General features: G+C 41.3%; 2 protein-coding genes across 7 annotated transcripts in view; one reads left to right on the top strand and one right to left on the bottom strand.

Moving 5' to 3' along the window:
• Positions 1–615, top strand: part of TMEM266 (transmembrane protein 266) — a 112,645-nt gene extending 112,030 nt beyond the window's left edge. For all 6 annotated transcript variants that reach the window (XM_034784181.1, XM_034784179.1, XM_034784180.1 and 3 more), the window contains one exon: positions 1–615. This exon is cut by the window's left edge and continues 626 nt beyond it. The gene's annotated coding sequence lies outside the window, so the exon portion shown is untranslated.
• A 14,557-nt stretch (positions 616–15,172) lies between these two features.
• On the bottom strand, positions 15,173–60,110 carry ETFA (electron transfer flavoprotein subunit alpha). The gene is made up of 12 exons (XM_034783396.1): positions 59,965–60,110; positions 53,196–53,345; positions 50,259–50,340; positions 50,064–50,146; positions 48,401–48,500; positions 47,067–47,177; positions 45,803–45,904; positions 42,074–42,142; positions 40,324–40,406; positions 24,455–24,520; positions 19,877–19,957; positions 15,173–15,436 (listed from the first exon to the last, which is right to left on the bottom strand). The coding sequence occupies exons 1-12, from the start codon at positions 60,001–60,003 to the stop codon at positions 15,398–15,400; spliced, it is 1,005 nt and encodes a 334-aa protein (XP_034639287.1). The 5' UTR covers positions 60,004–60,110; the 3' UTR covers positions 15,173–15,397.
• Positions 60,111–72,089: the final 11,979 nt, after the last annotated feature.

Raw genomic sequence — 72,089 nt, 5'->3', positions numbered from 1 at the left:
GGAAAAGACGAGACATTCTAGAGCTTTAATGGCACCCTCAGAACAATTGCTGGCTGGATATCTTGCTCCTTGCGTGGTTTGAATGAATTGAATATTCATAAAATGCATGAGTTCTGAGAGCCAACATGAATCCATGACATTTCTAGCTTCAGAGGTCCTCAGGCCAAGCCCTGGATGAAGAGAAAACGTTCTATATTACAAAACAATGACCTCAAAGATGTACATATTCTTAATCTTGGTTTTGTGAGGTTTTTTTAAAAATACAACAACAATTTTTATGGAACTCTGAACAGCCTTCTATCAGGTCAAGCTTCAGCAGGGTATGGTACATGCAAATGTAAATTTCTCCTTCTACGATTTCTTACTGTCCCTTTGTACATGACGACAGTTGTAAACCCCTTTGTACAAATTCTGGAATTATTTTTGTTCTTCCCAAAATCTTTTTTCAAGGAGCACTTTGGGTGAGGCAGATTAAAGGGAAAAAGTATGATCTGTTTTTATTTTAGCATGAGCTCTTTAAAAACAATATTTTGGAAAAGAAAATATCGTTTTCACTTCCAAGTCAACACGAGTGAAAAATGGACATTTTGCAAATTCAATTTTAATTAAAAAAAACAAACAAAATAGATGTTCATTCAGTGTTTTTATTCATAGATTTAGAGGTAGGCTAGATTCATGAGATTATTACTGTGTCTTTAAATCTTCCATTTTGGAAAATATTTTAATCTCATTTACATTTGAATCAGAGTTTAATGAAGTAGTACATTGAAGTCACTTGAATGTACAGTGACTATTGAAAGTGGACACAAACTTTTGTTATAATCACAAGAACTTTTAAGACAGTTCAGCTACTTAAGACGATTTGAAAGTTAACGCTAAGGTTCTCCTCTAACCTAGTAGTAGCTAGCAGTCGGTGTAAGGCCTTTGCTCAATACGACGCACGAGTTTATGCCAAGGTAGATGGCCAGCTGCGTGCTCAGCTCATGCCCAGGGATAAGTTAGGAGAGCCAGAAGGCTGCTTGCTGTAACCTGTGCTGCCTGCTAATAGCCTCAAGGGCCCAGTATGGAGGCCAGACCTCATACCGCCTAAAGACCACAGGGAGAGGGATGGCATAAGGACCAGTACACCAGTTGTATGCCACTAGCAGAGCCCCCTGCAGTGGGGTCATCCTCCCATGGCCAGCTGTTATTTATTATTATTTCATGCCAAATTTAAGACTTATTTGAACCAGTGGTGCGACCCAAAGCAACCACAGTACGGCTCAAAGTATGGGGCGTTGAGTTTGTTTCTATTTATTTATTGTTGAATTATTTACAATTTACAGAACAGATCCAGTGAAAATCCATGTGCTTTTCTGTCCATTTTAGGTACTGCGCTGGTTTTATGGGAAGATGTATTGATCAAATCCACCTTTACAAGTATTAGGGGCCCAACTGTCCTAGCAAAAACACATATGCAGCTCCTAGGGTTTCAGTGGAAGTTACCCATGCACTGTCAGGGACAATCAGGCCCTAGAAGACTTGCCCATATGTGAAAATTGGGCATTATCAAAGGAAACGATTGGTTAATATCTCAGGAAATTATCCATTTTACAGTCTACTTGCTAGACTAGAGCACTTGCAAGTATTTCAGCTGTAGATTGGGATAAGAACATCGGACCTGCCATTAGCAGGTCAGACCAATGGTACATTAGTCCAATAGCCTGTTTCCACCAGTTGGCAGTGATGGGTGATTCAAAGGAAGGAGTAAAACCTGCACAGTGCTCCTAATTGTGTATCACTGTACCATGAAGAGGAAGGAGACTTTCTGACCTCAGCTAGTGATCCGCTTATGTTCCCTAGCTAGCAAAACTGCTGCTGCTGTTTTTAGTCATATAAAGTTTTATGAAACTTTTGCATCCATAATATTTTGCATCATGGAGTTGCATTGTAAGTGATATCCATGTTCTAGTTTTAATTTGCTGCATCTTAATTTCAGTGAGTGCCCCCTTATTCTTTTGTTAGACGGCTGTCTGTAGAACAAATTCACAAAATGCAACTGTTTCTGCTCACAAGACTAAGAGGACAGTAAAGGCCAGTTTTTCAGGAGTGCTCATCATTCACAATTGGGACCAGGTTTTCAAAAGAGCACAGCTGCTCTGTAGGCACCTGAATGGGAGCTGCTGGGTGATAAGTACCTCTGAAAATGGCCATAAATGGGGTCAGTCAAAAAGCTCCCCAACAGAAAAGGCACAACTGCTTTCCTTTTTTTAAAAAAAAGCCAGAGACCCTTGCAAGGTAGTCAAATGCAATTTTTTGTGTTTTTTAACTGAGGTATGTGATGTCTGGTTTTAATGAAAAGCCACATATTGTCCTACTATTTGCTAGATTGATACATTTCTCCACCATCTAATTCCCCAAACTTGTACCTGCTTCCCTAGGGAATGTTAAAAAGGAGACATGAGTTTCCATAAGGTTCCCCTTCAAAGTTGCTCTACCCTGGATCAATCTACAAATGCCTCATTTATATATTTGGACAATAACTGCTTATTCATTTGCATTTTGCTGAGTCTTGTGGTGAGTGGGTAGAATGAGCGTCCAAGTGAAGTGGTTAAAGTCAAGTACTAATATATTTAAACAAAAATTGGATGACTGTGTGGAATTTGATAGATTGAAGGGGATCGTTAGTTCTGTGCTTGGGAGAAGCCAACTCCTTTCCTGGGGACTGGAGGGAATTTTGCATTGATCATTCTTTTTCCACAGATCAGCAATGGATTTTTTCCTTTACATGGGAGCATTTTGCCTTTCAATGACACACCCAGCTTTTAAAAGTATCCAGTCAAACCCTGATGTTGGCAAACTCTTTCCAGGCATGCAACGTTCCTGGCTGGTGTTTGGTACTGTACAGCTGGGTAACTAGTTTTTAAAAAGCCAAGGCAAACACTTAATCATGTGCTTAATTTTATTGCTGTTAATAACAAATCTCTAGTACTACTCTCGGTAGTAAAGTTAAGCTCATGCATAAGTGTTTGCAGGATCAGGACTGAAGAATTTGTTTTTATCAAATTGCAAAGTATGTTAACACAGTGAAATGTGCATAAAACATACTTCTGTAGTCCATGCACGCTGTGGGTATTTGTCATTTACATAGATAAGTGGCCAGTCTTAAATTCCCTCTAAGCTGCGCAGTTGCACAGCAGGCTATAAAGGGCCGCAGCAGCAGAGGCTTGGAGCGGAGAGGTAGGGGACAGGCGGGGACTGGGAAGGGGAGCAAATTGGGGTGTGCAGAGCTGCCGGGGGCCTCTCCAGGAGCTTGCTTGCTGCTGCCGGCGGGGAGAGAGGGGCCCCTCCCCCAGAGCTTGCTGCTGCCAGCGGGGAGAGGGCTGGGGGGAGTTCTCTGGCCCCAGGGCAGCCTGCCTGCACCCCCCAGCTGGAGCCCTCACCCCCCCCAGCTCAATGCTCTGCCCCAGCCCTTGAGTCCCTACCACCCAACTGAACCCCTCATTCCCGGCCCACCCCGGAGCCCTCACCTCAAGCCGGAGACCTCACCCGCCACACCCCCAACCCTCTGCCACAGCCCTGAACCCCTCATCCCTGGCCCCACCCCAGAGCCCACACCCCCAGCCGCAGCCCTCACCCCACCCCGCATCCCAACCTCTGCCCTAGCCCTGAGCCTCCTCCCACACTCAGAACCCTTCCCCCCCCATTAATTTTGTTATGTGCACCCATATGGAGGTGATTTGTCACACATCACCTCCATATGGGGCACATAACAAAATTCAGATGTGGAGGAGTTTTTTTCCACACGAGTGGGAAAAATTAGAGGGAACACTGGCAGCCACTGCATTAAATAAGTTTATGAAGGTCAGTGTACACCTTGCAAGGTAAGTGTGATATGTTGAAATGACAATACTAATAGTAATCTGTACTCATTTTCTGTTGTGCCACAGAGGGAAAAGGCTGGGAGAAAGCATGGGGGGAAAGGAAGTGATACTGACAAGCCAGCTGACCTGTCACCAGATCTTGATTTAATGTGGGTATAATTGGAAGAGATGAGGTTTAAGTTTCCAATATCATAATTTAATGAGCGAATCGAGCTTCAGGGTGGTAGAAGGCTATATCCACTAAGGTTAACGTCTGTTCAGCGTACAGCACTAAAAATGGCTGCCCATTCTTACATACAACACGCAGATCTTATTCAATTTAAATGTTAAGGTATCACAGCCAATGGGGGCAGAATAAAAACATTTGGAGTTATTTCTTCCATTTTCCTCACTGCCCATTATTAGGATCCTCAGAGGCTGTTGTGTAAACTAAAGAGCAGCAGGCTGTGGGAGTCATAAAGCACATCATAAAGAAAGCTCAAGTTCCAATATTACTTGAAACTAACTAACCCCTGCTTCTTGCATCTTAACTGCTAAGGCAATATGGCAGGCAGCGTGAGCTCGCAGGTCTCCATCTGCCCATCACCAACCAACGCCTCCGAAAATTAGCTGGGCCACAAAAGCTGTTTGTTGATCTTCATGCGCCACAGAAATTGAATTAAAAAACCAAAGAGCTCAACTCATTTGGCTTGAGAGCTCATGATAATGGTAAGCCCTCCGTCACCTCCGAAAGCTGCTGTTACTTGAAAACATCTGCCTCATTCTTGCATTTGGACCTATATTACCTGGCCTGTTACACAAAGGATTTTTTGTTTTATTTTAAGCATTTTGGTCAAATTATTTTGTTCTCATGACCTGGATCCTTTGTTTTTAAGTTACTTGCTGACAGACAGGCGAGTTCATTGTCTGGGATCAGCCAAGGAGAGCCTCATTCTCTGCTGACATCACCCCACCTTTCCCACACCCACACCCAGGCCACCCAACCGGGTCAAGTTAGTTCACAGTTCTTCTGCCTTTTCCCTGCATATAATTATATATAAGGGATGCTGCCCCTCCCCCTCAGAATAATAGAAGACAAACCAGGGAAAGCAATAACACATAACAATGTCTACAAACCAGAGGAACAATGTTAATAGTTCTAGTCATTGGGGCGTAACTGTATTAGAGATCATGCTCCTGAGATGTGCTAGTCACACTGTATAGCAGTCCCGGGGTTAATTCACCCAGTTGTGATTTGATATTGGCCACATCTGAGAAGAGAATATGATCTTATGTGTTCTACATTATGCTCTGCAATGCACATCCATTGTAGTGATTCTATGGACCAAGTAAGAAGCCAGAATTTGCGGCTGACAAATTAATTCATGTCCTTACTGTTGTTTCAGTATATATGTATTTTTGTGATCCCCACCCCCCCACCCCACGATGTGATCGTACTGCCTTGCAAGTCAGAAACTACGTGTAACAGACAACAGACACATGGAATGCCTGGGTACCAAGGGAGCTGTTTCTCACAGCAACAAACCACATGAAAGCTCTCAGAACGTCAGCTCCTCCTTATGTGAATTGGTTGCAGCTCCCAGACTGCAGGTAGTAAAGGCAAGTACCTAGTTTGTTGCTAAGATTACTCCTAAGATCCTACCTTACCTCCGTTTGGCTTCTCAAATGCATGAGCACACAGCACTTTTTATCTAAAGAATTTTGGAATGTATTTAATGTTTATAAAAGTTGGGGATTAATAGTGAGAGCCACATCCAGTGCAGATAGAGCCCAAGATTCCCCATTCTGCCTTACCAGGACACCTCAGGCATGACTTGAAACATCTCTGATATTCCAGTGCAGGGGGTGGCGGAGCGTTAAGCAGCAGCTGCCAGTTTGAAGTTCAAATCGACGTTGTTATTAACAGCATTGCAGATGCAGAAGAGAATCATTGGGAAAAGCAAGGCCTCAACTGCCTCTGTGACATCTGTCCAGCCACACCCCAAACCTATTTTTGCTGCACTTGCTGATACCTGTGCAGCATCAATGCTAGTAGTTCCAACAGCAAGCGGCATTGTGTAATGTTCTGGTCATGTGGCTTCATGAAGGTATGAGGCTGTTGAAGGGGAGGCCAGACCCAAGCTCTTCCTCTCTCAGGGTGCAAGTTTGGTCCTAATCTGAGTCCCACGGACGACAACGGGTATTGGAGCAGTCCCTAAGAACATCTTGCCAGTCAGCCCTACCAAAGATTTGTTTTCCAGAGACCATGTTTTGAATTCTCCCACCTACCCAGAAGTTGATTTTGTTTGGGAAGGAAAATACTGGAGGGGGGTGTTCCTGGGGCAACCTAGCTACATGGGGTTCAAGTAATTTTTCAGAGCTGTATACAGGCAGCTCTATGCTCATCATCAGTGGAGCTCCCTGTACTCTGTTTGTTCTATGTTGTGTTTAACCAGTAGGTGGGTCCTTCCTTTCTCTGCTTCTTGGTCCCCTAGCACTGATACATGCAGCAATCCTGGTAGTCTGGAATGTCTACCTTAGTGAAAGTTACAAGCATAAGGTTGCAAAGGAAGTGGCAGGAACTATTTACAGCTGAAGGCTCAGCCAAACATGAGCCAAAATAACTTGCTATCATTTAGTGCCTCATTGTGCTAGGGGGCTGCACAAACATATAGGAAATGACAGTCCTTGCCCCAAAGAGCGCAGAATCCAAAAGACAAGACATGGGTGACACAAACAGGTTAAAGGGTGGGGAAGGGGAAAGGATGCGGTTACAAAAAGAACAGACTGTTTTAGCTCAGACAGGGATGTGCCCAGTCCTAGAGAGGTTAGCTTTTCCTCTGCCTTTATTGTTGTTAGGTTCTGTATATGTCACCGACAAGAAAAGGATACATTTTGGGGAGGGGCTCAGGGAGCAAATGGGATGGGGGCAATGTTAGGGCTCAGCACAAGGTTCAGTGAGGGAAGAGCCAGAATGACAAGAGATGTGCAGGAGCCAACCAGGCAGAAGGGACAAACCGGCGGTCGCTGGGGACACAGACCAGTGCAGTTTCTCTGTGCGTTAGGCCAGAGTTACCTCCTCCTGTCTCCAATGGTCATTATTTTTTTGTACAGAAGCTGAAGGGCCCTGCTTCTGTATCCCTGTCCAGAGGCCACAGCATGCACTTCACTTCCTGCGGCTTTTGGCTGGCATCTCTGCTAACATCCAGCAGTGAAGTGCGGCTAATAACCAGGGCTCAGACAGGCAAATGCACAACACAGAGCTTCAAAAGAAGGGGAAATAAAATAAAATGACAAAGAGCAAAATCTCTCCTGGCTGCAGCTAAGAATGTACAGTCCCAGCCACTATTAGGTTAGCTTATACCACAACTTGTGCCTTTTCTCCCTTCAGGACTCCCAAAGCCTTTGTCACTGCTCATGCAACTTCTTTCCTGATAACTGCTAACAGTCCACCTGTGACTCAGTTAATTCCAGCCTCTGCCCAAGACTGTGATTTGCAGGAAGTGGCTGTTTTCAGCTCAGCTCCCTTGGTGAATGGAAAGAGACTGCTCCTGCTCCCTTCCCAGGCAGCCTAGTGCTAGTGCCTCTAACAAAATGGACTAGGACAAATGGAGAGGGGAAAAAGGAAACCCTTTAAAAAGAAGGAAGGACTGGATTCCTCCTTGCTGTGTGAACAGCACAGTGATTTATGGAAGAGAAGAACTAACAGGTAACTCTGTCACTCACCATATTCCATTCATGTGCCTCTTCACAATAGCTAGTGGGAAGTTTTATGGAGATTTCAAAGGTCTATGGCCTCTCTCCTTTCATACTGAGCTAGTGCCTCTGTCCCACTACTGGGGTGTGGGAGAAGGGTTGCGGAATAACACTCTAGCATTAGATCTGTGCATGCAATTCACAGTCCTTGTGTGAATTGTACTACAAAGTGACTAGCACGTAATAGTGAATAACACAACCTCTGGCATGGCCGTAGTCTGTGTGCTGAGAGCGGAGGAATGGTGAGACTTGGGAATCTTGGATTCCATCCCAGCCTTTGGCAGGAAATGTGCTCTGGTGGACACAGACTTCCTGCCCATTTCCTGCAGCCTGGTCCCTTTTGACTTATTCCAGCACACTCTGTTCTCCATCCCACGCTCCTCGTCCAGTCTTTTTATATAGTCCTTGTCTCCCCTCTAGGGGTCTCCTCCCCCAGTGCTCATTCTCTCCCCCAACCCCTCAGCCAGTCCCAAACTCTTGGTCCAGCCACTGCCAGTTTTCTCTCCCACCCCAACTCCTTGCACCCAGTCTCCTTGCCCGGCCAGTGCCAGTCCCTGATCCTCCTCCTGGTTCCTCATCCGATCTGTATATCTTCCCTACTGCTCTCAAGCTGGAGCCCAGACTGCGCCTCCATCCCAAGGCTCCTCATCCAGTCTCAGTCTCTCCCCCACCATCTCCCTGGCTTCTCATCCCAGGCTCTTTGCACGGCCAGTCCCAGCTCTCTCCCCATACCCCAGCTCCTTGTCAGATCTCTCCTCCCTCCCTGCTGCCCCTGTTCTCTCCTCTCCCCCACTGTTTCCTAGTCCCAGTCTCCTTGGCCAGCCAGTGCAAAGCCTCCTCCCCCTCCCCCAAAAGCTCCTCATCCAATCTCACTGGTTTTCCTCCCCACAAATCTTCCCCATCCCCCACAACCATCTGGCTCCCAGTCCAGGTCTCCCACTCTCTCCCGAGCCCCAATCTCCCCTTCCCAACTCTCAGTCACAGTCTCACCCGCCTCCAGATCCAGTTTCACCAGGCTCCCAGTGTTCTCCTTTCCCTCCCGACACTTCAGCTTTTGTATACTCTGCATTCAAGTCAGGTGGCTTCTTTTTCCGCCCTGCTTGGGTGTCAGCAGGGGTCATTGAGCGAACAGGAGAGCCAGACTCACTGTTCCGCTGCCTGGCCTCACCCTAGCCCAGAGTAGCAATTACAGCACATCAGGCTTCGCCGTTGTCGCCCTGGGCTGGAGCATGCTTGTTTGCGCTGTAGAGGTGACGAAAGCCAGACTGGTCGGACTCAGCACTAAAATCTGTGAGAGACTTCAGTGTGCTAGTGAGGATAGACTCTCTGGTGATATTAGCTGCTAAAATCAAAGTTGCAGTTTATTTTAAACTTGGTCACATTGGGCAGATTTTCGTGGGGATGACAAAAGACACCCTCTGTCTAAATACAAGGCCTGACACAAAGGCCACCGCCCTCCCTCCCCACCACCACTAAATTTCAAGTCCCAGCTTCAAAGCACGGGAGGGAGGGAGGGGGAGAGTTTTTCTTTGCCACTAATCTGGGCAAAACAATGTATTGTTTTCTGCCCACCTTCTTAGAAACAGCTGAACCATTTTGACTGAAATTAAAAATTATTATTATTATTCAGCCTGAGGTAGGCACCTAGCATGGTGAATTTCAACCCAAAGTTGTTTGCAACTGAAAACAGGGTCTTATAATGGGAAGTGTCAAGCAACCTTAACAACAAAGGTCTAGCAGCCTGATCTATAATACACCCTGGCCTCTGGTTTGAAGTTCTGCTCCATATGAAGCTACTGCTGCAGCAGAGAGCAGGCAGAAATAGGATCTTTTTAAAATGAAGTGAAATTGGAAAAGAGCTGGAGGAGGAAGAGAACTGGCCCGTGCTCGTATACATTATGCACGCTAAGACCATGCGCTAATCAGAGTGGAGCTGGTAATGAAACCAAACCTCAGCCCCACGTTTTCTGCCACAGCAGGGGGTATTAATTTAGGTGCTAAGGCACTAGAACTCCCCTGTTAGATATTGCCAGTGGGTGGAAAATTCAACTGTGCTGAATTTTTGCCATTCACTCCTTGTCTGAAATGTTTGCCGATGTCTCTCCCCTGCACCCCTGCATACTGCACTAAGTGATTGTTTCATGCTGTGTAGCTTGAAGTCAGCTGTGAGATGGAACTCTTCGGAAAGCCACCTGGGCCTGAAGACAAACAGCAACTGCATTGCACCGAAGGGCGGCACTAGTTTAATACAAAGCAATGCAATCAGGGAAGCACAGGTGCAGCAGCAGCTTCAAGTGCCACAAAGGCCGTTGAGATGCAAGGCTCCTTCCCTTCTGCCACCATGTTTCCGTTTTGGCTTTAAGCAGTCAGTATAAAATGATGGGTTTTGGCTTCCTAGGTTTCAGTGCAAGGAGCAGGGACAGTTGGAATTGGCGTCTGGCAAATATTTAATCTAATTAGCTCCAGAGCTGATTGAACGTCTGTTGTTGAAATTTATTGTTGGTCGTGGAAGAGACTGTTGGCAGGGCTTCCTGCAGTAGCACTCTGTTCCCATCCTGTACACAATCTGTCTGATCACTCTGGGCATGGGGGAAATGAAGCCGAAGGGTCTCCCCCTTCCTAATGTATTTTGCATGGATTTCACATTAGCCACAGGCCTCTCCCCCTGCCAGTGCCCTGCTATGGGAACCCAATGTGTTGGATACAAAATAGTCATTGATGCAGGAAACGTGACGTGCTGTGGGATTTACCCCATTACTGTAAATAACTTTCTGTAATGATTTTCAGCTGTACAATGGAGGGGGCACCAAATGTGTGTGAATCATAGACAACGTGGGACCGAAGTGAGTGCTGTCCCTTGAAGTGACAGATGGGTCAGAGGGATGCACTCTAGAGCAACTGAATGGGCAAGGAGGCTGAACTACCCTGTCTCACCCTTGGGCTGAGACAGGGTAGTTCAGCCTCCTTGCCCATTCAGTTTTCTGCTACAGCTACTGCCAACCGTGCCTGTAGCAATACCATAGCTGCCTCTCCTCTGGGGCTTGGCCTGCCACTGTCAACCAGCCACCAGAGGGTAATGACTCATTTGAAGTAGTCACCAAGAAGCCCTAGATCCCCTTCCCAACAGTGCTAGCTGAATGGAAAAGTACAAACAGGAGGTAGTAACAGACAGTGCAGTAAAATGTGAGGATTGCTTTGGAGTCTGCCAGGTCTTAAATGTGTCTAATCTAAGCACCCCATGCCTAGCCAGTACTGAAATGGGCATCGTCTGAAGAAAACCTAGCTGCAGCCTAGCATAGTGGTGGGGTCCCCGCCATGGGCAATAATTCTTTTAAAACACCAGTACTGAATTACACCCCAGCTTATGTGACTAGAGATATGATCCACTGAACGAAATATAATACCAACAGCCTGACCCTTTCCTGATGAGTAACAAGCTCATGGGACTTTTTGGTAAAAGGATGGTTCCTATGCGAGAGCTGGCCAGCATCTAGTTCTCCATTCGCCCTACCTAAATTCCTGTGTTTGGGAGAGGGCTGTAGGTAGGAGATTAGCGGGTGGGGGAACAATCTTGAGTGTGTCTGCCTTGCCCATTGTGCTTTGTTATGGTTTATGACTCATTAATATCCAGCCCTCTCCACTCTGGCCTTTTTCTTCACAAATGCCTTCATAGCCACCTTTGCCTTCAGAAGAGGCCCATGTTGTGCCCTGTACTGCCAAGCTCCTTTCTTATAGGCCCTTGCACACCTTTTCCTCTACCCTCCTCTCCCCCTCCCTTGGTGCTGTCATTTGCCCAGCTTCTCTTTGGCCCCCAACTCTTCTTGGTTCAGTTCTGCCAGCCCTCGAGACTATTTTCATCCTGGCTCCCGACACCAGAGCCTCATCTATCCTGTGTCACCATTTTTTATTATGGGATCTAGCAGCACACTGATGCCGATGCACAGAGCTGGGCTCTCACTTGGCCTGTACTGCTAACAGCCATGTGTGCTTAGTTCATGCTACCACTGACTCTCTTTTCTACCATTGGCGGTCTCTCCTTCCCCCCCCCCCTTTGTTCTCATGAGCATTTGTTGAGCCCATGGTAGGCTTTGTAACTTTATCCTCTGCTCACTTTTTTTTTTTCTTCTCTTCCCCAGATCCCTTGTCACACCTCAGACACGCTCTAGTATTGGAAAAAGCTAACTGCTTGTATTGTACGGTCATCTTTGCTTCCTCAACTCCTGCCTCACACTTGCCTGCTTCAGTGACTCCCATGCTTGGTGTCTCAGCCATTTTGTCACTGCCACTGGCCTTAAACCCAACAGCCAAGACCAGCCACACTCTAGGTCCATCAGAAATACTCATCCTCCAACTATCTTGATGCAAACTCAGTGTCTGTGGCCTACATCCCCACACTCCAGCTCTGTACACTTGTCTGTATTTAGGGGTTGGTGTGGCTTCTGTTAGAGCTTGGTATAGCAGAGTGAGGGTTAGCTCCTAGCACAAATTGCTTCTAAAGGGTTTGTAACTTTAAGTTACTACTTCTACAAAAAACACTCTTGCAGGGACTGTTGGTTGGAAATCATGATAGAATGTTGACTACATTCAAAGAACTTACAGTTCTGATTCAGCTTGGACTATTACCCTTGTCAGCAATGCTTCAGAGCACATTGCAAGCCATGCCAGCTTCTTAACAGTGCAAAGTTAAATATGGGCACTGGTTGAGCTGTTACTTGCCAAATAACATTTCACTGATGACTTGAACATTTACATGACCAGACTGTTTAAGTAGCCAAACTGTTACTGTGTATGCAGCCTTTTTCTAAACAGCGGGGAAAGCAAATCCACCCTGGCACAATTTCTAGGATCAGTAACTGGGGAGGAAGAAAATCTGGAAAGGGCTGTCTGGAGACAGTGGTATAGTAGAAAGATGAAGGAAAACTCTGCAATATCTTGTGTTGAGTTACCACTGATGTGTAGCTGTCTGATTTCACTTTTATTAAATAGAAGTCAGGGCCAAAGCATTAGCTATTTATGAAGGAGTTTTTGCCCTGTGTGTTTAAGGCTGTTCAAATAAGTTTGTATTTCATGATTTGAAAAGTAAGCCTTTAATTCATTAGTAAAAATGGTGTACGTTTCCTTAGTAACTAGAGCTAACCCATTATTGCCTTGGTAGCTGTCTATCCCAGAGCCCTTTGGAGATGGTATTTGTAGAGTAAGCCCTAGACTATTGTATAGTCAGGGATGTTAGTTAACACCTAGTGGATTGTCTGTGACTTAGATTATTGAGCTCAAATGACCATGTTCTGTAAAATTAAAAAAAGGAGGGGGGGGGGGCAAAAAATCTGCACTTAACTCATTCTTTCCTCAGGGGACATTCAGAGACCCCCACAGGCTTGTACCAAGGAAATCTGGTTCCAGCCACACAGATCTTGGGCCATCAAGTACATGGAGCCAGCCTTTGACTTAGCAGCACCACTTATTGATGATTTGTCTTGCCATTGATGCCCAGCTAAGCATGCCCTTTTCCTCCCACGAGTGGACAGAAGCCAGAGATTAACCATGCCTTATTGAGCGCTGCTAAATAACACGGAGAATTTTTCTCGGAGGCTATGCCAAGCCGTACGTGAGGAGGGGTTTCTGCAGGTTTAAGGGTGGAGGATAATAGTTAAGCTCTTCTTCTTTACTTTCACCAATTGCCCTTCTGCAGAAAAAAGTTAGCTTCCTGGGATATCAACTGAGAATTCAAGACTATCACAGACTAAGTTTGCGAACACTGATAACAGAAGGGGTATTATATTGCCTAAAGAACAGGGAAAGCTGTATAGCACTTTATTGCATAAATGATTCTGTTAGCACCAAAGCCTCCTCTACATTCCCTGTAACCAAGTTATTTTTATAATCGTACAAGGGAATATTTCTCAGAACTCCCAGTAGCTTGGATCATTTATTGGAGTCGGAGGTGGCTTCACTGTTCACACCACTTATAATAGTTAAGAACTCTATAGCATTCATCACACTTTCCTTTCTGTTGGCTCTCCTCTTGCTGCATGATGGTTTCTTTATCTTCCTAACACTCAGATATGCTGTCTGAAGTTTCTGGTTTTGGTGGAGTGGTTATTCTCTCTATGGGTATGAAAACTCATCACTTCACACTCGGATTATGTTGACTAATATGATTGCATTCACAAATCCCAGGCTAAGCACCAACTTTGCTTGATTGTCATTAACACAGGGATCACAACAGAACATCACAAAGTACATTAAAACTGAAAGAGCACATAAAACTATGAGACTTTCTAGAAAAGAATAGAGAGATAAGGACATTTTAAAGTATATTTCCCAGGGACCCACCATTGGACTTCTGTGACCCACAGCCTATTGCCAGATGCACTATTAAGAAAAGCAGTAAATTAGTATTAGCTATTGTTTCCTCTGACTAGTTAATCTTATTTACAAAACAGACAAATTAAGATTCTTTAAATGTCATACAGGTCACTTCTTAACATTAACAGCGATTTGTTAAATCAAAACACATTTAGAATTGACAAATTGTCTAGAAATAACTAATTGTTCAAATGCATATTAAGAGTTTCCAGCAGGGGTCAGTGTTTGGACAAAGCAGAACTACATACATGCTTGTCACTTGTAGTGTATATACACTTTACGTAAAGAACTTCACTACCAAATACAGCACTACTTTAAGTGGCAAACAGACGTAACACTATATTGCAGATATGTTGGAGATAATAGCATTGTATAGCAGCCCAAGTAATTCATCCACAGTTAAACAGTTCTATACCACCCCCCCAATGCTTTATATACAAGCCAAAATTGAGCTTTGTAAAAGCTCCTTTAAGATACACAGTGACTAAAATCTGGATTTCTGGAGGCTTTCAAGCCCATCCTTCAGACGACAGTTCTTAAAAAGTTGGTCATTTAACCTTACCCCAGAGTAGTTCAGCTGCTGCAGACTTTTTTTTTTTTTAAAAAAGCAAACTAGGTGTTCCAGAAAGAATATAAAACTTTCAAGGAGTTTTGCTTTCCATAATTAATACTGTGGTTGTCATAATATTAATTGACATGAGTGGTAAAAGCTCTTGGATCAAAACTCCACTCAATAGAAAAGCACTGGCTTTTATTTAAGAACATCATACAGTGACTCAAAGTAGTAATTGTGCACTCACACACCCCTTCCATGTGTCACTATAAAATAAATTACAAGGCAGAAGGAAACTGCTACTAAAAAATTAAACCAAAATAATGAAGGGTTAAAGCTGAAATTCTGGTTTTAGATCTTGCAGCATATAGTCTTGAGTGTGAAGTCTAGAAATAGCAGAAGGAAGAAGGAAGTTCTTTACTCTCCATTTGGAGGATCTGGAATAAAGTTTTTGAAAGGTTAAACATAACTTGTTCAAATAATCTTGTTATTAGTGATCTTGCCAAAAGAGACACGAGAAAGGCTGTGTTGAGCTAATATATAGATCAAATGCAAGTTTGTTAGTGGGTAGACAAGTTTCTGGAAAAGAGGGATAATTTTTGACCCTACCACAAACCAAAGTTCTGAGTTAAAAAAAGCACACACTGCCAGCTGCTAGATTTTATATTGAATGTTTTATTAAAGAATTGGAAAAAAATCAAAATGGTTTGCAGTCCAACAGTAGCTGAAAAGGTAAATGACTGCAGTACACAAAAGAGATTCAGAGTTAGAATTTAGACAATTTGTACAGTTTTTCATTGTTTCAAAATCTGCCTGAAACCAGCAACTCAATGGCATTGCACACAGATTTTTTTTTTTCTTCAGAATTTGAAGGGTGCTTTCATTTTTTCTTTAATGCTTCAGTCAGCTCAGGAACTACCTGCGAATTTAAACAGATACAGTAAGTATATACACATTTCAAAGAAAAGGTTTACTAGGACTGGGAAAGAAACAGGTTCTGAAACGTTATGTTTAAAGCTCATAAGACACAGACAATACCAAGAAATGATTTGATATGCCCAGCCCTCACAGCCTAATGAACGCTTGTTTAGATTTAGCTTGTCCTTTAAAAAAAAAAAAGAGAAATGTTTTCACACCAAACTCTGTCATGGGGCTCAACCCAACTGAAGGTCAGATTCTAATCTCAATCAACACAATAACTACTTCTTGGAGGTATTCTATAATGTCTGTGTACTGAATAGTTCTACAATTCGCCTGTTCAATATTTAAATATCAGGTGATTTTCAACAGAAAAACTAAGGTGCAGTTGTGCTGATATTATGAGAAGCATCTTTATTGTTGCTGTAAGGCTTCATTAGATACATAAGTAGTAGGTTACAGCCCATTTTTTCTCCTATTGAAGTCAGTGGAATTAGAACTGCACAGAGGCTTGAGTATTTGAAGAGCCTTACAATAATAGTTAAAGGCCCTATTCCTAAAATTTCTAGTTCTTGCCTGGTTAGGAATATCAGTGTTGCTTTAGGACATTACAGTACATTTCTGTGATTTACTTGGAAAACTTGTTTCGTTCCTCATATTTTCAGCAAAATTTAATTCCAAAGAGATGAGAAAGTAATAGGTAGTAAACAATCACCATGGCCAAAAAATAGTTTAAGGTAAAATGCATCTACTAGTCAGGCTGCAAAAAATTAGTAACTAAGTAATAAAAAAAGGAAATTGTTTAATGCTAGTTAAATCAGCTTTTCAATCCTTTTAAAGTTAGTGCCAAAGCATCTGCTTTGGCATCTGCTGTGGTTCTGCCACTTAACACACCAGCCATGCTGCACTGGAATTCTGAATAGCACTAGGAAGAGCAGTTAAGCATATAAAAAGCTGGTAGATTAATCTATAGAATACACCTGAAAACCTATCCTAGTCACTTGTGTAAAATATCAATTACCTTGTCTTTCAAGGGGCTGCACGTTGCCCCAGCTCACAGAGATCCCAGCTGAACTCACCACTGATGAATATAGCCTCTCAATTATTTAAAGAGAGCTACATTTCCATTAGGTGGAAATAATGTGTTCGTACAAAATTTATTAAGGAAATTGTCTACATGTTGTTTCTTCCGAATGTCACTTTGTCTCCAGCTTATTAAAAGGCCCATGTTTACTGCCGAGCCAGCAGGCATTAGTTCAGGAATGGCATTAAGTGCTGGCAGTGTTTCTGCCTACTTTCCTCAGTGGATATACTATGAGCTCATGCCAGTCATACAGATTACATGCTAATAGAGCCCCAAGTGTAACCTGTAGCAGCACTGTGAAGAGTTCTAGTAAACGTTCAATCTTTTCTACATATTGGTAAACAGGTTTTTGGGGTGACAGTAGGAGTTCAGGTGATAAGCCTACTTAATATTAGGAAACTGACATGCTTTATTTCACACTGTACCAAACTAGAACCATCACTCAAACTCTATTAACTTGTATCGAAATTCAATGTTAACTGCATGTTCATTCATACTTCAACTAAAGAAATTTAGTGATTATTCAGTATTTGGTCTTTTCTTTTCCATAATAAGTTCAAAAAAAGGAAACCAAATTGTTAAAGTTACCGAAAGTGAAGTATTTGGGATAACAATCAAGAAAGTCAAACTTGACTATTTAGATCTGCCGTGATGTGGGAATGATACATAATGGTACTTGAAATTAAATTCCTTCAATACGCAACAGAGGAGAATGAAAGAGGGAAAGCTTTCCTCAAGACTTTAAATAGAAACTGATTTGTGGAAAGGCTAAGATTCCACATCATACTCAGTGAATGGGAGATCCTTGCCTAAGTACAGTTACTCTTCAGAACCTAGTGCACAGGATGGATGCACCTTTAGTACAAATCTAAATAAAATTCAAACAGCTATTTGCAGAGGCACAGATTTTCCCCCACATAGCTTCTTATTATGGGGATTGTTTTGATATCTTTATATCATAACTTTCCCAGAATTAGGAAGAGTCTGGAAAGCAAGTCAATGATAGACAAGAAACAGAACTTCTTAAAACCTTGCTTTCACACAGCTCAAACCTGGCTCATCAAGGAAGTCGGTTTCGCTGTGAAATGACAGAAATGTAGAGGGATAGTTGCCCCAAGGCAAAGCACTTAGGCTTAATAATGTGCTGAATTCTCATTCATATCAATGGGATTTAAAATCTGCATAAAATACTTCCCTGAATGAGGGCCAATGAGAAGTTCTGATGGGTAAAACAGATACTGGATCCTTCCTATAAAGCAGTGGTGGGCAACCTGCGGCCCATCGGGGTAATCTGATTGCGGGCTGCGAGACATTTTGCTGACTTTGACCATCCGCAGGGAACAGCGAACCGTAGCCACCGGGAGCTCCGGGGGGCCGTGCCTGTGAACGGGCAAAGTCAGCAAAATGTCTCGCAGCTCGCAAACAGATAACCCTGATGGGCCACCTGTGGCCCGCAGGTTGCCCACCACTGCTACAAAGGCTACTACTCATAAGCAGCACAATTTGTGCAATGGTAATTGCTAAAGGAACTCATATTGGAGTTGTTAAAATAGAATCCTAAATTTGAGTTGAGTTTAAGATGGATATGCCTGTAGGAATATGCAAGGCAAACACAACCGCATCCTACAGGGAGATACCTATAGGTATGCAAAAAACAGTGTAAATAAGATTCCTACAAGAGTTACAATATTGCTGATATCAGTGCAGGTTCTAAGAAATTTTGAAGTGCATGAGAAGCAATTGGAAAAATGAGACTGCAGATCTGGAAAAGGAGGCTATCATTAAAAATGCCAATTGGGATGATTGTGTCAGAGTGAAATGTATATTTCAGTTTCAAAACTGCTAAACCGGAGTAAATGTTATCCCTAAATAAACACCAAGCTGAATTTCAAGCTCAAACAATTACGTCTGTTCACACCTGCACTGGAAATTAAGAGTATAACTAGCTTCCAAACAACTCTGTATGCATGCAAACATAGGGGAGATGGGACAGTCTCACTCACCCAACACTGGATGCTGAAAAGTAGGGAAAGAACATGAAAGCCCAAGACACACAGTATGCAGGATTTTTTTTAAAACTTCAATGAGGTTTTGGGCTGCACAGAGAAGCCAGGATGTAGGCTTAGAAAACTATCCTATACCAAACTTTTATTCTCTTGGTTTCCAGCTTTATGTATGATACTTTTAGGAAAGTCACTGTGATGTGTTCTTGAAAACAAGCTTATGACCTCTGGTGAGAAGCAGGAGATGATGGAAAGTGCCTGACTGAGGGCACTCAGTCCAAAAACATAGGAATACAAGTGGAGTCGCATCATAGGCGCATTTAACTTGCGCGATTTTAACTATACGCGCTTGGCAAAACAAAACAAAGAAAAATAATTTAAATACTGTACCTGTAGTGCGGGAAATTCCACCCGCCATGCCACTCAATGAGCGTTTGACTATATGCGATTTTCGCAATGACTTCAGAACCTAAGGTGTGCATAAGGTGTGATTCCCCTGTAAATACTGCCTGTCCCTAAAAGGTGCTACCTATATGCTGGCTGGTGTAAGGAGCATGAAAAAAGTGTGATTTGTGAGGAGTGGCAGGAATAATGGACATATTACAAGATAAAATCTTTAAAAGGGCAATTGTTCAGCATCTGTAGTAGCTAGTTTTACACCTTAATCTTCTGACAGTTTTACTATTTAAGTAAAACAGTGATGCCAGGATACAGTTATGGACTACTGGCTATAAAGTGTCGTGTTTTAAACATCAGTTTGAGTAAATGATCCAAAGCATCTAAGCCTCCTCCCATATTCTAAGGGTCTCTTCCAGAATGAGTCTGATTTAATATAAATTATTTTGAACTGTCTTCCTGTCTCAGACTTCATTACACTCAGCTCCCATCTAGGTATTTTTTTTTTTTAATAGTAATCTAAACTTCTGATAAACAGGGAGGAGCAGGTGCCACTATAATGCAGAGATGCACGGACACAGAAATTTAAAGATTAATGTTTAAATAATAATTAGTCTACATAGAAATGAAAGGAAAACTTTCCAACAGTTATGAGGAGTGGTTCTCACCTACAAGCAACCACATGCAGTGATGGACACTTTTAAAGACATCAGAGGGGTTGAACCCATGAGTTCCTTACTCATTCAACATTTTTTACTCCTATCCACATGCTTACATCAGCTTAAAACACCATACTTCCTTATTCTTAGTATCTCCTTAAATACATCTTTACTCTTACTTCAAAATTTCATGAAGTAAAAACAAAAACAAAAATGTATGCAGAACTGATCTGTGCTGGGGCAGCTCTAAAAAATTAAGGAGATTTCCCCTTCCCTCCCCCCCTCAAGGTTACTCTTACCTTAAATAAATCTGCTACCAATCCATAGTCCGCAACCTGGAAAATCGGCGCTTCTGGATCCTTATTAATAGCAACTATGGTCTGAAAGTAGAAACAAAAACATTTAAAATATACAGCTGTAGATTAAATTTTTTCCAATAAAAAAGTATCTTAAATTCACACCAGAATATTGGACCCAGCAGATATGGTCAAGTGCATTTGACAAATGCTTCCCATTTCTGCCTCGAAAACAAGACTATAAAGGAAATCTCAATAAAAACTAAATGTCTACAATAACAATGGAAAAGTTTTTTAAGCTCTCACTATTCTATGCTCATTTGGCCAACGGCATTTGACAAATGTTTTCAAGGGAGAAATGGGAAGCAAGACTGAAGGAAATCTCAATAAGTGAATTAAAATGTCTACAATAAATAATGGAAACACTTATGGTCTGACTATTCCATGCTCAATTAGCAGGGCTGTCATTTGATGTAGGATGGGGGGGGGGGGAAGAAGATACTTCCTTAAAATGCTATAATAAAACAAGGACATCCACTATAAAAGGAGTGTGATGTTTAACAAATAAAAACAGGGAAAGACATTTTGAAAAAGGAACATAAAGCCACATACTGGAGACTTAAATATAATGTGGGCAATCTCATTTAGTTCACTACACAGTGAATCCCAATGCTAAATACAGAGAACTCCCTCTCCTAGAGGACAGAGTCTGTACTTCTAGACCAAGTCATTTGAAAATAGCCCAAAGACTGCAGGTGCCCAGATAAATAGCCTGTTACGGGATAGGGAGAGCTCTGTAAACACAAAGCTATACAGCTCACAAAATAAACCCTATACTGGTTATGGTTATAGCTACTACCTATCAATTCAAAGCAGTGAGAAGCCACACAGGTATTCTAAACCAACATATTCTTCATACATTTATCTGCGATTCAAAGAGACCTTTCATTCAAATGTCTGTTTTTCTCCATCCACTACAAGTACTCTACCAAATCATTAATTTTGCTGAAAAAGTATGATGGTAATAATTAAATGAAATAAGGTTAGAAAATCCTATGTTTCTAAACCACAGAAATGTTTTTCTATAACTAGACTGACATTCAAGATGTGTGCCTCCAACTAGAAGTTGTATGTTCTAAAGCGGTGGCATTTGAGGGTATTAATGCATGATCAAATACCAATTTTCTTTAAGTGTGTTCCCTGAGACATGCCCTATGATTTTTAAATGGAAGGGTTTGAATCAATCTGCAGCCTTAGGAGCAGCTGATGTTGATGTCAAGCTCCAGCTGCCCTGCTGGTTGCCTGAAGTATTGCAAGGGAGGGAGGAGAATGCTGCTCTATTGCTGTTTCCTTACTGGACTATGGAAGCCCACAGAATAGTAGTTGGACTGACTTCACTCGGTGCCTAGAGACAACTAGCAAAGGAGGATCTTCCTCCTCAATATAGCCACCCAGGGCAGCCGGAGGGGGGGGGAGCAGTTATGGCTCCTCAATTCTCTGCCCCAGCCTTGGGCACTAGTTAGAGGAGCATGGGGGCTACTCTAATTTCCGCCAGTTGGCAACGTTCCCTTAGGAACCATGTGGCTAGCTGGGGATAGCCTCATTGCAGGGTGCTGTGACCACTCCAACAAGGACTGCTTGCACGAATGCATAGGAGGTGGCTGCACTGGTGTTACACCTGGTGAGGACTTCCCTGATAGAGCTCTTCAGGGTGCTGTCTGTTCTTTCTACCCTACGTAAGTAGAATAAATAAAGGGTACAAGTCCAGAAATCTGCCCCCAAGTATTGTCATTTTGAAACAAGGTGATTGCCCTCAGGTTGAAAAGGCTGGAGAGCACTGCTCTAGAAGAACCTTGTGGAGGTATTATCTAATAGGCATTCAGAAAAATATTCACCACTGGCCTGATGAAGAGGGAGATGTACCCTCACCATTGTTAGATTTGTTTAAAAACACCCCACCTCAGTTTCTCCTATAACATATTCACTAATTCAAAGAATCTCAGTCACCTGGTATTTCTTAATCAGAGCCGATTTTCTGGGTCATACATTACATTTCACAGTCTTTAGTATTGAGAAAATCTCAATACCGAAGGATCAGGCAATCAGCATCTCTTTTCTCTCTCCCTTTCACTTCGTAAACAAGTGTTTTTAAAATTTGCATTCAGTACAACTTAAAACTTTGTACTTTGGCTACAAGACCAACAACAATCCATCTCCTACCCTGTGTGATAATTCAAATCCATGTGTTTTAAGGGTGCAAAATCAAAAGCTGATAAGAAATTACAGCCTCATGAAAACTGGCCATATTTCCATCATTTTACAGCTCCATCATCCTTCCCATGAAATACTGAAGGAAATCATCAGATGGTAACTTCAGAGAAACAACAAAAACAAATACTATACCATTTAAGGTTTTCTAAGAGGTAGGTCTCTTCACTAAAGCCTTTAAATGATAGTTGTTTTCAGACACTGTATTTAAGACTTAATCTTTAACAATGCTTCATAGCTTTGAAATATTTTTATTTTAAATCATTGTTCTGTAAAGTGACTGGATTCAGTACATTTAAAAATTATGCTAAACTGACTGGCATGTAAACTAGGTAAGATATATATATTAAAAAAAAGCAAACTCCTAGAAGGGAAAGGAATTGTGAATCCATAACAGACAAAACAACTAACATAGTCCATCCCTTCAGGAAAACTGATTTTTCTACCTTGTTGTAAAAGTACAAATAAATTATACATTTCACTCAGAGAAAGCTTCTCTGACTACTTCTGAAAACATATCCTTAAGTGTGCAAGTTCACAATGCCAGATAATTCACAGTATGGGGGGGTGGGTGGAAATCACACAAGAGACTGTAGCCATGGTTACATTTTTTTTTTTTTAAAAAACAGTAATATAAATCGGATATTTTCAGTAAATACAGTACCTAACTGCTTCTACTAAAAAAAGAAGTAGGTCACAGTTCAAGTAAATGTAAAAATAAGTCTTAAGATACACAAGTTTGTTTAAATATAAAATAAATAGCATAAAGAGAAAAATTAAACCAAGCAGCATATGACTCAGTTACCTAATCTTTTATATGTAATTGGGATCAAACAAACAAACAAAAAAGAGGGTTTTCAAAATTCAGGACACAATATTGAAGAAAGAGAAGGGGATCTTATGATATTAACAGGAATGCAAATATTCTTTATTTCAAACTCTATTTCTTTATCACCTTCCCCACTTCTCTCTGTTTAATCTAGCAGAGAAGAGGCTAATGTTACACAATTTCACTAATACTGGCATAAAATCTGCCTCTTCCACTGCAGATCCTATTACCTGCATCTCTCCACCTCACAATCTTCCCTGAAAGTTTTTCCTCCATTGCCCACAGCATAGCCTTTAATTTCTCGCTCAGGTTATTTTTCCAACTGTATTAACTCTAAAGCAGGACACAGTTTGTATGAAGAAGGCTATACAAAATGTATTACACTGCATCTTCCATGGAATTTGCTCTAACCTAAATCTGGCAGCTGGTGTTCCACTCATTCTTATGCCCTCCAATAAAAGTTTGACATTTCATTTTAAAATGCACACACCGGACTGCAGTATTCAGAAGAAACTAGGTGCTAAAATAAGTTCAGATCATCCTATTATGCAGTTTGGCTCATGCTAAAAATATCATTGGATACTTAACCAAGCTAAATTTGTTACTGTGGACTGAAAGGAATTTTAAGAACTTTTCCCCTGAAATTTCAGAAGATGAAGATTCATTTATCAAAAGGTAAAAACAGAAACATGTGCTCCACCTATAAAACAATGGGAGACCCTCATAGGGGTTTTCCTCTGCTTTATGAGCTGTTCATGCTTCAGCAGGATGCCACAACAGAAACATTTAAGCCTGTTTGATAAACCTACTTTAACAGAGAGTGTCTCCTGAAGAGGTTCAAAAAAATTGCCTCATTTTAAAAATTACTTGTAAAAAAACCCCACTTTTCTATTTTTGGCATTGTTATTACTGCACATAATCCTGCCAATCTATTAGGAAATTGTCATCGTCTAGTCCAGAGTCAAATTTCCAAATTTAGCCCATACATTTCAGCTACTAACGAGTTAAACCTTTTAAAGTTTTATTACCATTTTATAATAGGTTTCCATTTGAATGGATAAATGCAGGAATGTCAGAGTCATCTTTTACTTTATGGAATAGTAAGTTCATAATTCAAATTGCATATTGTTATGCATGAATTAATATGTCAGGTTCTGAAATATATGTGCGTGGGACCTATAATATAGTGTTCAAGAATGGAATTTTTGTTTAAACAATACATCAATTAGTCTTTTCTAATTAAAAACTTCTGTTTTTGCAACAGATTTCTTTTAAAGTGAGCTTACTATTGAAACACTTTATTTCACAGTATTTAACATAATATAGAGCTTTGAGAGTTGACATTTATAACACAGCAGAACAAACCAATCATCTTGCTATGTTCACTTTCAACAAATGTTGGAAGAAGTTTTACTGCTATATGTATTTTGCCAAAAAAAAAAAAAAATCCCTTCTTTCAGTCTTTAATACATGCAGGACTGTACCTTGCTGTCTTTCATCCCTGCTAAATGCTGGATTGCTCCAGATATTCCAACAGCAACATAAAGTTCCTAGAAGAAAAATAATTATTAGTGTAAGTGAAAGTTTGTAACATCTCACTGAAACTATAACAAAGATCAATATTGTAGAGTGTTTTAATACACAAGTAATTTCTCGTCTAGATTACTGAAATCCAGATATCCCAGGGAACAAGATTTGGTTCTCTTGTCCACCTGGCCAGTTTTGGGGTGGGAAATAAAGACAAAAAAAAAAAAAAAAAAAAGCATCTGGCACATACACAGAACCACAGTGATACTCTGTATACGTGAGGTTTGTAGTGTTGTAAATGCATCATAGTACACACTACTCCTCAGTTGAAGGATGGACTGTCACCATTGGAGGGTCTTTCAGATTCTCTGAAAGATTTTTTTTTTTTTAATTTAAATTTTTTCTACCAGTTTTAATTAGATACAGGTTTATTCCTAAAAAACATTTTTTAAATTCAATTTGAAACTGACAACCTTTGTTAAGGCCTAAATTTACTATAATCATTTAAATTAAACCTCAAAAAAATAATATTAAGCAGTATATGTTTGCTACCCAGTTTCAAAGAAATTCACCCACTGACCTAGTGGTATTCACTGGCTATGCACCTGGAACCAGAGTTTGCTGACACGCTAAACCAGCTTTTGACAGCAGTAACCTCTTCTGTAGGTGCAAGAAACAAATATTTTTTTCTTTTCAGTTTACTCAGCTAGTTCAGTTCAATAACTAGTTCATTCAAAGTTAAGAAACCAAGTGGGAATGGAAAAAGCAGGAAAGCTTGTTTTTCTCTTCCAAGCCATGAATAAAAACTAGGTGTGAGAGGGTAAGATCTACTAGTCCTAAAACCAAAGGACACAATGACCAGAAACAAATCAGTTCAATTTGCTAACTACCGAGAATTTAGATTAACTGTTTAACAAATCAGTTACTTTTAAATTCAAAACATGTTTTGATAAACTTTTTCTTATGTATCAGCACACGTAAGATAGCTTTATTTAATTAAAAAAATAAACAGTTTTTGTGCATATTTACTTGAATTTTCATCCTAATGCAGCTTGACACTACCCTCAAATGAAATTAGCTACCTAGTAAATAGAATATGGTGAGTGTTGCATTTTGTAACAATAAAAATGTAAAAATTAAGAATCTGAACAAACATAAGTTAAGTTACATAATGGTTTAAAGAAATGTCCGTAGAGAGAGTGAACCCACCTAGGTAGCAAGAAGAAGCACCACATTTAGTGTAAAGAGTACATTGGGTTGCAAATCAACACATTTTTATGTTACTAATAAGAACCAACCTTTCTTTAGAAAAATAACTAAAAAGTACAAATGTAAAACATGATTAAAATCAATTATTTAAATCATGACTAGAACTGGTGATTTAAATCAATCCACCCTGCTGCTATCTGTCTTGGAGACAAATAGGGCTTAAGTCTCCAGGGTTGTCAATGTGGCAACTTTTACATACTTTATATTTGAAATGGGTAAGAATTTATAAGCAAATAAATGTAAATTCTTCAAAAAGGCTTATTAATATTGGCAGTCTTAATTTATAGAAGAAAACGGTTTCCCCTTGGTTTGAAAGTCATCCTGACTACAATCTACCCAAAGCCAGGCACATTTTGAACTCATGAAACAATAGTTTTCGGCCAACAGTCCAAATTTCAGCCAACATTTTATTGTTTGTCTACCTTCAGAAATTCACAGAAGAGAACTAAAGAGTACTTTTCACTACCTCATTCATAAAGACCAAGACAAGGAGCTACTAGCCAGAAGGAAGGTCTAAGTTAAGTCATCATTTCTCATTGCCTCTCACTCACCCACTCTCCAGTCAAGGTCCTCCATTTTGAAAACAAAAATTAAAACAATCTTAGTTACAAAACTCAGTGAGTTTATAACACCTATATTCCAATGCACAAAGAGCATAGTGTACATTATGATCAAGGAGGTAAAAAAGACTTTACTTTTTTTTTTTTTTAAATCGAAGAGTGTTCTAGTTCAAGTTAGCATTTTTGGGTCAGCAAATTTATCAGGGACCCAAAAAAGCCACAAGTGGTGGTTTGTATGTCCTTTTCCCACATGCTTTAGCGCATCCCAAAGAACCACACAATGCCAGCTGTTGTCAATTTAGCCTTTTACCTTACTTGAAATATGAGCAATCCACCAAAAATTACCATATATAACAGACATAGGCAAACAGGGAGGGTTGGGAGTAGGAGTCCCAGGGGGCGGGAATCTTGATAGGGGTCGGGAGGGCAGTCAGGGGACAGGGAGCAGGCGGGTTGGAGGTTCGAGGGGGGCAGTCAGGGGGCGGGAAGTGGGAGGGGGCAGAGGCCAGGCTGTTTGGGGAGGCACAGCGTTCACTACCCATCCCTCCATACAGTTGCACAACCCCGATGTGGCCCTCAGGCCAAAAAGTTTGCCAACCCCTGACATATAAAGACAATAGAATACAGAATAGAGCACAAGGATAAAGTCCCCAATACAGCACAACAAATATTAGAAAGTGATAGTGTAACAGTCCTTGTCCTTAACCAAAGGCCTTCTCCAAGCCCACACTTGGAGTCTTGTTACAGTGTTTCAATCACAAACTTTGCTAGACACAAAACTGAGGTCTCAATTTTGATGCCCCACCCCACATTCCAGGCTTAATTTGGAGAAAAATTAGCCTGGAGCCTCTAATCTTGACTTCTTCCATCTCACAGGAGGCAGGTAGTACTTAGAAAATGATGCCCCAACTTTCCCTAGTCTTTATTATATCCTTCCCCTCCTCCCAACTAACTGAAGCACTTTCCCATTTAGCTTTAAAGTGAGTGGAGATCTATTTTTCCTTCGGCAGGCTTAGCAGCCCAAAAGCTGCAAATAGTGTGCCAGAGTCTAGATCAGTGGTTCCCAAACTGGGGTTTGCAAAATGTTACAGGGGATTCTTGGGAAAAAACTCCCTAATGGCAGACAAAGCTGTCCCTAGGGACCCCGGGCAGCACAGGGCCAGCCGCCCAGAGCCCCTGGACTTCCAAGAGCGAAGCAGATCAACGCAAGCATCTCTATCACACTGAGGAGATTTAAACTTCAAGACTCTTTATAAGAAATGCAAAGGGAGGTGGATATTTTTTGCTGTTTTTAAAATTAAATAGGCAGCTAGTATTGTTTTTAAAATTACTATGAAGAACAAGTTTAAGCTTTGTTGTAACGTCCGTTGTTTGCCTGGACTGCTCAAGACTTGAATGCTTGTGTAGGAAGAATTCTTAGAGTTGGCTTCTTAAATACCTTCATCAAGGAGTATCAGGTGTGAAACAGCATGAAACATAGGAGCCTTGTCTAATAAAAGGCTTATTCAAAGTGATACAAACTGCAAAAGTGTGTTGCTGTTTTCATAATGTAATAAAAATAATGTAATGATAAATAATAATAATGTGTAATAAGCAAGTCATAAAAACAAATTTTATATTTCCAAGATCACTGCTCTTATAATTTATACTCAGGTAAAGGAGAAAATCCCTGGAAATAATCATTTTGAGGAGGGGGTTCGCGAGACTTGACATTTTAGTGAAAGGGGTTCACAGGTTGTTAAAGTTTGGGAACCACTGATCTAGATCAAGGAAAGGGACTAAAGTGTAGCCTTATTGGCTCTCAGCATGATGTTTCAACTAGAAAGCCTTGGATATGGCGGTTTCCCTTTTTATTCACCTCAAAAGTTTAACTGCTACCCACTTCTGTTCAATTCTTCACTCTAAAATTACATGCACAGATCAAGTTTAGAATCCAGAGTTCCCACACCCGGACTCCTGCATGGGGCTTCTCCTTTCCAAGGATCGGGGAGAACACTTATCTCAATGGCACATTTTATTCTACTGGATCCCAGCACAAGAATAGCATTGATCATTACTGTCTGATACCAAATTCCTGCCCCATTGCTCAGGGGAAACAAAGGCCGGGAGCTTGAATTAAGATGGCTGGATGCATAAGTTAGGAGAAAATTTACTTATTTCTGCCAAAGAGTCTTCAAAAATTATACTTTTAAAATTTTATTTTATTCCTATGTATTCGTGAATCTCTCTCACTGCTTACATAGAAAAATCTCTAAGAGTGATAAAAATTATATAGAAGAAGCGCAGAGTGATTATAGGATATTTCCTTTTGAATATAAGAAGTCTACAAAAGCAGGAAAAAGATGAATTAGGCTATGAAATGCATCTCAATTCTGAGCATTTTCACAAAGATATCTAATAGTTAAAGACTACAAAATTCATTGAGCTTGCACCTCCCCTTTACTCAATAGATTACTGTTTGGGGTCACCCCATTTTAACTGCAACTGCTATGTCTAACAAGTGTAATATAATATGTACACAGAAGGAACCACGGTTAGACTGTAATATTGTAATTATCCCAAAGGAGAAAAAAAATGTTACTGTAATATGATTTTGAGAGAGATTCATTAAGCGCTGGTTTTCTAGACTACCAGGTTCCTCTTGTCACTTTGCTAAACTTTTAAAGACCAGTCTTTGGAAGGAGTCCAATTTATCAAAAAAGTCAGACATTCATGTCTATTTCCTATTAACATATCTAGTAAAGACAAAGATGTTTTCATTGAAAGGTCATTTATACACTACCAGATTTCTTTGTCCAAAAAGAAATAACTGTATGTTTAAGACTACTAAAAAAAAAAGAAAAAGAAAAAGAAAATCCAAGTATTAAGAAGATGACTCAGTTTAATTAAATGTACCAAGCTGATTTGACCAATAAAATTTCCAAGCTGCTAGGTGATGCTTACATCAGCACCAAGGAAGGAACTGGTCACCCACAAGGCTCTCAGCCATATCCCCTGCCAAGATAAGGAAGATTAGGAAACCCGTATTTCCTCTCAGCTCTAAGGTGAAGTCTTTGGAATTATCTGTGCTGTAATAGTGCCCAAAGTCCCCAGTCAAGTCTGTGGTCCCACTACACTAGGTACTGCATAAAAACACAAGAGAACATGAAGCCAGATTTCGTATTGATGCTCTCAGAAGGCACAGTCCAGATGGACAGTGGGTAAAAATGGGTTTACACCATCTGTGTGTTTCCCAGATTTGGAGTCCCTGGAGCAAGTTAGAGCACCTTCCGGGGCTGTTCTAACTTTCTGTGACATATGTCAGCCCTATGCTGCTCCTGCACAGGAGAAATTTCACCAAGAGGGCACGTCAGCCTCTTTACATCACTGGGGCGGCAAAAAAAGGCAGTTGGGGGGCCAGATTCTAATCCATGGTCCTTGCCCTGAAAAGCTCACAGTCCAATCTGAAAAAGGATGCAGCAAGTGAATGCAAGTAATATGGGGGGGAAAGGGAGAATGATATTAATATGACATGGCTATAAAACTATATACTCAGGTTGATGGTTTTGAATAATTTGAACCTCCTTCAATATTACCAAGGAATATATACACACATTAGAAGGGTTTGGTAAATATGAACAGCACAAGTGTAAGGAAAGGGGAAAGAGGAGAGCTGACGGGGAGATGGTATGGAATGGAGGAACCAAGAAGCATGGAAGATGAAGGGACACTGTGAATAGCATACAAGGGCAAAAAGTGGAAAGGTAGAGAAGCACGAGTAAGACAATACTAAAATAACAGCTGTATTTAAATTAAAGAGGTGCTATTTGGGGAATTGGTGGCAGTGATGGAAATGTGTGAAGGCAAGGGGAGGGCCAGCAGCATACACTCACTCCTCAGGAGGGCTACAGCAGCAGCCAGAGATGATTCTGCTTGTGGCTGGGGAATTTGTAACCTGCCCAGACAATCTCATGCTTATGCAATTACTGTGTGAAAGAGGGCAGGCAGAGGCTCAACTCAAGCATTCATCCCTGGCACCTCTTAGGTCTGTAGCAGCAGGTTTGAGTCAGAACAACTCTAAAGAAAGAGAATCACCACTTAAAGCCCTGATTTTGTTCTATGTACAATCTGGATTTTGACTCAAGTTTCAAGCAGCCAGAATTCTAGGCTGAGAACAATTCTTACTCAGATCTCTCTATGAACTACCAGTTTAGAGTCAAATTAAAGTACCCAATCCTGCAAACGCCTGCATCTGTAATTTTCACTCCATGCATCTGAAGAAGTGGGTTTTTTACCCACGAAAGCTTATGCCCAAATAAATCTGTTAGTCTTTAAGGTGCCACTGGACCTCTTGTTGTTTCTGGTGGATACAGACTAACATGGCTACCCCCGATACTTAAACCTTACTCGAGTAATCCCAATAAAGTCAATGAGATTTCTTATACAGAATTTTGTAGGATTGCATCTGAAATCCACATACCCAGTTACACTAAGTTTTATGAACTGTCACCTACAGGTCACTATATAGCATACCAATAGGTCAATGCAGAATGTTTTTCATGTGTACCTAGATCCCCAAATTATTTATGAAATGATGATTTCCTAAATGTGCCATGTCTTGTAACGTTACTTGATATTTACTTATAAGATTATTTTAAAATGCCCAAGGCTGCATTAGGGCAGTTACATTTGCTTAAGAGAGCCACAAGAATAATTTTTATTCTCATTTATAGTATGAGTGGGGAATTCTCTTAAGGTACTGTTTTGTATCTTGCACAGGTGTAACACAAGATGAGGTACTTGCTTTGCAAGTGTGCTGTCAGCTCCTATTGATTTTTATCCCAACTTTTGAATTACATTTAAAATCTTCAGTGTACATCAATTTGTCATCATTGCAATGGCATGCTTTTAAACAGCTAGTTTAATGAACCCCTTTGGCACATATACTCTTTCTACAGACAGCCCAGAGATTTTATTTTCTTTGAAAGAATGAAAGGACAATAAAATTAGAAAGAAATCTTAGTTATGAGAGTTACTTCACATGAAGGATCCCTTCCAATTAAAAGCTATTAATTCAATAAAATATTTTATGGCTTGACACTAGTTATATGTAAACACTGTGTATCAGACAATTATTCCAAAAAATGTACTAAGCACTAGTTGAATATCTTGCATTCAAGTAGCAGAGGTTATTAAACAGTACACAAAGTATTGCAGTTCCATCCAGTCCTAATCTCTTTCACTTAAAGAACCTTTAAGGACTTTGATCAGCCAGGGCATGTAATTACTCTTAAGAAGCATGCTTAGGGTGTCTGCTGGAGTACAGGGCCAAACAGCATTTCTTTCTGCTCTCCTGGGAACTGCACATCAATTGCTTTCAGCTAAATGCACTCACATATGAATATTTTAGTACAATTTAATGTTTCTGCACCAACCCCAAAGGAACAGAGCATCAATTTGTGAACACAGTTCTCTTGGAGTTAAAAGCCATGCTGGATAATGCAGGATGAAAGGGTTGTCAATCTTTAGCTTTTTAGCAAGTCAGAGAAAGGTAGTCTGTAAATTCAGTCCCAGCTGCATACAAACAGCTCTCTAAAGTTCGCTGCTACAGAGCTACTTTTCAACACTAGTGAATTTTCAGAGGAGACAGTCCAAAAAACAAATGTCCTAAGCATGGCCATTTTTCCCAAAGCTATTCCTATCTGCTAACTACCTAACGACCTCAACTCAACCATTTATACAATAACAAGTGCGCCTGCTGGTCTGTTAATAAAATACCCAAATGTAATGCACAAATAACACATTCCCACAAAGAAGCTAACTATAGGTGTGAGAACATAAGTTATTCACCATGTGCTCGATTACTGAAACTTTAGCTATCTCAATATGCTCTTGTACCTATGGACAATTAGGAAGTAACGAAAATGTTGTCCATATAGCTGTTGATAAGCAAGTAGGGGGGAATACTATTAAAAAAAGTGAGTATGTACAAATAAGGAGGTCCAGATGACATACAGCCTAGGGACCTAAGGGAATTAACTAGTTCACTTACTGTTAGCAATTACTTTGAAAGGGAGTCAGAGATCTGAGAAAGAACATGAATACTGGAATAAAGAAAGTGGTACCAACCTCACCCCCCCAAAAAGAGAACAAGTTTCATAGATACCATTCACCAGATAGGACAAGTAAATAATCCCAAGGAAAATAATGGAATACATATTGGGAAAAGAATTTGCAAGCACCTAACTGAGTAACAGAACCATGAGCCACTAATATAAAGAATAAATCAGGCTACACAAAATATCTGATTGCTGTTTTCCCCTGGTTTAATAATGGAATTAGCAGATGAAAAGAATGCAATAAATACAATAATGCAGCTTTGAAGTATACGATGTTGCCTCAGATGGACTGAACGAAACGGTCAAAAAAGTGTGATGCATCACATGAAGGCGAGATTATCTAGTGCAGTGCTTCATAGAAAAGTAGATTTTCATTTTTTGTCCAGTTTTCCTTTAAATGCCCGAAGTGATAGAGCTTCTACCACTCCCCTGGGGAAACTATTCCACTGCCTAATGTATCTCAGCACCAGGAAATGTTCCCTACTATTCAGCTCCATTTTCCCTTTCTCGATTTCATCCTGTTATTCCTAGTTATATGGGATGTACCTCACTTAAGGGTTTGTCTACACATGGAATGAGAATATCTGCATAATAGTTATTGTGCTTTAAACTCATACCCTACCTTAATCCAAGTTAATTCTGAAATGTACACAAGTCCCAAGTTGTTGTTCTCCATCCTTGGTGTTTGTGCCCTTCAAATATTTTAGACTTCCATCCCACCCTTAGTCACATCTATTAAACCAGGGGTTCTCAACGTTTTTCTTTCTGAGGCCCCCCACAACATGCTATAAAAATCTCCTCAGCCCACCTATGCCACAACTGTTTTTCTGCATATCCAGTAGATTAAAAGCCCATGCCAGCATTAGGAGGTAGCAAGCCGGGTAACTGCCTGGGGCCTAAATTCCCTGTAAGCGGTGCGGCCGTGCAGCAGCCTATTTAGCACCAAGCAGGTGCTCAGGGAACCCGCCCCGGCCCAGCCTCCAGCCGTGGCCCAGACCTGTCACAGCTGGGGGAAGGGCACTTATCCTGCAGCCCCAGCCCCAGAGCTGCCACAACAGGGAAAGACACCTCTCCCCCACAGCCCCAGAGCTGCCACGGCAGGGAGAGGCACCCCTCCCCTCCAGTACAGGTGCTGCTGTGGGAAAAAGAGCTGGGGGGAGTCCTCTCTCCCTGCTGCAGCCCCATAGCACTCTCCTGAACCCCAAACCCCTCAACCCAGGCCCCACCCCAGAGCCCACACCCCCAGCTGGAGCCCTCACACCCCGGCATCCCAGTCCTGAGATTCCTCCCACACTCTGAACCCCTCAGCCCCTTTTTAAATTTTTGCACAAAATATTAACTTCCCCAGTATTCCAAGGCTTACTTAAAAAAAAAAAATCAACATTAGTGGTGCAGTGAGCTCCTCAGCAAGCTCTTGCAAAACTCTTGGATACAAGTTATCTGGACCAGCTGATTTAAAAATGTCTAACTTCTGTAGATGCTGTTTAATCTCCTCCTGAGATACTAGAGCAGGGGCAGGCAAACTTTTTGGCCTGAAGGCCACATCGGGTTTCTGAAGTTGTATGGAGGGCTGGTTAGGGGAGGCTGTGCCTCCCCAAACAGCCAGGCATGGTCTGGTCCCCGACCCCTCCCCGCAACCCCTGACCCATCCACCTCCCCGCTCTGTCCCCAGACACCTCACCCCTAACTGCTCCCACCCCCTGCTTCTCGCCCCGACGGCCCCCCCCGGGGCCCCTGACACATCCACCCCCCCGCTCTCTGTCCCCGGACCCCCCACCCCTAACTGCTTCCCCACCTCCCCATCCAACTCCCCTCTCCTTCCTGATGGCCCCCCCAGGACCCCTGCACCATCCAACCACCCCTTCTTCCTGTCCCGACTGCCCCCATCCAACCCCTCCTCTCCTTCCTGATTGTCCCCCTCCTCCTCCCCTCCTGGCACCCCTGCCCCATCCAACCACCCCTTCTCCCTGACCGCCCCCGGAACCCCTGCCCCCATTCAGGCCGGGCTCTGCAGCTGTGCTACCCCAGGAGCTCGCAGCCTGACTGCCCAGAGTGCTGCCCACGCGGCAGCGTGGCTGTGGGGTAGGGGGGACAGCAGGGGAGCGGCTGGGGCCTAGCCTCTTGGGCCAGGAGCTCAGGGGCCAGGCAGAACGGGCCCGCGGGCCGGATGTGGCACACGGGCAGTAGTTTGCCCGCCTCTGTATTAGAGGAATTGAAAGTGTGTGTTGTAATCATATCATGATATGACTACATCATCTCTTTTTCCCCCACAAATACAGAACAGAAATATTCATTGAACACTACCACCTTTTCCGCATTATTAATAATTTAACATTTCTATCAAGTAATAGACCAATAACACTGTTAGAATTCTTTTTGTTCCTAATACACTTTTAAAAACGTATTATCCTTATCTCTGCTGGCCATAGATTTCTCCTTGTGCTCCTTTGCTTGTCTTATCAATTTTCTACAATCCCTAGCTTCAGATTTATATTCATTATATCAACTTCCCCTTTTTTCCATTTTTATATAAACATCTGCCTTCACTTCCCCTCTAAACCAGGTCAGTTTTTAAATCAATATGGCCTTCTTCCTCAATTGCGGCTTTTGATGTATCTAGTAAAGTATTCTTAAACAATTCCCAATCACCATTCATATTTTTCTGATTAAATTAAGGGGATGGGAGAACTTGCAAGAAAAGACTGGAATAAATGCCACTGAATAGCTTGGATACATGACAGCTAATGCGTACAGAACAATTATCTACAAGTATATGATAGAGAGAGTCAATATCAAAGAGCGAGGAGTTTTAGGGCAGTCCAAGAGGAGATAATGGGATGAAAGAGCAAATGGATATCTTCCTCCTAGTAGTGAGATCATTTTAGATTCTGAGGGGGCAGCTTTCACTGTTTTCCCAAAGACTACTCCATTTGCCATTTAAAACTAGAGTGCACTCCTACAAGCAGAGGACATGCTGCTCTCCTTAGAATCATCTCTCCCAGCATTTGCTAGGAGAACAGTTTCAGCATCTACAGAGGAAGCAGGCTCCCACAGAGTTTCAGGGGACAAAGTCAGAAGAGGGGGAGAAACTAAGGGATGCCATATTCTCTGTTTGAATACCTAAAGCAGCAGCAGAGTAGATCTTTGGACTTGCATCCCCTCACATTTGCCCAGAGAAATGGTAGGCCTAGCCAATGGCAGCACAGTTCTTGCAGAAGCTATGTGGCCATTGTGAAACGGGTAGCTAAAGAGTAGCACAGAGGCACCAAACCTCTGTGAGACCTGCTGAACTCTTTCCTGCAGATCTATAAGGCTGGAAGGTCACATCACCTGCCTCTCCTATAGCATCTCTAACCCTCATCCAGCCACCCCAACTTCAAATTTTTGCAGGACACTACATAAGGTTTACAATAATTTACTGCCCCTCATATACCCTCTGTGAAGGAGCTTACAGGTTTAACAGCTTCAAAATTCAATAGCTTTAATGATTAAATGCTAGACAAAGTCCTGCCATGTGCCAGTTCAAGAACAAGTCTACACACCATTATAGGACAGCAACACTGCTAATGCTAATAGCTCAAATCTCCATGAAACACCAAGGTGTTCTTTTCTAAGTGGAATACTATCATAAATGGGACATAAGTACTTGTTTTCATGTATCGAAGCAGTTGATAAACACAGTATTGTATTTACCTACACACTAGCTTTTTGTGGACATCTATGCAGGTGGGTATATTTTAATTGCGTAAATTGAAATCTCTGCTTCAGAACAAAATTCCCCATCAGTTCAGCAAGAATAAGTTCACCTGTTTGGGAATGCAGTAATTTTCCAAACTACATTAGTGTAATGAATATTTACAATAATCTAAAAGTCTAATCAAATATTCAGGCATTCACAAAAAGACTTGTAACAAACTGAGTATCCAAAACTATTTAATTTGAGTGTCCTAAAAAGAGTTAAAAAAGAAAAAAGAAAAAAAAAAAAAAAAACACTAGTAAAACAGGGACAGCACATGGTACTTATTTTAAGGAACAAATTCCGTACATTAGCAGAATTTTTATATGGTCAATGTAATAGATGACTGTCTTTTTGTAAACAACATACTCTTAAAACAAAGAACACAAAATAAGGTTTCTTGTCACTAATTAATATTAAATTAAATTGGATACATAGGATTTTTCAATTAGTAAGAAAGATTTTAGCTTAAGATTCAGCAGACACATGCTACTGCTTATGCCCAACAATATTCTCTGAGTTCACAGATAATCTTAACACAACTTGCCTCCTTATCTATACGCTAAAATGCCCAGTAGGGGAGTTTTTATTTGGATATCAAAAGTTTCAAGAAAATATTGCTAGCGTAACAGACATTTGGAGTCAACAGTAACAAAGTCTACATTAAATTAAAGTAATAAACCCCAATGTCGTAAAAAGTCTGGAACAATTCCTCAAAAATATACAAGAGCAACATTACAACAGCTCCAGTCAACCATAAAATACATGAAACTCAAGAATGAAAGTACCGTATATACTCAATCATAAGCCAGTTCATTTATAAGCCGGCCCCCCCAAAATGGATAAGTAAAAATGGAAAATCTTTATAACCTGTTCATAAGCCGACTCTATAATTCAGGGGTCAGCAAACTTTGGCTCCCGGGCCATCAGGATAAACCGCTAGTGGGCCGAGATGATTTGTTTACCTCCAGCATCTGCAGGCACGGAGATAAACCTAAGTAAACAAAGTGTCCCGGCGCACCAGCTGCTTACCCTGACGGGCCAGGACAGCAACGGGTGGGGAAATTTTTTTGTATGGGGGGTGGGGAGGGAGCAAGAAGCTGGGAGTCAGGGGAGTAACCCCTGTGACCGGCCCCCACATGACCCTACCCCTAGCCCAGGACCCCCACACTCTCCCCATCCCATCCCTTCCCACCTTATCTGGGGAGGATGCCTCTAGCCTGGCTGGAGCTGCTCCAGCAGGCTGGGCAGCGTGGCCACAGCCTGCTCTGGCGGGCCAGACCGGGCAGCGCAGCCGCAGCATGTTCCAGCGGGCTGGGCCCAGCAGCACGGCCGCAGCATGCTCCGGTGGGCTGGGCCAGGTGGCGCGGCTACAGCCTGCTCTGGGGGGGCAGGGCCGAGCAATACGGCTGCAGCCTGCCAGCCCCGGAGCTGCAGCTGCTTCAGAGGCTGGGGGAAGAGCAGCGTGGCCAGAAGCAGACACTCTGGCCCCGCCTCTTCCTTTTTGGCTCTGCTGCCTCTCCTTGCTCCCTCTGTTGGGGGAGGGGCTGTGTCCCACCTCTCCCTCTCTATACCCTTTCATAAGCCGACCCCCTTCTCTGGTGCTTCCCTTTTTTACTAAAAAAAAATTCGGCTTATGAACAAGTATATACGGTACATGATTTTACAAACACAAAGCTATTGTGAAAGTTAAAGTGTACCATGAAATGTACTGCACACAGACTTAAGTCTCATGTCCATAATGGAACATTTGTATTTGAGTTTCTTATTCAACTAATTTCTCCAGTCACTGAAGAAAAGTGAAAGGTTTTATGGAAGTTTTCTAGGAACATTCCAAGAAGAATGTGTGTTGTTTAAAAAACAATAAAATTGGCAATATGGTCATGTATTAGCATATTAGCATTTCGGAAAAGCTCTTAACTGTGCAAAAAAACACCTCATAAGACTGTGGGGATTCACAGAGTGTCCTGTGATGCACTAGCTGAGCTGGGTTCTTAAATCTGTAGTCAGTCAGCCAAGGAAAAATTAAAGGTCAAGGACCAAAATTTCTCCCCTCTCATCACATTCACAGAAAAAAAATAAGGAAAGAAAAATACGTATCCCAGAGCATTACCTTCTTCACCAATTAACAGGACGAAAGCACCTCCCCCCATTAGAAGGCAAAAAGAAGCAAGACTCACACCCTTCTTCCCCGCCTCTAAGCTCTCAGAATTAGTCTCCACCTTCCTAGTCCTTAACAACAAACCCAATTCCAGATCCATCCCAGTCCCCCACTGGGGCTATGCAAGCAGCTATAAATAGAATAGCAAGAGCATACACTGGAACACTTTTCCCCCCAGAAACTAAAAAGCACAGAAAAGCAGACATCTCACACTCCAGCAGTTTCTTGTAGCAGAGTCATTTCCTGCTTTTTACAACAAATACAGCGATGCATGATTTAAGTCAGAATTCAATTCTATCTAATCTGAGTGGAAAACTAAGGAATCAAGTAATGTGATTACTTAATATACAAGGTTGCTTTGTGACTGCACTCAAGTAAAAACTTTCAGAATAACTTAAAAGAATTTTTTCACTTCAAGGTCCCAGAAGCAAAGACAAGGTTTTCATCTCGAGACCAAAAGACCAAAAACGTCAAGACACTTGATCACGGCCTTGAATAGACCAAGAGACTACCTACACTTGACCAGAGCCAGGAATACTATACTATAGGCTCCTGCTAAACTATCTTCATAGCAAAGCTTGCAGTCACCTCTTTCCGATGACTGTTCTGTATCTAGTATCCCTGTATTCTATTTAAGAGAATCCAATATTACTTTTCCAGGTGAACCTCCTCTTCAGCTATAAAAACATACTCTCTAGCTAAAGAGCTGAATTGACTACAAGCTTGAACTAGTTAACTTTCAGTAGAAAAGATTCATTGGAGGTCAAGTACATGCATTTTTAGACCTTTTCACATCTAAGGTATGCATGCATTATGGTACAAAATTCTCTCTTCAAATTAGTAACTAACCTTTTTACTATCAGTTCAGCTTGGTTAAATACCAACTCACAGATACATAAACTATTTTTAATGCCTAAGTTACAGTATATTGCATTTTTGACCTGTGATTTGGGACTATAGTTAACTTGGAACAATTCTTTCAATTAAAAAAAGTTTTAAGTTTTAATGCTATTTAAAGAAATAGGAGTAAATATAGCAAAATGCTGATCAAAGGATTTCTTAACTGTCTCATTTACATCCACATGGTTGTAAGATTAATTTACTGACAAAATAGTAAGCCTTGTCTATCCACTCCAAATTATTTTGATAGTCTAACTACGGTCACCAAGACTATATGAGTTTCTTATAGCTTTTACAAGTTGCTGATGTGATGTGATCAGTCATCTGGAGTGAGCCTTCTCCCTCCAAAAATTAGTCTTTTCTATTCCAACTTTTCATAACTGCCTCTAGGGCTGAAGATCAAAAAAGCTTAGATGTCCTTGTCTCTAGAATGCCCTCTAATGCTTCCATGATCCTTGACTTTTATAAACCATTTCACAGCTGAGATGTCCCTGAACTAGCACTTTGCAATATAGTCAACATTCCTTGTTTATTTCCCATAAACTTGTAATCCAACAGGCTCTCTGATGCTTGATGTTCTGGCATTTTCATATGTTGCACAAGCTTTGCTTAGCACACAGTGCAACAATTCAGTAAGAGTTACCTAAGAGCTTAGAAGACCACATCATTAGTGTGCATATGAGGAACAGCTCTGTAAAGTGCCTAACTACAAAATTACTAGTTAAAGTTATAGGATCCAAAGAATTAGAAGCCAATGCCAGCCATGATGGCATTCAGTAGGTCAATGACTTCTCTTGAAAGATGCAACATGTTCACACAGATAACTGAAAGGAATACAGCATACAGACACCTACTTGAGGTAACTTGCAGAACACTTCAGGTGAACAATAAGTGGAAAAAACGTTACACCAGGAGTTCTGTTGTTGTGACCTTAAAAATGCAAGGTGCCTTTTTTATAGGAGGTACTTGGATGCTGCTGCTAGATTCAATATTAAATCTTGACTATTATATGCATTACATTATAAATACATGATTATATTTTTATTAATGACATGGAATACATACAGTTCTCTATGAAAAAGACAGATATTTCCATACTTACTGGTGCTACTATTTTGCCTGTCTGTCCAACTTGCATGTCATTGGGAACAAAGCCAGCATCAACTGCTGCACGGGAAGCACCAACTGGTTGAAAGAAAATATTTTCAGTGTTTTCTCTTAAAATATTAGCTAGCCAAATTTAGTTTGTATATTAGCAAAGAGTCCCATGCAATGACATGTATTTGAAAATTTCCCTCCTAAGATTATATTCTTATAGTACTCTCTCTGTACCACTGATTGAAGTTTCTAGTTATTAAGTGCTAATGCATTTCATAAGCAACAGGAAATCCCTACTCCTACCACCAAAGAGTTGTATATTTAAGTCTGGCATATTTCCACCCTTCACTTCATCAAAAAAATATTCGCACACAAGTGCTTTCCCTTACGCTTCATCTACCTTGTATGATATGTTTGTATCATATCATGTCCCATGGAGATAAGAGGTCAGTTATCATAAATGTTTTGCTTAAATTTGATTTTTCTTTTATTTGTAAACTAAAGTGTCTAAACCAGGGGTGGCCAAACCATGGCTCGTAAGCCACATGCAGCTCTTTTACAGTTAAAGTGCAGCTCAGAGCCCCCCAGCCTCCTTGCATTCTCCACCTACCGGGGGGGGGGGGTAGTAGGGAAGGCGGGTAGGGGCTTCTGTCCTGTGGTGGGGGAGTTCTCAGGGCTTTAGCCCCGCATGGGGGACACTGGGGCTTGAGCCATGCCTGCTGGGACTCGGGGCTTCAGCAGGAGCTGAGCTGAAGCACCGACAGGTGTGCCCCATGGGGGAGAAGCCCCGAGCCCTGGCAGGCATGCCCTGCGGCTCTTGAACTACTGAAGATTTATCATATGCGGCTTGGAGAGTCAGTAAGTTTGGTCACCTCTAGTCTAAACACTGCCTAAAAGTCAATTAACAGGTCAATTTAGAACAAAACCATGTTTGAAAATATCTACTCATTGTTGCATTTAAAATCTAAAAATAACTATAGCTGAATAAAGAGAAAACATTTTTTTACTTTGTATACTTTGCCACCACATTATGCAGTCAGTTTTTCCTGTTTGTATCAGATTAACAGAGGGGAAAGACTTAAAAAAAATAAAATTAGAAAATGTGACTGTACAACCACAAAAACTGTCAGGGGAGCTCTGGTGCAGATGCAATACCTAAAGCTATTTTTAATTCACTTTTTTTAATGGACTAGATTAAGTGAAAGGGTGCTCCTTTTAGTGACATACCACCTCATCATTTACCCCAAAAAACAATACTAAAATGTTTCAATGGCTAATATTAATCTTTGGGTATTTTTAATCATGGACACAAATTTACATTTAGCAAAGACATTCATAATTATACTTGAATATTCAAAATTACTTTAATGTATTCCATTTTCATTGAATGCCTGAATTTGAATACCTATGCTGTACATAGCAAAGAAGTTTTGAATCCAAAACTTTAAGTGATATTGCCATTTAAAAATACATATGAAAAATTTCCCCATGTTGAGTTTTTCTGCTTACAAAGGGTACCATTCAGATATTCTACCCAAACTCATGCAGCCTGAAGAAAAGAGAGTGTTTCCTTTTTACAGTGTTAAGATGCCATCAATGGCAAAACAGACCATAATGCCTAGACAAAAAGCAATTTTACATCAGTAGTTGGATGGGATTTTTAAAGACTATCAAAAAACACTAATGTGATCAAGCCTTGTTCTTTTGTGTCAGTTTCAAACACCCACAATTAAAACAAGAAAAAATTTTTTTACCTGCAGCATGCAACTGATCTGCAAGGTCATATAACAGTTTGAAATTGTCACCACTCTTCAAACCTCGCCCTTAAAGGTAAAAAAGGAAGGAGACATTTGATATTCTGTTCAAACACTTTGTAATAGAGAATGTATGCATACATGACACACATTACCAATACTTGTATTCACAGAGGCACTCAAGTACTTTTTGCAAGGGGTACTTTTGACATTTTACTCAACAGTTCTAAGCACTCCTATGAATCTTGAAAATAAAAATTTCAATTCATACAGATTTTGCTCTGTTCCATTTGATTAATATTGATTTCTTATCCATGCATCAGCATTGCCCTGTCTTGTTTGCCTCCTTAGTTGTCAACAGCATCATCAATTCTCTCTAAAGTCTGGGAACAGGATTTGTTGTCAATTTGTGCTCCCTCTGCTGGCTTTAGTTATATAGCTCTCTTACTGCAGAGCAAAAAATAAATAAAAATACGTCATGTAGCTTTTTATTTTCTTGCTTGGGGATAATGTGATGAATTTTTAATTAACAGATAATTCTTGAGCTATTGTACACTGGTTGTACTAATTTTAATGCAGGTCACATTTGGATCTAAAAATATTTGCATGAATCTCTTTAAATTTGCAGAATTGCTAAATGTGATGATGACCTTAAAATATTTGTCAGCATTTGTTACAAGCTTTCACAGTTTGCGGTTTACATGATGTTGGGCATGTGCCCTCTTCCCAAAAAGAGAGCCACATACTGTAAATAAAATAATCTCTAGACCACGCCTGCACAACATGCAGCCCGCGGGAGGGGTGGGGGGTGGGGTGAGAAGGTGGGCTCATTGTGCGGCCCGCGGGAGGGGTGTAGGCAAGCCAACAGCTGGCCGGCCGGCCGCGGCCAGCCGGTTGGTTGGGTGGACGGGGTGGTAAAGGGGCCAGTGGCAGGGTGGAGAGTGAGGGTGAGCCAGCGGCAGGAAGCAGGGGCAGTGGCAGAAGGTAAGAGGCCAGGCAAGTGAGCTGGTGGTGGGGCAGGGGGGCTGAGGAGGCGAGCAGGTAGCAGGGGGTGAGTAGGCGAGCTGGGAGGGATGGCGGGGCTGAGGAGGCGAGTGGGCGGGCAGTGGCAGGGGGGGGGGGGGGCGGGGGGGGGGGGGGGGGGGAGGTGAGCGGGCAGGCAGAGGTAGTGGGGCAATTGGGAAAGCTAAGTTTTTCTGTCGCTACACCAGCGGCTGAGGAGGCGAGCGGGACGGCAGATGAGCCAGTGGCGGGGGACGGGGGGGGGGGGGGGGGCTGAGGAGGCGAGCAAGTGGACAGTGGCGGGGGGTGAGTAGGTGAGCCGGGGGGGGATGGGGGGCAATTGGGAGAGGGAAATGGCAGACTGCCCCCAATGGTCCCAAATGTTCAAGTAACTGCCCCAGGGTGGTAAAGAAAACTGGGTCATTAAGGCTTGACAGTCTCTGGGGGGAATCTCTGCTAATCCTAGGACCAGACAGGCTGCTGTGTTTGGATCAGGGGTTCTTCAACTTTTTCATAGTGTGGAAAACTGGTTAATGCAGGGACTGCCTCATGGGTTCATGTGCCTGATATCACTGCAGCAACCGCTTCCATGGAAAAGCCACCTTAGGACGACGTTTAAATTTATATTTAGCTTCTTTCTATCTCGGGGCGGTTCTATAGTTTTTGCTGCCCCAAGCATGGCAGTCAGGCGGCTTTCGGCGGCCTGCGGGAGGTCTGCCGGTGCCGTGCCTTCAGCGTCCCTGCCGCCGAATTGCAGCTGAAGCCGCAGGACCGGCGGACCTCCCGCAGGCATGCCGCCAAACGCAGCCTGACTGCTACCCTCACAGCGACTGGCAGGCCGCCCCCGGGGCTTGCCACCACAGGCACGCACTTGCTGCGCTGGTGCCTGGAGCCTGCCCGTTTCTATCTCGCAGTCAGAAGAAGCTGGCCCCATGTGCACACACACCCAGCTCTCTGGACTCAATCCCACCACACTTTGGGAACCTGTGCAGCTAAGTCTGTCCCGAGCAGTGCAAAGGCAAAGGGAGGACAGGATCAAATCAAATGTCCATCCCCACGTTAGAGAAGAGAGAACTATGACATACTGCACATAAATCCGAACCACTTCATTAGCTGAAAAGTTAAGCAGTAAATTTTAGAGGAGCCCAGTTAAAAGCCCATCAACAAATCTCACTTACAAATACTCGACAGCTTCCCTAAAAACCCAAAGGCAGGACCCCACAGCCATATCATTCTTCCCTGTTCCTCACCATCCTGCCTGCCCTGCCCTACCCCCAAGAATCCTAGCCACATCCCACCTGATCCAGGCCCCCACCTCTTCCTCTGCGGAGCAGCCCTTGCCGCAGAGCCAAGACTCAGCAGAAGGGCAGTCTAAATAATTTACAGAGACACCTGGTGTTTGGGGCCAAGCCATTTTGGGGGTAGGAAGCTGGGAAAATGTTCAGAAAGGGAATGATGGATATTTGTGAAATACCTTAATTGCAAAACCCCTTTTCTGAAGGTTACCAAACCTCCCAGACAAATCCTACCTGGCCTAGGAGAGCTCAGGGTATCTGGTAATTTTTTTGGAGAAGTTACACGGAAGTTAAAAATGAATCTTAGTTGTAAGTTAGGATCAGTCTAAACTATGGAGTGGCTACCACTGGCCCATTACATCCAGGTGAGCTAGCAGCATTGGGCCTGATCTGGTCTGGCTCCCATCCCTTCTCCAAGGGTTGTAGCTGTCTGGAGGTCCTTGCCTTCCACGCCTTCCTCATTCACACCTCATTCATTCAACAGGGCAATCGATTACAAAGTGTGTGGGGGGAGATCTTATTCTACTTCTAGCAAAAAGACATTTTTCTTTTACCTTAATTATACTACCTTAGAGGCCCGCTATAACATATTACCAAGGTTCAATACAAAATCATAAAAGTTATACAAAAATGCAAAATGCAGAGATTTATCTACAACTGCATTGATTGACTGCTGTGTGCAGTAATATAGTGACCCCTGGGTCTTTGAATCAGGGGAGGCGAGGGGGCGAGCTGGAGGCGAGCGGGTGGGCAAGTGGCAGGTGGGCAAAGAGGCGAGCAGTGAGACAGGAGGGGTTCTGGGGGCGGGCATGGGGGTTTCTGGCAGGGGAAGGAGGAGGAGGAGAAAGGAGGCGAGTGGTGGGTGGGGGACTGACTAGGAGGAATGTAGCAAGCCAGTGTGGGGGCTAAGGGGTGAAGAGGGGTGTGATGGTGGGGTCAAGCGGGGAGGGGGTGGGTCCTATTTTACTGCGTGTTCTGGTGACCCTATGCACACCGTTTCTTTCCCCCCTCTACACTACAGGCTTCCACACACTGTCAGTGCCTTCCCAGTGTGCCATACATACAATTGTTTGCTTTAATTGAAAAATTCTTACTAAAAGTATCACACACACACACACCCCCGCCCCAAACCTTCCTTTTCGGCCCACAGCTGTTTCGGTGGGGCAGCACTGGGGAAGGAAGGTTTGTTTCCGCAGGGCGGGTGGGGCTGGTGTGTGTGTGTTGTGTTTCAGGGGGACTGGGGGGGGGGGTCCCGCAGCACTGGGGGGGGAGGGGTTCAGCCCTCAGCTGTTTTCTTTGGAGTAATATGACCCTCGCCACTTTACGAGTTGTGCAGGCCTGATCTAGACACAGCAGAGCAGGTCAAGATGGAGTTCTGCTACAGCTATTAGTTTAACTGAAACTCAGCACTACTTAAATATTATCTACTTACCACCTGATACGACCACCTTTGCACTTGTGAGCTCTGGCCGATCACTTTTTGTTAGCTTCTGCTCAATCCATTCAGACTGACCAACTGGTGATGGAGCCGTTACTGCTTATGTGACATGTTAAAAAGTACATGTTTCTTAATTTTTTAAAACTGCAATATTTTTTCTGCTTTAAGCTAAAGTACTACATAAGAAACCAAGTGACCAGGAATCCCTTCCAGCACTGATTCTATTCATATGCCTCCATAATAATTCCTTTCATAATTGCCCAACTGTCTTTAAACTACAAGTCCATTTATTAGCTACTAAGATAATTTACCTCTGTATTATACTTATATATAATTTAAATTTCATTTGTAGTACTACGTGCAAAGTTTACTGAAAACTATTTTCACTTTGCATATTAAACTGGACTAAAATGAAGGCTTGTAATATACACACATAATGTATCTCCTTAGCAGAAGCAGCTCAAATATTATTAGAAGAGAGAGAGAGTCAAGCTGGCTAAGTGATCTAATGACAGTGCAACATGCTAATATTCATTGATCAGAGTTGAGTTGACAAGGTCAATGCTGGAGAAGGATTCAGAGGCGGTAGTTCAACATCCCTGATTATTATCATTGATGAGAAAATGCAATACTTATGGTGCTACTGACTCCCTCAGGCAGATGTATGGAACGGTCTTGAATGGCCCCAGACCAAGAAAGGACATGTGTGACTAGGGCCTTGTCTGTATTCAAAGTTGCACTGGTTTAACTGAAAGTGTTATTTTGAACTAGTTTATTTAAAACTGGTGCAAAACATAGTCTGGGACATTCGATCTGATTTAAATCAGTTTATCAATTTATCTTAATGTGATAAGAAATCAATTTAAGCTAAATTGATAGAGAACCGGATTAAATCAAAATGGGAATGTTCAGACTGTTTTGCACTAACTTAACCAAGTTGGTTTTTAAAGCAATTTAAACTTAAACTGGTTCAACTTTAAATATAGACAACTTGTAAGATTGCTGCAGCACAAGGCCAAAAAGCAGGCATAATGAGTGAAATAGTTACTAGACAGGTGTGATCAGAGGAGGAGAAAAGGCAAGTGGACAGACAATATGTAACTTTCCTTTGCTGGCAAAACTAAAAAGTACAAGCTCTTAAGCACAATACAAAGATTATAATAATTAGTTTACTTTGATAAGAAATGCTGTGAACTCAAGTTATGCTTTGCACAAAACTAAAACCAAAAGATGAAAATATATCGAAGCAAACACCCACCTTTTTCTACACTAGCACTTCCACCGCTCACTGGTGCGGCTTCAAAAGAGGTTCCCCGTACAGAAAACACTTTTACTTTTTCATCACACTTCACAGTACACACAGCATTTCCTAGGAAAGATATTTTGCAAAAAACATAGAACAGAGTATCAGTGAATCATAAGAAATACTAGTTCTTCTAGCAGAAAATGCAGTGTTTAAAAAAAAAATATCACAAGATTATCTCCCTAAAATTGCAGTTTTAGGTCACCAAAATCAGAAAATCAGGAGGCTTAAAACTGCATTTTACAAATATTTTAACATTTCCTTCCTATCACACACGATTTGAGAAACATGCTAGTATGGAGAGAATGCTTTTCCCCTTTCTGATCAGAGCAGCATGACTGCATTCAAATGAGCGCTCCACTTTTAGGTATTTTTACATTTCAAAGATCAGGATTTTAACTTCATAACAGAATATGAAAAGCCTCCATTTCACGAACAGGCCTTTTAAACTGTCACATGACTTAAGGAAAAAACCAATCCCACTACATCAAACATTTTGTTTTGGATATCTTAACTGACTTAATCTTTCTTAATTGGAGATGTTAGGAACAGTGGAGGGGAAAGAAATGCTAGAATATCAGCTACCTATTAAAAAAAAAAATCTTAAATCTGTGAATTACAAGGAAGCAATTTAAAATGCATTGCAATTCATCTATGTCATGTCTCAAATGTAATATCACAATTATCACAAGATACCATGTAGGCTAAGGAAAGAAAATCCTTTCACAATAAAATTTAAGAAACAGGCTAATGAGCTCATGTCTAAATTTAAAAAATTAAAACATAGGATCAGACAGGCATTAGAGAACTATGATTGAAGCAAAGATTGCAAATGATTACTAAAGAAAGTCAATTAAATATTACAAATAATCAGATCAATGTCTACATAACTACGAAAAATAACCTTATGGATATCTGAAATCAGAACTAATGCTAGCCATATTAAATAAAGTCAGACAGTTATCTGAATGTCTTACATTTTGCAAAATCTGATCAGAAGTACATTAACAGAGAAATACAATATGTATGAAAAACATCACCAGAGAGCATTAATTAAAATGCTAGATCTGGTTTCTGAGCTGCAATCCTATAGTACCAGGGAAAATTCTGTGTGTTTTTACAAAAATAACTTCTGTTTTCTAGTTTCATTCTGGTTAACCATAGCGATTTAGGACACTATCTTGAAATTCCTTACACATCCCAAGTTATAGTAATGGGAGTTTTGGTAACACAGGTAAGCAGGATGAGGTCCTTATTGTACAGCATACACACAGTCTTGTATTGCTCACCTGCATAAATAGTTCTCACAAAAGTGTCAGGTGATTTAATCTCAATGATGTCAGAAATAGGGGCAACATCAAGTTTAGCTGCCACTCTGGGAAGAAGATTCTAAAAAGTTAAATATGAGAAGTTAGCAAAATGTTCTAAATGCTGACAGGTTGTACCCTAAATATGTAAGGAAAGTTAAAATAAATCTGCTTGGCATATGAACTATAATTAAAATACATTCAGTGCCCTAATTTTAACTTTTATATAATGCTATCTGTGAAAGGACGCACAAAACCATAGGCTTCTAGTATGGCTACTCATGTAGCCTTTGCAGTCAAATGAAAGCCCATTACTGTAACAGCATTAGAAATTTTATGAGACTTACAGTAAGTAAACCCTTAATTCAATATGTTGAATTATGATGCTTATTTGCTTTAATAGTTTAAAACTGAATATAGATGCCATTTGCTCCCAAAATTGACAGTTATGGATTGCTGGATTCTGACGAGTAAGGTTGTGGGGGGGGGTGTTTTTTTAAATAGATTTAGAAGTTATTTCCCAAATACCAAGAGTGAGGAACAAATCTGTACTTGAGCAGACACAAAAAAAACCAAATTGACAATATCTTAAAATTACAAAATTTAAGAAAGACACTTTTTTAGTATATAGTTGACTACGAAATATGTACTTAGCATCCTCCCTGATGTTTTTAAATATAGAAGGCGCACAATTCTTATATGTAATAAGGAGTACAAGGGTTAAGTTCTTCCCCCTGACTTGTACAACATGCACAAAATACAGGCACACTTCTGGTACCTTTAGTCATGTTAAGTAGTACCTTACTACAGGAATAGGTACACTGAATTACTCCCACAGAAAATTACTACTCAATGTAAACAAAGAGGTCAGAGTTAGGTGTTAGGAGAATAGGTTCTTCATACCAAGATCTTAAGACAAGAAAGCTGAAGCTACCATTTTTAGCCAGCTAAATATCAAGTCAGAGCTGCCAAGAAAATTTGCATTGGGACAAAAAGCATCTAAAGAACTTTATGAACAAAACTAAAACACGTATAAAGACGGATACTGATTGCAAGTGAAAGCTCATCTAAGGGAAGCCAGATCGAATTACTAATGGAATACTTATGTGAAAGACAAAATAGAGAGTTGCACTTACATTTTAAAAAATATAAAACGGAGTTAGTGGTTTTCATGCACAATTTAAAAAAATTTTATACTCTAGTCTGCATTACTCCATAGACATATGTAAAAAACCCCAAAACAGTTTAGTGCTAAGAGGCATGCACGCTTTCCTTCTTCATCGATGCAAATGGCACAACTGAATACAAAGAAGCTAATTTTTACTTTAAAGTAAAATAAGAGCTACCACAGCTAGCTTTTTATACTAGTCTCTCTTTTCGAAAGGCATAATGGTTTCAGATCTCTAGTTCCTATTTGTTTTATTAAACATCCACATAGAAAGCAAAATTTATACTATGACTAATATATTACAATTAAACACTTGCTTTAAATTGCTCTTTTACACTGCTGTAACATTTCAGAAAAGTCCAACATGGCTACAGAATATCTGAAAAATCTTTCACAGATTTCCGACTCACACTTACATGTAATGGACTCTTAGCCTCATACATGCTACAGATTTGTGTGCGTTTCTTATCTGCTCACCTTCCCAAAGGCAGATGCTCCAGCACAGATGTGTGTATAATTAAACTGTTTCTGAGTTGCCAAAATCAATGGAGTCAGCTCCTCTGAGGAAAAACATGTCACAGTTTACAACAGTCTCATTTATATTTTCAATTACAGGTTTCATTTCTAAGAATGACACCAGACTATTTTTGGCTGTATACAAATACTGCTCACCTGGTAGAAATCCTTTGTATACATCATGCTGAGCCACTAGAACTTTTGCAATGCCCTGTACTTTGCTGAGCTCTTCTGCTACCTAAGATTACAAAAATATTAGTAGTATTACACCAGCACCTAGAGGCCCAATTGAACTTAGGGCCCCTGGGCGCTAGGCACTGTGCAAACAAATAGTAAGAGACAGTGCCTTCCCCAAAGAGCTCACAATCTAAATAGACAAGACAAAGACAGGAGTGAAACAGAAGAGTAGATTTGCCCAAGGTCACATAGCTGGTCAGTGGCAGAATTCCCTGGAACAGAACACAGGTCTCTGACTCCAGTCCAGGGCCAATACACTAGACCAGAGGTGGGCAAACTACAGCCCGCAGGCCACATCTGGCCCACGGGACCATCTTGCCTAACCTTTGAGCTTCCGGCCGGGGAGGCTAACCCCCGGCTCCTCCCCCACTGTCCTCCCTCCCCTGCAGCCATGCTGCTGCATGGGGAGCACTCTGAGCAGCGGGGCAGCGCGCTTCTTCAGGGCAGTGCAGCAGCATGTCTGGCTCCGGCCGGGCAGCACGGCTGCCAGACATGCTGCTCTGAGCAGCATGGTAAGGGGGCCGGGCTGGGGCGTTGGATAAGGGGCAGGGGGTCCCAGGAGGGGGCAGTCAGGGGACAAGGAGCAGGGGGGTTGGATGGGTCAGGGATTCTGAGGGGGGCAGTCAGGGGGCGGGAAGTGGGAGGGGTTGGATAGAGGGCAGGGGCCAGGTTGTTTGGGGAGGCACAGCCTTTCCTACCCCGCCCTCCATACAGTTTTGCAACCCAGATGTGGCCCTCTGGCCAAAAAGTTTGCCCACCCCTGCGCTAGACTGTGCTGCCTCTCCACAATTTTTGAATAAGACAAAAACTGCAAAATAAACCATCATAAGACATGTTGGCCTCATGTAAATAGTAGTGTGCAATAAGGTTATGTTATTACATTGGAACTACAGTTCTCAACAGGGTAGGACAATGAGCCTTCAAATATTTCAGTAATTACAGTAAAATTGAAATGCCAACGCTATACACTCAAATTTGGCTCAGTCACTCCTTGTTGTGATGAAGCAGTGGGCAGAGCAAATTTGAATGAAAGGCATGGCTATCTGGTCGTGGAGGGGCCTCCAAGTTCAAAAACAATTCTAAGGTGAGATCTGAGTTAAAAAAAGGTGGAGGAGAACCCCTGCAAGAGTATAAACATTTATAATAAAAGTGCTCAACAATTACTGTTAAAAACAGTCAACCTAATGCTTCAACTGATCTAATCGAATTATTCAAAAGCTTAATCTTAAAACTCATTGATTTCAGAGGAAGTGCCATTTATTTCAATGATATAGGCCCTATGTTACAAGTGCTAAGGAAAACAAGTGGTGATGTAGTCCTCTTGTTAATTACAATAGAAATCGTTTGTACTGAAGTCTGACATTATTAGCTGTTGAATTGCTGTAGGTTTCAGATCTGCAGTTACGTTTTTGCTATATTACATACACAAAAGCAAATTTTAAGCTACAAAAGGGTTATTGCAAATCACATTGAGTGTATTGATAGAACTGTGTTAAGACACTCGCATTGCCCCAAACAACACTACTTCCTTGCTTTCCTGAAGATCAGTTTTACCCCCCAAAACAACAAAACAAGGGTTGTAAGACAGAAAACCAAAAGTGGCCACTACATAACAGTTATTTATGTATTATGACTTTTTTGTCCCACCTGTACACATTCTTACAACTTTAAAAAGAAAGTTCACGTTATATGCAGTATCATTTTCTAAAATAACTTGGGTCACCACTACACACAACACATGGAGTATTGAAAAAGAACAAGTTTCACCCATCACTATTCAGTTATAAGTGCAAAAAGTCTCCAACATAAAAGGGGTGCAAATGGAGGTGTTACAAAATATGAACCAAACAGATTTTTCTCAAACTCAGTAAATGTTTGCTCCTGGTCTCAGACCTAGAATGTCATGTTTTAAATTTAAAACCAGTCTTTACAGTCTAGTTATAATCCCTTCTCCTGAGATTTGTGACTGGAGAGGATGCCACAACTTTAATGTCACTTGCCATGTGTATGGTTCTCTGCCTAAGATAAAACTTATCACTACAAGAGAAACAATTCAGCACTAACTCAGTTCAGTTTCACAAATTATCAGACATGATCAACATCACTTCCACAGTCTTTATACAGTTAAACTGTATTGACCTGTAGGTGACAGTGCTAAAAGGCTATTCTCAAAAGCCTTAGTGACAATGTAACAAAACTGGTCTACTATAGACTCAAGACAATTCAAGCAACAGTACTGGCAAGCACACAAGGCATTAGTTCTCAAATGTGTAGCATGCTTTTAAAGTCAGGAAACACTAACATCTTAATCATACATGGTAAACAAATCCTTACATTAGTAACACCTTTGATTATTAACAGTGAGATTTTTTTAAAGTTCTATTTATCATTCTTTATGCTCGGTTTACTTTTTGACGTTTTCACAGAATGGACAATAAAAGTCAGTTAAGCAAGTTTTGCTTTCAGATTCTTAGTGCTGCAATACCTGGATTTCAAACTTTACAGGAGAATATTTGTTTTTAAATAGCTATTTAAACTGGAATTTTAACATTTCTATTGGTCTTTGGATTTATAAAAACTTCATTAAAAAACAAACAAACAGAATGTAAGTTGAGAGTCCCTTTTAGCATAGTCACTTGTTTAAAGAAAGCAACCCCACACCCTATATGCATATTTTCAGTTTAGAAGAGCAACAATTTAAATTCAGGACATTTCCTTGGGACTAGTGACCATTGGCATAGCTCCTCCCACCTGAACATTATTCTTGAAACTGATCCAAGTCTTGTTTGGTTTACTTAGTGGTAGTCACTACTTTGTTAAAACACATCTAGAAAGAAAAATAATCAGGTTTCTTACCTTTTCACAGTTGGTACCAGCTACTAAACAAGATATTTCACCTCCAAGCCGCTTTGCTGCACTGATAGCATTTAGCGTAATGGGTGTAAGAGACTCATTTGTGTGTTCAGCTATTACCAATGTACTCTGAAATCTCTGGAGCAATGAGGCCTTAAAAAAGAAAAGAAAACAAAAAAAACACAGGGTTAACATTAAATGTGGAAGGAACAAACAATATTTTATAGTATTTTACAGAGACCACCTAGTGCCTTATAGAAAGCATTTCATTTGTACAAAACTACATTAACCAGTAACACTGAACAGACCAACTGAACTAACAGATATTTTTAAGCAGTTTGAAGGTACCAGGCACTAAGCAAGTGACAATCTTCTGAACTTCAGGCTATATACTACATAGCCATTTTGAGATGATAGGAAGACACTGGTCAAGACTAGGGATAACAATTTTATAAACCAGATTTTTTTAGGTCAGTTGATCAGCCTGGTTAAATGCCTTAAATGGTTTGTTGAGCACATGGAAATAATTTAAGAATTTGGATGGTTGTAGGATGAAATCCACAAGGGAAAGGAAGCAGGACATAATGGGAGGGAATCAGAGGACACACTGCTATAAGGCAAGTAGATAATTATTTGCTTGAAACAATAAATATATTTTTCAAGCAAAGCTTTGACTAAAATCCTAGAGAAAGAACCTGCACTTATTTTATTTTTAAAAAATATTGTATTCTTACTTTACCTTTATTAATGGTTGGGAATTGGGAAAACAAACCAATAATTAGGGTCTTAGGCAGGTTTGCAGTCTAAAGAAACCATAATAAAAAAGTCTATTGGACTGTATCAGACGTGAATCTAAGTAATTTATTTTATTTTAAAATGTTCAACCCTTTTCTGACGATTCAAACAATATCCCAGTAGAGTCCAATATGGCTACTTAAAATAATCACTTGACTGACCTACTTACTATATTCTCTGGTCATTCTTTAGAACTTGTTCTGGAGCACTTTACAAATCAAAACAAAATTGCAAAAACAGGAAGAGAATAAAACTGAAATGAACAAAGGATTCTAAACACTGTTACTTTGTTTCACTGCCTTTCACTAATACTTCAGTTTAGTTTGACTACAGCCTCTTTACATATAAAAAGGTTAATTTAGCCAAGCACTGGCCACTCACAAATCATACACAAAATCACTATTGCAGGTAGCCTTTTGGATTAACTATATGGACTGGTTGCCTAACACAGTGCATTAAAAAAATAAAACCACCTGCATTGTTTTCCAAAGGATTTAAGTCATGATATATTTAAGTCTCTCCCTATCAACACATAAGACCATGTAAGATAGTAACCAGGTATTTCCTGCACACCTAGTGCCACATAGCCCCACAAGGACAATGCACCCAAGAGGATCCTCCAAGATCTTCACTACTGTATGGGAGGATACAAGGGAAGAGGTATCAGCTGCCTTCACAGTGCCACTTCTTACCCCTGCTCCAAGGACACTCCCTAGAGCAGTGGTCCCCAACCCTTTTTTGTCTGGCAGGTGCCAGACAACGAGCCACCGCAGACCGTGGCTGGCGGACAAGCATCAGACGAAATGCCGCCGAGAAGTGGCAACGTCAATAGGCGTTGCCGCCAAAATGCCGCCACCAAGCAGCGTCATCCAGAGGTGTCGCCGACAAAATACTGCCGAAAATCGGCAGCACTTCAGCGGTGAGGCCTCTGGATGACGCTGCTTGTCGGCAGCATTTCAGCGGATACTTGTCCGCCGGCCAGTACGTGGGTGCACATAGATGCCCCGGAGGGCGCCATGGTGCCCGCGGGCACCACGTTGGGGACCACTGCCCTAGAGTCAGGGTCCTTTGGAGTCTGCTCAGGAGGTAATACAGCTGTGCTAACACGTCCAGGAGAAGAAGCTGCCTGGGGCCAAAAGGTGGTGTAAAGGTACAAGAGCTACAGTGGGTTTTGATCATGAACCTTATCCCTTACGTCAGGGGTAGGCAACCTATGGCACGCGTGCTGAAGGCGGCACACAAGCTGATTTTCAGTGGCACTCACACTGCCCGGGTCCTGGCCACTGGTCGAGGTGGCTCTGCATTTTAATTTAATTTTAAATGAAGCTTCTTAAATGTTTTAAAAACCTTATTTACTTTACATACAATAGTTTAGTTATATATTATAGACTTATAGAAAGAGACCTTCTAAAAACGTTAAAATGTATCACTAGCAGACAAAACCTTAAATTAGAGTGAATAAATGAAGACTCGGCACACCACTTCTGAAAGGCTGCCGATCCCTGCCTTATGTTAGCATTCCTAATAGGATAGGAATAGAAATGATCTATTGGAAATTCCATGCAGAAAATCTGAGTTTTCTTTCCCATACTCTCAAAGGGGAACCCAGAAGTTTTAGGAAGTAAAATATCCAGAAGTGAATACAGAAGATGAAAGTACTCAATGACTATCACCACGGAAATTAATTATTAAATTGCAATTTATTTTAGATTTTTAGGTTTCTATTCTTTAGGTTTGTTTTAGTCTACAAAGTTAAGTACCATTTATTATTTTGGTGCTTTTCATACAGTGAATGCTGAAATTTTAAAATACTGCTGAGTGGGTACAACATATACTCATACTGTTTTTGCAATGTTTATTACCTATAATGCTACTGTAATACTCTTAGAAATTACAGTCATGTTGCTCTGTAAGTACTGTATAATAAAAATTCAGGTGCATATGGATCAGCCAGCTGCCTAGCCAAAGTTTTAAATGTGTGTTTTTAATTAATGTTTGAAAAAAATTACCTTCACATCAACAACAATAAAGACCTTTGCACTCTGGCCATTTGAATACCAATTATTTCAAGTGACACATTGTAGTGCTCACGTCATCTTTCAGGAAACCTATTTATGTGAATGGCCATGGCAGGCAAAAAGAGAATGGCTACTGAGGATGCAGTGGAGAATAAAATAAAGACCATGGGCAGATTTTCAGATATACCAAACACCCCAAACTTGCACCAAAGTCAACAAGAACTGAAAATGCTCAACAGCATCAAAAATCATGCCACATAGTAAAATAAGTAAAAGCACAGCAAGAATAGATTCTGGAAAAAAAAAAAAAAAAAAAAGAGAGAGAGAGAGCGCGCGCCTTTAGTGAAAGATTACTAGATATTAGAAAAATCAAATACGGGTCTGCTAGGCATGCAGAAAAATTAAAAGTTACATTTATACCCTCTTTCACCCAAGGATCTCAAATATTTTTATAAAAAGATGGGAAATAGTATTGAATTTATAGATATGTTGAGTCCAAAATAGATCTAAGAAGATCTTTTATGCAATAAAAAAGCATTATTGAAATCTGAAAAAGGTCAACAGCTTTTACCCTCCAATCTTTAAGGCCAAAACAAGGAGTTGGAAGCAGCACAAAAAGAATGAACTAACATCCAAAATATTTTTCTTCTCTGATGTCATCCCATCATACAGAGAGAGAACTAGTAGGTTTTTTGCATCCCCATTTGGGTAAAAATACCAATACTGAGTATTTACATGTTTGTAAACTTTAAAAACCCCAATAAAAAGGAAAACTTAGAAATAGGTAAGGCATAACTTTATCCAAACAACCTGATGAATCATTATTTTAACACAGTGGTCCCCAACCTTTTTCCATCTGGCAAGCCACGGAGGACTGTGGCGGCCGACGAGCAACCGCCAAAATGCCACCGAGAAGCGGCAACGTCAATAGGTGTCGCCGCTGAAATGCAGCCGAGAAGCAGCATCATCCAGAGGCGTCACCGCCGAAATGCCGCCAAAAATCGTCGGCATTTCGGCAGCAACGCCTCTGGATGACGCTGCTTCTTGGCGGCATTTCGGCGGATGCTCGTCCGCTGGCCAGTACGCGGGTGCACTTAGACATCCCGCGGGCACCGAGTTGGGGACCCCTCCTCTAACATGCAACTTGGAAATAAAGTATCCACAGAACAATGTTTTATGACGTTATTAGGGCACTAATTTAAGACAAAAATTAATGGAGTCATTAAAATACTAATATCATATAGGTATCCTACCACCAACGTGCCTTACCTAGAATGTGTCTTACCAGTCATCACGATTTACTTGTAGGGGAGTAATGGAGTTTTCCTTAGCACACATTAGAAATCAACTGGTTTTGGATATAGGACCTGTGGTTGCCTAATTTTAGTAAGTTTCTTCTACCATTACCTTCTTATTTAGATATTTGCAGGATTCTTCATTCAGAAAAGAGCTCCTCTGAAATGTATGACATTTCTCGATTATCCCCTTTCCCCACCACTCCCCAACAAGAGACCCTATCTAATTTAAGACTATGACCCGGTTTATCTTAATCAATAGTTTCTCCATTTTAAAGACATCCTAATTTGTAAAAGCAGCTCAATAAAAGTTGCATTAAGTAGAAAATTATATTCTAGAATACCTCAAATTGGCTTTTTCCCTGTTTTTTTAAGAGAATCAAACCTAGAGGGCATAAAAAGATGAGGCAAATGTGTTTTACTACCAATGGAGAGTCCAGGATTTTAGTACAGAAAGAAAGTCACCAATATTTGAAATTCCTTCTCACCATCCACATGACCTCCCAAAACTTCACTGAAATCAATTGGTCACAACTCCATTTCAATCAGTGGAGTCACATCCACTTTCAACGGGGGTGAATTTGGTCTTTTACATCTGTTTAGTTTCAACTGAACAGTAGAACAAATAGATCATACCTTATCCCTATATAAACAGGCCACTGGAGCTTCCTCTGCAGTAAACAAGTTTAAAGTCCAGGTTCCTTGGCACTGTTTTGTGCTCTTATTTACAAAGCCACTTATACAGTATATTTAAATATGATCCCCATGACAGCTGATATCAGAGCAGGATTCTTCCATTAAAATTCCCTGCCCCTCTTCTTTGTTGCATAGGATAAATATTTTGAAATTACTAGTTTCTCCTTATCCTTCATACTTTACAAATGCTCCCTGTTTAAAAAAAATGCAGGGAAGAGAGTCTTGATCACAATATTGCTAATATACTTCATCTTACAAATTAAAGAACGAGAGTGCAAAAGTTGACAAACAAGGAATTTGGCTTTGTGTTTCCCATTTTGTGGAACTTGGAACTCTAAATTGGTCATAAGGGATTATTATTTATACTATAATAGCACACAACCGAGGGGCTGTACAGATATACAGGAAAAGATCATCCCTGTCCCAAACAGCCTTTAATCTAAAAATACAAAAAACACAAACAAATTGGTTAGGATAACAGTTTGTATCTTTTAAAAAACAGTGAAACTAATATGACAGCCTGTCCACTGCCCCTGTACTAAACCACTGTTTGTTACTGACAAAATCCATTGATATATCCATAGTATTAATACTTTGCATTTCCATACCACTTAACATTTGAGAATCTCAAAGGACATTACAAATAAAGCTTGTCACCATTTAACCAAAAGGGATACTTAGGTAGGTGGCCTGTAAGTAACTTCCTTAATGTCCTTCCCCCTACAGCATAATAGCTTAGATAAAATATGTCCTTCACCCACCCACCAAGTAACCCTGAGTATTCACCTAGTTGTAAAGCTTAGCAACATACAAGCTGGAACACAGAGTATGATGCAACAAAAAGTAAATAACCTTTTATGGCCTAACATATAAAAGTGCTCAGATCCCACCTTGACATGCATGCCTCTCAGTTAAATTAGTTTAAGCGCAATCCTGCAAAGAAAATACATGCATTCAAGTCCCACTGCAGTCAGCTGGAGGTGACTATCTACTTTACTGTGGTATTAAGGCATATTCCCACTCTCTGCCTATTTTATCACCACAAATCTGGCTAAGCCTCCCCTTGACACACACATGACTTTTTACAAACTCTTAGAAGATCCAGTCACTAAAACCAAGAGTCTTTTACAGCTGCAGTAATTTTCCTTCGTCAGTGGGCTACACAGGGTTTTTAATCAATGAAAATGAGAGTCCTGGATCCCTGCTCAGAGTAAATGCAGACCAGGACAACTTTTTAGCCTTTTGCTATTAGATAAATGTTGTATTTGACATGAGCCATTATTTGAAGTGAGATAAAAACACATCTCCATAGACTGATTAAGAACTTGTCAAGGCTGTCCAGAGTATGAAAGGGGCACTCTTGCATAATGCAATATAAATTAGACCAAACAAACCTCTTGCGCTGCCTTTTCCTCGCTTGTGTGGTCTTAAATGATGCCCCAAACCTACCAGTAATCAGTTGTTCTCCAAGTCCACCAAGTGCATGGTAAAATGTAACAACAGGCTTAGTTTGCAGCAAGGGAGATTTGGGTTAGATAGGAGGAAAAGTTTTCCAACTCTAAGGATAGTTAAGCACTGGAACAGGTTTCCAACCCCCCAGCACTGAGGCTTTGCGAACAGGTCGGACAAACACCTGGCAGGGATGGTCTGGGTTTACTTGGCCGTGGCCCAGCGCAGGGGATGGGCTAGGTGCCCTCCTGAGCTGCCTGCCAGCGCCAGGCTGTGGCTGGGACCACGGGCCCTGAGGGCGGCTGGCGTCTCCCTGGCTCTGGGTGACCTTTGGCCCAGCTCGGGGCCGAGTCAGGCAGCTCCCCAGGACGGATAGGGTGGGGGGAGCCAGCGCTGAAGCGGGACCGGCCGTACGGGCCCCCGGGAAGGGCTCCAAGGGGGGCGCAGCTCCCCTGCCCGGCGCTGAGGGGGAGCCGCTGCTCCCCGCGGAGCGGGCCCCGCCCGCCGCGCCGCACTCACCGCCCGCCTCAGGCGCCGAGCCCCGACCGCCAGCAACATGGCGACTCCCTCCGGGACCCTCTCACCCCGCCTCGGCAGCACCCACCCGAGCCGGTTGGGCGAGGCAGAGATCTCGCGAGACCTGCTGAGGGACAACGTGACTTGGAATCCTGCCTTTTCCCATTGGCCAGCGCGCACAGCCAATCAGAGGAGGCGGGAAGTTTCTTGGGCTCTTTGAGTTCCCGGGGCGGCGTGGGGGGTGAGAAGTGAGGCTCGAGGCGGACTCCCGGCCGGCTCTTGTGTCGCTCGCTGAGTCACTAGCCCAGATAACACAGCAGCCCCAAGGCCCTGCCATGGCTGCGCCTCGGTGCAGCTTTGCAGTCCGTGGGTCAGTGTGCGCGGTGCGGTGCATCGCTTATATTCAGGGGAGGAAAAGTTGGCAAAACTAGACATGGGCACAAATCGAGACCCCAGCTTGAGAAACGGTTGGATCCACAGTCAAAAATGTACAGCTTGGGCCTACCTACAGTCAGCACTCATCCGTCTGCCAGGGACACCCTGGAGCATAAAAAGTGGACTCCCAAACAAGACTGTGACTGCTAACCACCCTTGCTGCTCCTTCTACAGTTAGGGTGATTAAGGAACTCAAACTCCTCATTAGTTTCCTGGATGCAGGCCAGCAGTTATAGCAAAACGAATATCCAACTGGTCCCAGCTTTGCATACGTCTAAAAAAATTAAACTTAAAAAGGGGGGGGTGGTATTATCCCATTAACCACATGGATGTAAACTTTATGAGATTATTAGTTCTTTCTTTGTATTACATAAGCCAAATATAAAGATTCAAGGTTGCGATCTTAAGCGCACACACAAGCTTTTCTTATTGTTACATGCTTAAAAAAAACCCCACACCTTTCCACTGCTGATAATGCAAATATTTGAGAACTAGCCAGAAACTTTTACAAGCAGAGACAAAGATGATCTAACAAACATTTTTGGCATCTTAAGTAGTATCATATAATATACAATTATGCCAATTCCATCCTGAAGGGTCTAAATATGGTTCCCAGGCATCACTTAGGAAAGGAACCAAAGAGGTTGTCCTTTGTGCTAATGTTGGAGAAGGAAGCTATACGCTGTATGGACTGGGCTCAGAATCCAAGAATGGGAAGACTAGAATGGATTCATCCAGCAATTGAACAAGAACCATACATGATCCAGATGGCAGGGAGCACAAATGGACAACCATCTACATAATACTGAGGAATAATGGTGAGCATTATATCCTCCTCTTGACCAGATTTAATAAAAAAAATTACGATATAGTAAAAAAATCTGAATCAGTTTTTCTGATATCTCTTTTATTCACGTGTTTGTTTTTGCCAAGAGTTAAATAAAGTTTTTAAAGAGGAATAACACCTCTGGAAGTGAAGTTATACAGACAAGTATCCAGAATCAGACTGAAATTCTTCCACATTGTACAAAGCTAAAGTAAAGAGGAGGAGGAAATCCTCTGATGTAGTCTGCAGTACTGCTATTGAAGGTTGTGGGCAGCAACAACCTCTGCAGCCACTGTGCCCTCCACAATGCAGAGTATAATTAACGTATTCACACTGATAATTCCACTCCCTTTCCCAAACCTCTTGCCAATTATCAGAAATAGCACACCTGTAGAGCACAGCTTCACAGAGCATAGGAGGGTCCAGAACCTCCTCTCCTGCTGCTGGTCCTGCCCCAATGCCGTCCACCTTGTATAGTAATTTATACCAATGCAAAGTAGATTAAGACTGAGTGTAGAATACTACCAAATCAGAATGGCAGCATCTTATACCCAATTTGTTCAGTGTAAATTGCAGAAGTGGCTAGACAGAAGAATCAAAACCTCTTCCTTTAGAACACAAGTGAAGGCACCTTGGTACATTTGCACAACTTGTCATGTGTCGTTCTTAGCCTAAATGTTTCCTGCCCTAAATTGTTGGGCAGCGTAGTGTTGGTGTGCATTGCAGCCCATCATGTGCCAGTAATGTATGTTTTCCCATTAAGGATAATGGCCTAAGTCTGTCCATAAGAGCCCTGTGCCATGACATGCCCAGTTCGGTCAGGGTGATGTTGACATTGCTGGGCCATCTTCCATTCTGTCTGGGGGCCGGACAGGCCGAAGACCTGACTACAAACAGTGTTGAACAGAGCAGAGGCATTAGTAAGCTCTTAAGTTCTCCCCTGTCCTTCCTACACATTGCAAAGTTGAACAAAGCCATAGAAAATGGAAGGTGGCTATGAGCAATGTTCCTCCCTCCACACAGCAGAAGAGTCATGCAGCTGGCATACCATGTGAAAAAGGGAGTATGGCCAAGGTTGGAAAGGACCTGGCAACAGCCACACTAAGTACCACGTTCCATTGTGAAAGCTATATATATTACACAAAAACTTGTGGAAATGTAATGCTGCTTGAAGGAGGCTAGAGTGGCAGGTCAGATACTACTGTGGGCAGAGCAGCAACTGTCAATATGGCTACCTCAACCCCATGTGTTGCCATACTTTGGGGGACAAAGGGGAGTATAGATGCCATGGGGCTAGCCAGGGTCCATGTGCGTTGAGGCTTGGTTTCTCATAGATTGACAGCTCATCACTGCCTTTCTTGGGCCCTGCCTCATGACTGCAACACAATCCCCATGGCCTAGTAGGAGGTAGTTTATTTACGTAATCATGGATCTCAAAGAAACACAGAGCTTTTGTATTTTGTTCCTCTCTGTGCATTTCTACACAGAAGGGGAATATATGGGGTTTGGTTCCCAAAGTGAAAAGAAGACTCTTTGTAGCCAAGTTCTGGAAGCCCCTCTAAGCTCCTATTGCCAAAACCAAGAAACCCAACATTTGTATCATAGCAGAGCCTATAGTAAATCTCTCTCACGCATCTGGTATAGACTTACTGAAAAAGAAAGAAAGAAGGGGGGGGAAAAAAAAAAGCTCAGCTGTCCACAGGTGCTGGAACATGGGAGGGGAGACAAGCCGTCAAGGCTTTTTCCATACTCCAGAACCTGCCAATTGTCTAAGTCATTTGATGTTTCAAAGACCAGTCAAGTAACACCAGCCCAGTATGGTATCCCCATTACAGAGGACAGATGTATAACTGCTTCAGCCAACGCCCCTTCCTCACGTACAGCATTATAATCATCAGAGGCCACAAAACCCATTTCTGTTTTGGAGAATGGCTCATTTGCTTTTAAAAATTTATAGGTTTTTTAATTTTTAAGGAGCTGAATGTATTTTACTCAGGATTATATTTCATTTAACAATATGAAACTGATTAAAGGAAAGTTCAGCAAAATATGGTTTGCATCCTTGCTCTGTCCCTGCTATATAGAGAAAACAGATGATACACAGCAATTCCAGAGCAAATGAGTCAATCTTCCTGCGACAAACTGCAAAGCCCAAGTAAAATGGCTTTGTGGAGGGGTGCTTCTCAGGAGATGAAATCCTCCCTCCCAAACTGTATAGTGCCAGCAGAATCTCACTGCAGCCATGATTGCAGGCATGGAGTTACAGCACCTTCTGTAACAATTGTGCCCCCACCCAAGGGGTGAAGGGATTGGCCAGTAGATTCACATTGACACAAATCTAATGGACACGGCCATCTCCCTCTCTAACACACACCTTCTGCACCTCTCTATGCGCTACTACTGTAGGAAATCCATAGAGCAAAATTCTATGAGACACTGTAGAGCTCCCTTTGTGGATTCCTTACAGCCTGCCCCCACAGAGCAGTAGAACCACTACCCTTCAGGTAGTATATGCCCATACAAGAGGCAAGATTTGCCCCTTGGTAATTGTTTAATTGTTACCTTAGCTGTTGTTTCTCTCCACCCAATTTATTTTCAATACCATTCTTGGAGAGCAACCAACTTGAGTTTAGCTTAGCGCTTATACAGCACTTGCCATCTGACGATCTCAAATACTTTATGAATTTTTCCCATTGTCCCCATTTTACAGATAGGGAAATTGAGGCACAGAGACATTAAGTCTTCCATTTTCAGGTGGCCACTAATTCTGCATAACTCATATATTGGCTGTCCAAGTTGAGACACAGGTATCTCAGGCTAGGCAGCCATAATTAGTGGCCATCTTTGAATCTATGGACCTAAGTGACTTTCCCAAGGCTGCATAGCAAGTCATTAGTACAACGGTGGACAAACTTTTGGGCCCAAGGGCAATTGTATGGCAGGCCATGAATGCTCACAAAATTGGGGGTTGGGGTGCGGGAGGGAGTGAGGGCTCTGGGTGAGGGTGCGGGCTCTGTGGTGGGGCCAGAAATGAAGAGTTGAGTTTGTGGGAGGAGGGTCCGGACTGGGGCCGGGGTGCACGGAGGGTGAGGGCTCCAGCTGGGAGTGTGGGCTCTGGGGTGGGGCTGGGGATGAGGGTTTGGGGTACAGGAGGGTGCTCCGGGCTAGGACCAAGGGGTTTGGAGGGAAGGGGGGGAGATCAGGGCTGGGGCAGGGAGTTGGGGCATGGGAGGTGGTCAGGGGTGCAGTCTCCAGGTGGTTCTTACCTCAAGCAGCTCCCAGATGCAGCGGTATGTCCCGCCTCCGGCTCCTACACGGAGGCACAGTCAGGCAGCTCCGCATGCTGCCCCATCCGCAGGCACCGCCCCTGCAGCTCCCATTGGCCGTGGTTCCCAGGGTGCGGGGGTGGCAATTGGGGCGGGGGCAGTGTGTGGAGCCCCTTGGCTGCTCCTACGTGTAGGAGCCATGGGGGGGGCCATGCTGCTGCTTTTGGTAGCCACGCGGAGCGGGGAAAGCCCCCAACCCAACTCCCCGGCTGGAGCGAGGAAAGCCCCAGACCCCGCTCCCCAGCTGGAGTTCGAGGGCCAGATTAAAATGTCTGAAGGGCCGGATGTGGCCCCCAGGCCATAGTTTGCCCACTCCTGCATTAGTAGCTAGGTCTAGAACCCATATCCCTTGACTTCCACGTGTACTTAAAGGAATTCTGATATGGCAAAATTCCATACTGCATCATTAACATTGCAGCTTCACTCAGATGGTGCCTGATCTATTTTCCCCTCAGAACAGCCTCTATTTAACCACAGAACAGCTTCTGTTACAAAGTAGAACTATTACAGATCAGTCTTCTAAACACACAGGGTCAGACTGTGATCTTGGTTACACCAGTGTAAACCCAGCTTCCATTAAATTATTCCAGATTCACACCCACATAACTGAGATCTGAAACAGGCCCACTCTCCTAACAAACAAGATTAACACAGGAATCTACTCCACAGTAAGGACCATACAAATCTCTGCACTTTGTTCTGAGAGCCATGACACTTCCCGAGCAATGATAATATACATTAGGTTCCACAGAAATATCAGGTATTGTTTTGCTTTTTAAAATTTCCTAGTGGCAAAGGGATGGATTTAAAAATACATTAAGCAAAATACTCCCTTAAAAATCTGCATTGTAGATCTTTGAAAAATGTGGTCACTGAAATCTTGGAGAGTCTGACAGTGGCCTCTTCACTTAAGTTATAAATCAAATCAATTCAATCAATCCAGCAGTACTAAGAGCTTATGGATTTGTAACACTACAGACTTTAAGATCCTGAAATCAATGAATGGTGTGTCACAAATACAGTTTCTTCCTTATCATTAATATTCTTAGTATTCTCTAACCATTTCACAACAATGCATATTTTCCCCCCAAATGTAAGGGGTTTACAGCATGTTGCTGATTTATCCTACAAATGCATTTCTATGGCACCCATCACTGTGATCTCTCTCAGACAAGTGCATAGCACTTCAGCTTTCCCACAACCTACAATGCCAAGAAATACTACAGATCCTACTGCAGAATGTGTCCGAGCGTATTCAGATATTTTGTATTGCTGGACAATTAAATTATGATGATTGTAAAGGCGAATGAGATTTGAGACAGCCATTATGGCTATACAGCACATCCCATTTCCTGGCTTTGGTGCACTGGCAACTGTATAGACCCTGTGACAAGGGCTAGAAGAAGCAAGACTGGAGTGGACTGTGCCCTGCCATTCTTGGCTGATCAGATTGTCCCTAAGGGACTCTTCCAGCTGTCATAAATTAGAGTAGCCTCAGGGCCCTTAGCCTTAAAGTTACTATAACTAGCTCAGTGATGCTAAGGAACCAGCCCTCTAGGTCTCAAGGCTGTTCCCAATTCTCTAAATTCTGGAAAGAATTAACCTCAGAAAAATTGAAAAATGACCAAAAAGTCATCACCAGACCTGTTTCTCCTCTCACAATGGTGTGCATAAGAATAACTTCATGGAGCCACAGTGCTATCAAATTGGGGTTAAATGAAAATAAGTACCACTGATTTCAGGGATGAGGCAACTTCCTCCCATCCCTTCAGAGAGCTGCGTCCTAAAAGGCACAACTGAGCCTTCTCTAGAGGAAATATGCCAAATATTGTTACAATTGCTTTGGAAAATATTTTTACTTAGGAAATCTTTATTAGAAATCTAATAAAAGGAGCACAAATAAATTGAGTATATGATGAAGATGCTCTTTGTGTACCCTTTATTTGACTAAAAATGTTTTTAATTAATGTATATTTTACTCATTAAAGTGTGGCACACCCCTTGGTAATCCTATTGTAAGCCCCTACGCCCCCCCTCCAAAAAAAATTAGTGTTCACAGTACAAAAGCAGAAGGCATGTTTTGTGGAATCAAGCCTTTAAAAAGGAACAAGTATAGGTTTAGAGTATTTATTACTAGACTATAAGGAAATTAACATTAGATCAGCTTTGGCCACATGGTTATCAGTCCAGATAACAGCTCAGAGTAAGTCAAACTCTTTCTTTCTATGCATCTGTTTAATAGCATAAAGTATATTTTGATCAGCAAACTGCTGCTGGCAAACTCTAGGTCAGATTTCAAAGTAAAAGTGCCAGAGATCTACAAAATGACAGGCTTGATATTATATTTTCTGTTTTTAATGTTAATTTAGAACCGAATAGCACCTCAAATACATGTAATCTTTATTGAAACTGGCTTGATAAGGATTACATCTTGATGCACAAAGGAAGTCTTTATCACTTATGGCTAGTGTTTTAGGCGCTTATAAAACTGTAATCAGGTAGGGATTATATCAGCATGATCCACATGAAATAGAATAAATCTTTTTGTCATGGTTCAGCTCATCTCCCACATAATGGGTGCTGATAATAAACGGGTAAAACATAAAATACACAGGAACCAATGAAACTGTGGATTCAGAATCCATTTCAAGTAAAGAACATTTTTATACATTTAGAAAGAAAAATGAATGATTAATTAGTGGAAGAAGCCCTGAGTATGGTGCATTGTTATCCAGGATTATTTCATTAGGATCTGCTGACCCAATTTCTTCATTGTAAAGGGAATTACATTTTTTCACACTGTGCAGTTAGATCAATACCGAGGATGGCTCAAACTTGTTTAAATATAGTAGGTTAGTGAAAACACAGCAAAAAACCCTACTCCAGTAACTTAATGACCCACAGGGGAAATGAAACAAGAATGGGTACAAATAGTATATATGTTGGAACTGAATTTTGGGTCATGTAAAATACATAATTCCTACAAGACATGGAAACCAGCAAACACGTTCTCATGACTAATGGGTTTAGTAAAGAAGATGACTGAATTTTTTTTTGTTTGTTTTTTTAAATAGCAACACCACTTTTTGGTATGGGTCATCCTCAGTTTACGGTTTCTGCAATCACGATGAGTATGGCTGACTTGGAGATAAATTAAAGAGCTTCATTCAGGAGCTCTACCAACAGTTGAAAGGATTCACCTACTAATCTGTCAAAATCCAATAATGTTAAAACAATCAGAATCTGCTTACCACTCTACTGAAGAATTTAAAAATTGAACAGACAGTATCTGCCTACATGACACTACAGGGATGGTCAAAAAGAGAGCAAGGCAGCAATGCACCACGAGAGATGAGAAAAATAGAAGAAGAAGAAGTGATACAAAGTCACTAGAGAAGGTAATTGAGGATAGTTATTGCCATAATTTAAAATTATATTATCCCATTTCATGGAGCAGATAAATCTGTTGTCAAATCATTTAGTCTCCAACCCAAATACTTATGCATGAGAGTAACTTTACACATGTGAGTAATCCCATTGTGGCACTACTCAATGTTTAAAGTTACTCATGTGCATGTTTGCAAATATTGCCCATTTCTGTATATTTCAAGCCTTTTTCATTTTTTCTAATCCAGTTAATATTGATCCTTCCCCACTGACATTCATTTCTGCAGTGCATGAATATTGAAACATAGAAATGAAATGAATGAGACCTCTCTCTATAGGGCCTGATTGTCTTCTCACTTGCACCAGTTTTACACTGGTGGACCTCCACTGACTTACTCCTGATTCACACCAGTGTAAGTATAAGTCTCAGCCTGTCTTACAATTAGATTCCTTTATAATAAGATATAATTATATCATCATGTATTATGCCCTTTATGGCATCTTTCATCTGAGTATATCAGAGCAATTTACAATCTTTATTTAAATTAACCTTCACTACTTCCCTTTGAGGTTGGGAAGTATCGCCATTTTACAGTTGGGGAAACCGAGGCACAGTGCTGTCACTTGCCTTGTCCAATCATAGAGAGCTGGGAACAGAATCCAGATTTCCAGACCCTGCTCTGATTACTGTGCCACACTGCAAATGACACTTCCTAATGAAGTTCTAAATGTTGATATTCTTCTGGATAATTAGATAAATAACAATATCATTTCATATTCTCTTTTGCATATTTTCATAAATCATCATTACCAGGGAGTAAAATCACTAGCCGTAATATAGCGCCTGCTCCCATTTAAGTCAATGGTAAAAGTGGTTCAATGGGAGCAGAATCAGGACCTACTAGGTTATGTAAGAAGGAGTACACATGTTCACGAGTTAATTGATCTAGTTGCAGTATTGCTAGAATTGTTAACCTTTTTGGAAGTGAAGGCTTACATTAAAAAAAAAAGATGGAACCTTCCTTGAAAATATTTGTTGTTCATGCTATTTGTAATGCAATTTGCTCAGGAATATTTATGCTACAGTGGCTCAATAGAAAGAGAGCCATCTCTTCCTGTCGGCAGTGCCAAAGCAACATTGTCAACCTAGACTTTTGGCTGTACGCTGCCATCGTTGTGTGTGCAGAGCTCCCATTGAAGTTAATGGGAGTTGTTTGTAAAATTCAATGGCAGAATACACTGCCTTTATTTTTTAAACACATATCTGCTTTTTATTACATGGCTAAAGAAGAATCTGCATGCCACTCACTATTCCCTATTCACACTATCCTGAGCCTTTCCCTGTAAATCCAAGAACATCCAGTCTATGTACATGATGGCCTCATGGGAATTACACCTTTTATGCTTGCTTCCAAGCATTTCTGGAAAGCTGATTTCCAAATTTCAACCTAGAAAATAATACTTCTGAGATTAGTGCAGGAGTCACAGTCATTGCCTTATTTCTTTAAAAGTTGTTATTAGTGATTGTTGAGCCATTTGTTTTTGGATGGCCAATTTGCACCACCAGAAACAGGCCCAGTTTTCCAAAAGCGAGTATTCCATTCTGCAGAGCATCAGACCTCGTTATAGGGTCTCAGGTTGTTACTCAAGAATCAAAGCAGCCAGAATCATTAGTCATTTTTGAACATGTAGACAATGTTTTGCATTTCTTTTGGGCCTACCATCTATAGAGCTTAAAGCACTTTTCACATTATTAATGAGGTAAGCATCATCACATGCCACAGGTAGGTCTAACGATAAATCTTATTGTACTGATGAGAAATTTAAATCATGGAGAAGCTAAGAGCCCAATCCAATTCCAATTGGACTCAATAGGAGAAAAATTACCAGCCCACTTTAACACAAGAAGTCTATGGCAGAGAAACAAACAGAATCCAACTCTCCTGGTCTCCAGGGTCTGTTGTTAAAAAAGTAGACCATATCATATGTACTATGATTGCATCCAGTTTGCATGGATTGAGAGTGGGAGAAGTTATCTGCAATATTCTGCCTTGAAATGCAAAATGTCCCCCTCCCACCATTTCTTCCTTGCACTCTCAAGATCCTACAGTATGTCCATCATCTTAAATCCTGCAGACAACAGCGTAACAAGATCCAATGGGTGGAATTTAATTTAAAATGCAAATAAGGTATACATTTTTAAATAGGAGTAGTAAATTAGAACAGCTTACCAAGGGGTGTGGAGAATTCTCAATCACTTGAAGTCTTTACATCAAGACTGGGTGTCTATCTAAATTAAAAGATATACTCTAGCTCATCACAAGTTACTGGGCTTGACACAAAAATTACTGGGTAGAATTCAGTGTTCTTTGTTGTACAGGAGGTCAGACTAGGTGATCCTAAAAGTCCTTTCTGGCCTTAAGATCTTTATTAGATCTCCACTGAAGAAGAAAAAAATGGAGAGAATATCCCTTTGCAATCCCACCAAGGCTAACTCTCAATTAGTCACAGGGGTGGCAGTAGCTGTTGTACAACCCTTTTTGCAGTGTTACACATTCTACCTCTGCAGAACTCCCAATTCCTTATGGTCTGAGGCTGAAACAGAGAAATGAATGCTGTATTCCCACAGAGCAATACCATTTAACAGTTAACCACTGTTTAATTTTGTCATATTTGTTTGTGAGTTATACACATACTTTTAAATTGTCAAGGAGACTTTTAAAAAGGATATTGATTTTAATTTCAAAGGCTCTTGAAAATAAAAAATGAATAACTACATTCTAAAGGAGAGTAGTTTCCTCAACAGCTGTAAATAATTTATTGTTCACAACCCAACCAGATCAAAAGATACTTCATCAATTGATGTGGCAAAATCTGGTGCAAGCTGCATTTCTATTATCTCAGATCCAATTAACCATTTGGAGCAGACTAAAACATAACTAGATCAATCCAGAATCAGATTAATATCCAATCCATAATCACATTAATCACAATCTGTCCATAATTAGCCATCAGATAATCCCATTGGACAGGAGGTGACATGCAGTATCCCATTATCTCATTAATTATCTATTTTCAGTATTGGACATTGTCCCTAAGCACAAGAAAATGTTTTTAAAGGGGAAAATGATTGCAGAACTGTCCTTTTGATAAATCTTTCCTATAAAGATTGTGAACAGATCCAAACTTCTGAGTTTTACTGCATTTCTTTGCTTTTACACATTCTGTTATAACCCAGAAACGGATCCTTGAGAGATGTCATCTTTTAAAATAAAATATGATTATCTTCTCGGGAAGAGGAATAAATAAGACATTTGATTCATGTGAAGTTTATGAAAGAGAAGAAAATCATTCATCAAAGGTTTTTAATAGTAACATAACAATAGCTTTGCAAAGCTAAATCTTATTGCAGATGGTTCCTGTCCTTTTTGTAATGTAAGTGAAATTGTGTTCCATCTGTTTTAATTTTATAATGGACTTAATCCATGGCTGGCTCTGAACGAATCAGCATTTACTGCCTTTGCAATCTGCTGCAAAAGTCATTGTTTCTTGTTTATAAATGCGGCTGATACATCAAATTTGTGACAAAAATTGAAAATTATTCAAAAAAAATCTGAAAACCTTATTGGCAAGCTTAATACCATACCCTGACATAACTGCACGTTCTCAGAAGTCTCACTGAAATCAATAGGAGATTTTCCTAAAAAGTGATTGAGGATTTGGCTCTTAAACAGAAAAGTAAATCAAGAAACAGAAATTGTGACTGTATGGGTTACATTGACTATTGACAATCACACATTTTATTTTAATGATTGTAAGTGACCTGACAGTTTTTCTGTGAATAAATATACCCTCTCCCCCGCCCCAAAAAAGGTCATATTCATTTATTTACCAAATGCAGGTCAAATCTCCAAGGCTAGTTGATTTCAGTGCCTCTTAGCATTATAATGGAGAATATTTTTATAGACTTTTGAGCATCACCTGCTAGAACAGTTTTGGTTTAGGATCCATCAACAGTTCCATTACAAATCCTTTTTTTCTGGGATTTCTACTCAGCTGTGCATGGGGATGACGACATGTTATGACTTGCCATTCAGAGCCAAATTCTTCTCTCAGTTACACTTGTTTAAATGCATAGTAACTCTATATAAGAT

The sequence above is a fragment of the Trachemys scripta genome, chromosome 10, assembly GCF_013100865.1.
Source record: "Trachemys scripta elegans isolate TJP31775 chromosome 10, CAS_Tse_1.0, whole genome shotgun sequence".
NCBI lineage: Eukaryota > Metazoa > Chordata > Testudines > Emydidae > Trachemys > Trachemys scripta.
This window is presented reverse-complemented; position numbering and strand designations above follow the sequence as displayed.

Excerpts from the sequence above, each read along its gene's own strand:
- ETFA (XM_034783396.1), bottom strand. The coding sequence starts at position 60,003 with ATGTTGCTGGCGGTCGGGGCTCGGCGCCTGAGGCGGGCG. Across the intron at positions 50,341-53,195 it reads CTGGTACCAACTGTGAAAAG|GTAGCAGAAGAGCTCAGCAA; the intron begins GTAAGAAACCTG and ends TTGTAATCTTAG. Across the intron at positions 24,521-40,323 it reads CAGGCAAAATAGTAGCACCA|GAACTTTATGTTGCTGTTGG; the intron begins GTAAGTATGGAA and ends TTTTTCTTCTAG.